Genomic DNA, 72,089 nt, shown 5'->3' on the forward strand with positions numbered 1-72,089 from the left:
AACCCAGCACCTTGTATGTGGTAGGTGAGCACGCTACCACTGAGCCACAACCCAAACCCCTTACTTATATAATATTAATGGAATAATCCAGGTGAGTAATGACAGTTGGCAGTGCAAGAGATAAAGTAGAAACTGTGTTTACATCTTAGTGTTGGACACATAAAGATGGATGATTATGATTTGTCTCATTAGCACTTCTAGGCTCAGAATGTCGGAAATTTCATCTCATTGAATAACCACTCCATTACCAGTTCTTAATTTTTTTTTTCCCATGGAATCTAATTTTACTCATTCTTTGCAATCCAGTCTGAACCCTCATTATTTAATATCTGAATTTAGTGTTGGGATTTCCTGACTTGTCCCCCTGCCGCTAGATTTTCTCGGGAAGCTCTGTAACTAACTGCACACTCATTCTTACCATCCTTCAAGCAGTGTTGTTCCTTCTTTTTGTTTTTAATATTTAATTTTTTAGTTGTGGTTGGACATAATATCTTTATTTTATTTATTTATTTATTTTTATTTGGTGCTGAGTATCAAATCTAGGTCCTCACACATGCTAGGCGAGTGCCCTGAAACTGAGCCCTGCATTTTACAATTTTTACACCATCAATAGAATTATGGTTATGGGTTCTACCATTTTGATTATTATGAACATTCCATCTGGTCTTAACTGTTGAAAGGAAAGCCTTCAATGCCATTATACATTATTCCACTGGGCAGAAAACATCCAGAATGTACCGTCATTTAAATGTCAAAATCATTTGGGAACCAAAAGCAAATATGCAAGGGTTCATAAAACTGAGTGTGTGGCCTCCTTGTTCCTGTTATGCAGCATTGTGTTGGAAGAGGGGAATAACGCAGGTGACATACTACCATTACCTTTGGGATCTTTTTACCCGATTCATATGAAAGCCTGGATTAGAGATAAGTTTAGAATGCAGAGTGAAAGTGAAAAATGGAAGAATAATCCTAGTATTTTTGTCTCTCTACCCATATTTACTGAGAGATGATTTTAAAATTAAATAAGTCTGTTTTAGAGTAGAGTGTCTTAGGGGTCTTAAATTTTAACTTTACTCCTATTCTGAAACCCCTTCGGTAGTACCCTACTAAATATCAACTGATTTTTTCTGCTCCATCTCCATTCATGGGCATACACTTGGTTCTTCATCATATTAATTATTATTCCCATCCTATGATATTAGTATAAAAGGTTCTCAAGTTTTCATGTTTTATGCTAGTTGCTTTGTGTCTTTGTCTTCATCGTCTTATTATTATTATTACATTTGTTTTTCAGAAAAACCTGTTTCCCTTGCTAAGAGTTCAACATTCTGTGTTAAAAGTCAGTGGCCAGAACAGCAGATCCTGTTATTCTACACCATCTGTATCACTGAATGTTCATTTTTCTACATCTTTTTTTCCTTTTCCAAAGTCCCAATAATCAAATAAAATAAGAAATAAAAAACAATATTTATGTATGCAACATACTCAATTCCTATGTAGAACTTTGCATACCCAGGAGGCCATGCTCATCAATTTTTATTACATTGTTATTTACCTATCATTAATTGATCAAAGTTGGTGGTGGTCAGGAGATTTGTTGAGGTTAGTGAAATCTTCCAGTATTAATCTCTTATTTATTTAAGCCACTTTAAGTGTCATTTTAAAATGGTCCTTGTGAGGACTATGAGTCATCCTGTGTAGAGTTTTCACATTTGGTTTTTGCTTTTCCAGTGAAAATACTAAATTACTAAAGAATCTGTTTATACCATTATGGTTTTAAAATTTGAAGCGTAGTTCTTTATAAATAGGGAGCAAAAAAAGACAGGATTTCATATTTTCAGCTTTTGTGTATATGGTCATCTTCTCAACAAATATTTACTGATCTTCCTTAGGTCTTGTCCTCAGAGGAGAGTACCTGTTGAGTAGTAAGTAAAAGGAATGTTAGGTTACCATTGTAATTTTGTATTTCTTTTGTTTATGATAATTATGTCTTAATTGCAGAATGACTGCACAGCATGAAAGAGAAATAATCAGCTTCATCCTTTAACTTTTTCTAAAAAAAAGAAACTTGAAAATATCTGTCTTTATATGTAATAACATGGGAAAGTAGCTGAGAGTTCAGTGCACAGAGCAGGCTGAACATGTAGAAATATTGTCAAAAATAGACATTTCTACTTGTTTGGAAGGAAATAATCAACTTTCTTTGTTCAGAATGCCTGCAAAGGAAAGCAAATAATCTGAAAACATGAACAAAATTAAAGTGGAAAACAAAAAAAAATTTACATAGCATTTACAATAGTAAATTATCCAAGTGTTAATTTGATTAGTTCTTGCATTGAAAGTTAATGTATGAACACAATAGATCAAGTCATTTACTGCTGATATATTACTGGTACTTTTCTTAGTTCAAACATTTTTTACATGAATATTTTCTTCATCAAATGGAATAAGAATATTTTATAGCCCTCACTATAAAGCTAGTATTAAATATACAAAGGTTGGTTTTGAAACTTAGAATCCAACTAGCTTATTAGTGACCTTAATATCTATCTATCGATCTATCTATCAATCTATCTAATATAAAATATATATAAAATATAAACACATGTAACCAATTTATTTGAGCTTTTAAAAAACAGAGCAGTTTTACATAAGTGAGAGATTCTTATTTTTCTTTATCAAATAATTTCTGTGTTAGAAGCACATATAATGTGATAGTATAAAAAATCTTACGTTTGTACATATAAAGCTTCATATTGCTAAATATTTTTATTAGTTGGCATTCAAAGGAAGTATTTAGATCAGTACATCCCCCCAGTAGAATTTCTGTGATAATGTATAACCAAAATTTGAACAAACATAATAAATCCACAAATGTGCAAGTATGATTTTAAACAGTCCACTGTTTGCTTCAGGTAGGAAAGTGAGGTAGGAGTTTTCAATTAAAACAAGGTTACAAAACACAAAGTTAATAAATGATTTAATACTTTTTCTATTTCACCCAATTTAGAAAAGAAGTTGCATTACATAAACCAGAAAATTATTGTGAATATGAAAAGAATTGGCAAGAAACATGACTTCCACATATATTGATTTGTAAAGGCATTACATTTATTCTCTCATGGAGCCAAGAGCAGACATATGTCCTTGAACTTCTGCCAAAATCTTAGGCAGAAAAGTAACAGAATTGCTACTAATAGTTCCATTCATGATTTATGATAATGGATGCTGTGGAAGACTAAATCATTTAAATTTATTGAGCTCATTTGTTGTTGTTGTTTGAAGTTTCAGACATTGTAGAAGACTGTAAAATCCTTATATGATATATGTAATTATAAGAATAATAGCATAAAATATACCATAAACCTATTGGAATTTTACCACATACAATGGATGTTCCTGGTGTTGCTGTTGTTGGGTTGGGGATATACTCTATAGGCTTGATTAAGGGAGAGTAGGCATTTTTCTGAAGATAATGAAATGATGATCTTCAGAAATCTGACCAAAGGGAATTGTTTTTTATTTGCCTGGGTATATATTTTCAACTGCTGTCTGTCTGGTAGGTCTCTTTTTGGTGCCTTGAGAATGGGAAACAGACGTAGATGAGAAGTGCAATAATAAAAAAATTGTACAAGGAGCTCTAGGAGTATAAGCAAAAGGTGGTTTCCATGCTGGAATTGTAGAACATTGACTGGCATACATTTAGCTATCTTGAATAAAGCAATTGGCCTTAGTTTTTCAGCTTTTAAGAATTGCTTTATAGTGATTTGGTTAATTATTTTGAATTAGGGTCACATCCAACTAGGGTTGAAGTAATGGTCTGTGGGCATATAGTACACAACATTGCTCAAGAATACTAAGCAGGATGCTGCAACCCTGCTTAAGCTATATTTGTATTTTCTTTGGGGAGTGCTCCTTTGGCTGTACTCAGGTCATGACCTGCTGGGATAGAGAATATGTTGGCTCATGTTTGTGTGTGTGTGTGTATGTGTGTGTGTGTGTGTGTGTGTGTGCTGGGGATTGAACTCAGGGCTTGTGCATGCAAGGCAAGCACTCTACCAACTGAGCTATATCCCCAGACGCTGGCTCATGTTTTTAACCAAATGTGTCAAGCAAAAGAATAGTGAACCTTTGTTTTTTATGTTATTCTAAAATAGCTGGCATCTTTTAAAAAACAAAATTATACTACTTGGCCATTACTGTGCCATGATCTGATAAACTTTTCTGAGATTTGTGAGAGTTTAATAGCAGAAAACAAAGATATTGGATCTATATTAGCTAATTTGATTCCCTTAATATTTTGTTTTAGTAATTCAAGTGCTCCTGGCTGGTTGAGAGGCAAGACCAAATTTCACTTGATAAGATAGTAATTCTTTGCAAAAATTGAGATGAAGTCCTCACTTTCCTATTTGATTCTGTGTTATTAGAAACTCAAAGCGATTTGTGCCTTATTTGTTGATGCTGCAAAGAAATAATTTTGAAATTCTAGAAGTAATGAAGATGCCAGAGTTCTTAATGTATTTATAAAACAGACTTAGGCAGCCAATATCAGAAAAGATTGCTAAGAGTGACTGTTGATATGTGCAATCTATGCTTCTTACATATTTCATATCTTTATTGGTGCATTCTAATTATATGTATATAATGGTGGGATTCATTACTACATATTTATACATATACACAATATATAACAATATAATTTGGGCAATATCATTCCCCAGTATGTTTCTTACTTAAAAGATAAATTAGAAGCCTAATTAAGTTATTTTCCATTCTTGCAAATGTAAACAGTTTGAACTGCCTTTTTCCATAGGTTTAAAGTATGGACTAAAGGGAATAACATTGTAACCACTATAACTTTTATCTGCAAAATATGAAGAAGTGAGGGTTATTGATTTTCATGCTCTTAAGCTGCCCTTATGCAGATAATCATGCAAAATTATTGAGAATTAGAACCTGTAGTACAGATAGTAGCATGTACAAATGATGTTGGCATTAACAATATAAAGAAACGCCATAGAGCCCTTGAGGATCTGTTGTTGTTATAAACCAAAAAACCCACACCTTGGTGTTCAGAAATCATAAGTGGACCTATTTGGAACCCCGAGGAAAGAAGTCCAGTGCTAACAGTGGTATGCTTATAGTGAGTGGTACAGTTTACCAAATGAATGAGGGACCAGGATGTGTCTATACTGCCTTAACCAAGAAGAAAGAAAGCACTTAGGGAAGGAAACTTGCTTGTTTTCTTTCCTTTCATCTTGTCACTATAGTGCAGAGACCCTGAGAGGTCTGTGCTCTTCAAGGAGGGTTGAAGTCCTCCCCTCATACATGTTGTGTAGCAACCAGAATGTTACTTTGCATACAGAAGCATCTAGCTATCTAGCCAGGAAGCTGCTTTTGTCTTGCTATTGGTGCATCCTCTTCACATAGCAGACATGTGTGCATGGGGCTCATCCACATCACATATTTCCTTCCAATTCTACTCAACCTTAAAGAGTGTTGCCATCCAAGTTGAGGGCAGGACCATTCTGCTGTAGAAAATGTAAAGGAGCTAAAAGCATGCAATGGAGGGAGGATAGCATCTTCAACAAATGGTGCTGGGAAAACTGGAAATCCATATGCAACAAAATGAAACTGAATCCCCTCCTCTCGCCATGCACAAAAGTTAACTCAAAGTGGATCAAGGAGCTAGATATCAAATCAGAGACTCTGCGTCTGATAGAAGAAAAAGTTGGCTCCGATCTACATATTGTAGGGTCGGGCTCCAAATTCCTTAATAGGACACCCATAGCACAAAAGTTGATAACAAAAATCAACAAATGGGACTTACTTAAACTGAAAAGTTTTCTCTCAGCAAGAGAAACAATAAAAGAGGTAAATAGGGAGCCTACATCATGGGAACAAATTTTTACTCCTCACACTTCAGATAGAGCCCTAATATCCAGAGTATACAAAGAACTCAAAAAATTAAACAATAAGAAAACAAATAACCCAATCAACAAATGGGCCAAAGACCTGAACAGACACTTCTCAGAGGAGGACATACAATCAATCAACAAGTACATGAAAAAATGCTCACCATCTCTAGCAGTCAGAGAAATGCAAATCAAAACCACCCTAAGATACCATCTCACTCCAGTAAGATTGGCAGCCATTATGAAGTCAAACAACAACAAGTGCTGGAGAGGATGTGGGGAAAAGGGTACTCTTGTACATTGCTGGTGGGACTGCAAACTGGTGCGGCCAATCTGGAAAACAGTATGGAGACTCCTGGGAAAGCTGGGAATGGAACCACCATTTGACCCAGCTATTGCCCTTCTTGGACTTTTCCCTGAAGACCTTAAAAGAGCGTACTACAGGGATACTGCTACATCGATGTTCATAGCAGCAAAATTCACAATTGCTAGACTGTGGAACCAACCCAGATGCCCTTCAATAGATGAATGGATAAAAAAAATGTGGCATTTATACACCATGGAGTATTACGCAGCACTAAAAAATGACAAATCATAGAATTTGCAGGGAAATGGATGGCACTAGAGCAGATTATGCTTAGTGAAGCTAGCCAATCCCTAAAAAACAAATACCAAATGTCTTCTTTGATATAATGAGAGCAACTAAGAACAGAGCAGGGAGGAAGAGCAGGAAGAAAAGATTAACATTAAACAGATACATGAGGTGGGATGGAAAGGGAGAGAAAAGGGAAATTGCATGGTAATGGAGGGAGACCCTCATTGTTATACAAAATTACATATAAGAGGTTGTGAGGGGAATGGGAAAATAAACAAGGAAAGATATGAATTACAGTGGATGGGGTAGAGAGAGAAGATGGGAGGGGAGGGAGGGGGGATGGTAGAGGATAGGAAAGGTAGCAGAATACAACAGTTACTAATAGGGCATTATGTAAAAATGTGGATGTGTAACCGATGTGATTCTGCAATCTGTATTTGGGGTAAAATTGGGAGTTCATAACCAACTTGAATCTAATGTATGAAATATGATATGTGAAGAGCTTTATAATGTTTTGAACAACCAATAAAAAAAATTAAAAAAAAAAAAAAAGAAAATGTAGAAAAGTAAAGGTCTCAAACATTTTTGCTTACTTATTTTTGTGACTGTGATTCACCATATTTTTATCTTTGTTTTGTTTTACTATCCAGTGGAAGAAGACACAGAATAAAGTTCACAATCAGGAAGATAATTTATATCCACAGCCAGTGATCAGCCTTTGCACTCTCTGGAGAGACAAATGAATGGGAACCAAGAGAAAGGGGACCATACTGATAGGGAAATGAACAAAACTGGAAAAGAGAAGAAAAAAAACAGATAAAATGAAAACCAAGAAGGGAATGCTGAAGGGTTTGGGAGACATGTTCAGGGTAAGTCTTTACCACCATAAACTGGAGCAATCTTAAATATAAAGTCATGCACTTAACAAGAGGGATACGATACCTCTGAGAAAAGTATCTTGGGTGGTTTCTTCATTGTGCACAATTTTGGCACTTACAAAAAAAAAAGTATAGTCTACTGCATGCTGGACTGTGTGGTACATGCAATTATATATGTGGTCTGTGGTTTACCAAAATGTTAGGTGGCACATGACTTATGTTATGGTGACATTCAGATAAAAAACACAAGAAGCACAGATTTGAAAACAGTATCTTTGAAGACAATGAAAATTTTTTATCTTTTACAGTCTTAGCTACTGCACTATTACTTTATTCAGGATTTTGCTTTAGTTATTTCAGCAGCCTTCAGCATGATATCTTGCCAACCACGTAGATAACCCTGTGGAGGAAGGAGGGAGTCCTCTGTGTCTTCACTCTGTACAACAGGAAGAGGCCCATGGAAACAAAGGGCTATTAAAATAGTTTTTGTTCTTTTTTTGTGTGTGTGGCAACAGTGGTTCATTATCTACATTTAACAACCCAGAGTTCAAGTTGTGGTAGCATTTAAAGGTCCATTAATAGCAAGTCTAATAAATATTATGTTACACATAGAGATTCAATTAAGCTGTGATGATTAATTTAATACTTATTACTTTAAGTCTGCAAAGATTGATGAAACTTTCTGCCTATTTCTTGACAGTCATTTTTGTGTCCCTAAATTATACTCCAGGATTACTTAGCATATCATTTTTACAAATAATTTCAATAAAAGTGACAAATTATTCAGAAGTTTCACTGAAATTACCCCATAAATGTTCATCTAAGGTGATTTATAATATTCCGGTATTTAATGTTAACTGTAAAGATTGCCTGATTGTTCCATAAATTAAAGCCCTAAGAACTATCAAAATGATGATTTAAAATTGAAATCATATAGCATCATCTATTGACTTATTAAAAAAGTAGTTACTCTATGTTATGAATCCCTTTCTTTTAAATTGTTTAATTGAAGAATGTAAAGAAGAGATTTATTTTCATGGACTTATGATCCTCAGTTGACCTCAGTAACTCAGGATGCTACAGGTATGTCAGACCTGGAAAATTTAGGAATCAGAACTCAGCTGAAAGGTCACACAGCACAGCAGATGTGTTCTGTAAATGTGGTGAAGACAAGTGCATGTAAGAAGCAAACTATAGATTCATATTAACATAAAATCTGGTCTGTTCACAGTATTATCTTTAGTTTAAAATAGGATTCATTTCTCCAATGGTTCAGAGCAGTCATTTTTCATTAGACTTTTTCTTATTTATATACTGCTCCTTCTAAATCCATCTTCAGTCAAATCATCATTCTTCATTATATTCCATGTCCAAAAATATTCATGAAACAAAATAGCTCCTACTGCCCTTTGTTTAAGCTCCTGTGTTAGCTAGGGGTCTTTTCTTTTCATATACACAATCTGACACCTCATAAACTGGCACCTATGCAATGCACAAGACACAGGCTGCTGTCCATCAATTAAAATTTAAGGAATTTGTGCTAGTGTCATCTTTAAATTAGAGAACAATAGGTGAAAGGAAACCTCCTACAAGAATGCAGGATAGTCGCATTTCTAGGGCTCTCCTGAAGGCATATTGAAAACCAATGGTTTGCTAGTTTTCATTCATCAACCAATATTTATCTGATAGATAAAAGGTTCTGGACTTGTTATTATGTAATAGGTAAACAAATTTCTAGTCTTTTGAGATTATCTTAATTATAAATTATCTTTGTCTTCAATTTGCAACTTCAATGGTGGACTTACAATTTGTGGCCAGAGTAGACGACTGGGCAAAATGTATATTGTTGTAAACAAACCATGAACACTTCACGACCCTTTTTTTCTTAAATGGCTTGCAGAACATTATATGAAGTTTTCTCCAGATCTAAATCCAAAGACTTTACCTATAATCTGTAAGGAAGGCCAGCCATGGAGTAGAAAAAAATTGACCCATATATATAACTTCCAAAACCTGCTTACTCTTGAAAATCAAATTATATATTCTGGGGCAGAGGGTGAAGTTTCTTTCATTTTATTTTTTCTTTCTTTTTATTAATTAGGCTAATATTCTTCCAGTACTTAAGAATGGCTGGTAAGAAAATCATACATACTTAAACTTCTCTGGATACCTGGTATCATTGGTTTGTTAAAGTCAGCCCACATTTATTTATTTATGAGAGTAGTTTTTATCAATTTTGCAAATCATTGTTAAACCAAACCATTATTAAAAATTAAGTAGATCATATTAAAAATCAGGAATAATTAAAACTTAAAATTCATCCCTTCCTAATTATTTTTACCATATTATAATCCCAGGTTCTGAGATGATGTATACCTGCTTAAATTTGGGATTTAATATATGTTAATTGATATATACATTTGGAATTAATATGCACATTTCCACAAAATTGACTGCTAGAATTTGTAATGAGATGACATCAAATCTGTAGATAAATTTGGGGAGAACTAACATCTTCATAATATTCAATCTTCTAATCTGTCAGCAGTGGATTCTGCCATGAGACTGGATCCCATTCCAGCAGAAGCAGCACAGTACCTGGCAGGATGGAGGTGAGGACAGTGGTAGCCAGGAGAGGGGGTGCTGGAAAGGGAGGATTCATAGTTCCTTGGGCACTTGTAGAGGGGACATCCAACAGAAAAGTGAACAAGGGGCCAGTTGTCACAGGGCTGCTTGGGTGTGGGGTCACAAAGAACTTGATGGTACTCACATTAATCTGAGAAGGGGCACTGAAGGAAAGCCCAGACACTTCTCTGATCCTTGTGGCAGCTGAGGATTGTTGGAGCTGATGAGGACAAGAGGGCTGATCTCCATAGATTGGCAGTTCTGGGATGCATGAAAGGACTTGCATGCCATGAGGAAGGAAGTGAAAGAGTGCTTCTATTTCATGTTCTTCTTGGTGTCGAAAGTGCTTTGGGGCAGTGCTGCTCTGGGCTGCTGCTGAGGTACATGTTTCAGCATCAACTCCTGGCATGGGAGGCTTATCCCATTCTGTCAGATGCTTAGCAGCCAAGTTAAACTCAACGTAGGAAATCAGAAATATTCTGATTTTGTCTGCCAACATTCATTCAGCACAGCTTACATCCACTCTTTGGATCACAGTCAGAACATCATTCTTAGCAAATGGAAGTCAGTCATTATGTGCTTCCTTGTCTTTCACTTCAAAGTCATATAATGCTTTGCACTGGGGTGGGTGCTGAGGAAATGGTTTAATAATCTGCACTAAGTTGGTTGGTCAAAAGCCATGGATCCCATTGACTTACTCTGTGGAGCCAGCTTTTATCAACGTGAGGTCAAAAAATGATGATGTCACATTTGCTGAATTTAAAGTCTTCAGGTTCTTTTTCTTCACATTTGTGTAATTCTTTAGGACATGGTAACAAGTATACCTCTCACTGGGGCCACCAGGCTTGCACTCAAGGCTGCCATCCACACTGGGAGCTCTACAAATGTTTTGCACTACAATTAGAGATAATGCTGCCCTGAACCCTTAATGCATTTGTGCAGATGGCCCCACTGCCCCCATTGGCTAGGTTTACAAGGCCTCTGATTGATGTCATCCAGAAGCGTGAGCAGCAGGATGTTACCTGTTATCTCATCATGGGAGCCAACAAGAGTTCTCCACTCAGGACAACTGAGGGAACCTACAATCCCAGAAAACATGATTTGCAAAACCTGTACTGGCAAGGCAAGACTTTTGCAGAAGCTCCAGGATACTCCAAAAACTACAAGGAGGCAGATTCATTCATCTTGATGTACTTTAATGAGAAAGGGCCATAGAAATGTTCATAGTTGTGTGCAGCTATTAATGATTCATGTAACATCCATTTCAGACATTGCTCTAGCACCTTGGCTCCTCCTCCTTGTTCTTAGTCTCCACAGTGGTGGCCTTGGCCAATACATGGCCACGCAGCCTTGCGTGCTGCTACCTAATTCTATGATGCAGCACGATGGCCCCTGGAGACTCCTCTCTGCTTCCCCCCTCTCTGCACAGGCAAACTATACAGTTGCCACCACTTCCCCACTTAAGCAGCCTTAAATGTTATTATTTAAATAAACAGAATGCTTGATGGGTTAGAAACCAATACATGAGAGATGGAATAGTCCAAATTTCAATCCTGGCTTGAATATTTTGTGACTGTGTGACTTTGTAAAAGTGACCTAACTTCTCTCCTTTCTTTTTCTCTGGTGGAAGTAATAATCCCTGTCTCAGGGAACCAAAGGAACTAAAGAAAAAGCTCCAATGCAGTGCATATCAGGATACACACTCCAGGCGTGGCAGCAATTGTTACCCTGATTTTAATAATGTATGAAACAAGAGCAGTAATGACAGTGTCTTGTGGTGATGGGAAGCTGACAGTGCAGGGGTAGCAAGGACCTTCACTCTTACTGTGAAGCAGCTGGAGGATAGACACCAAGGTAGATGGGGCATGAATGCTTGACACCGGTGACATATACACACCTCTCCCTCTTTGCTTGCAGAATGTCCCCCAAGACCTGTCCATCAACACCTTTGGGCTGCAGCAGTCCCTCTTGTGGACCTGGCAAGAGATGCTGGCCAATACTATGGAGAAGTTGGAAGGGGCAAGTACACTTTAGACTGGAGTATTTTAGTGTTCTCACCTGCTAGGGGATGGTGGATATTACAGGTATTGGAAATCATATTTGTGGAGTTAAGTCAATGAATTTTAACTTGTGACTCCCTTGGGGTTGACCTTCTGCATTACCTAGCACCCCATCATATCTTGATCTTGGAAAAAGAAATCCAAGTGCAATGAATCTCTGTGGTTGCCTGTTGTGCACATGGGCATCTGTGTGTCTCCCTATGTCTTCAGAGCTCTGTTTCTTTTTGACCAGTTGTTTTGTGCATGGCGCTTTGTTATTGAACATTGTTTATTGTCGAATACATTTAAGTGTGTGGCTATGTTCTGAGTTGTTGTTTGGTGAGTAAAATTTCATGGCACTGTTACATAATTTAGGTAATGAAATCATGGTGATATGGCTTTAGTGAATTATAAATTTGCCCATAGTTAATCATTTTCTCCTTTTGAAAATTAAGACTTTTATTTCTGTCTTCAAATGCAGATATTTTACTTCAAAAATATATAAGATGATTTTAATTATTTTCCATGTGACAAGCTCTTACTGACTGAGCAATACACATTTGTAAACAATTCGTACAGTTTAAAGTTAAGCAGAAGGACAAATGGTCACTTTTTTGGGTCTTCTCTATAATTTTTTAGGGGCATTCTAAGTGCTGCACTGTTGTGTAGTTTTATAAACTCGAGTATTTTCAGGAATAGTACCAAAATTTTTCTTTGTCATTAATGATCTCTGTATAGCTTTTATGTTTGAATCATTATTCTATTGGGATGATTAAAGAGATTAATAATACATGGTTCCAAAGAAATGAGTAATTAATTGTGCTGTAACATACATTTTGGCACCATCCACAAGAAAATCCTGTTTCTCTATAGTTTAAAAAATTGTAGTGTCACAGCTTAGAATTTTAATTAAGCTGTGTATGAATTCTAAATTAAATATTAACATACTTAATTTTATGAAAACCTACTGTAGGAAAGAGATGAATTTCATGGAGCTGGAGCTTACTTTCACTTGCTAGTATACTTTAGGAAGAAAACACTGTCAAATAGCTCAAGGGAAAAGTGCCTAAAATTTTATGGGGGAGAAAGATTCTTATTTAAGAAGCAGTTTTGATGATACCCAGGAGTGATATTCAAAATATTTTACAACTGCCTTGGCATAAGTACCAGTGAATCAGTGTGGCTTTCAGCCACAGTTCTGGAGGTTGGGGTGGTCTGAGTGATTGGTGGGGTGTCCTGGAGGACCCCTAGGCGGTTTAGTGATGTTTACCAAGAGGGATAGTTTTTTTTTTGCACTGTAACAATCATTTAAATCAGGAAAGTGTTTACTGGTTGTATTTGATCCATGGACGCTTCTGGGACTCATAGGAATCATCTTTTGGACTCCCTGGATGCCCATACAATCTCTCCTTGAGTTTTCTGATGTCTCCTTCAAACTCCTTCTGGGACTATGATGGTGAATCCTTTTGTAAAGCAAATTGACATGTCTCAGTTAATAAATTATACACAGTAGATTCTCTGGAATGAAGATTCCCATTTCCTAGGGTAATGTGTCAGAGAGGAAACATTAATCTTTTTATTTGGTGGTGGTGAGGTTATCAGGGATTGAACTCAAGGGCACTTGACCACTGAGCCACATCCTTAGCCCTAGTTTGCATTTTATTTAGTGACAGGGTCTTACTGAGTTGCTCAGCACCTCACTTTTTGCTGAAGCTGTCTTTGAACTCATTATCCTTTTATTCTCAGCCTCCTGAGCCACTGGGATTACAGGCATGCACAATCGCACCCAGTTCAGCAGTTTCTAATTATAGAGTGCTACTGATTCTCTAAAATACAATGCTTGCATCTTACAAAGAAAAAAATTTTGTACTAGAATTTTGGTAGGAAATGATATTACAAGTTTTGGGAAAGTGTACCAATAGCTGTTTCTGAACTCTGGAAATGCTCAGGAGGCACATGGGGTACTTCATCTGTCATAATCATCTCTGGTGATCTGGGGAATGATGACATGAATGGTGCAAAACTTTCTCACATTTAAATAAGTGGTAAGACCAGGTGCCCCTGTCACAGAGTGGAAAGTCAAAGGTAATTGACCAAGACTCAACTTTTTTAGCTGGGTGTGGTTTGGTATCTTTTTACTATTTGATATGCTATTTTAGTTTCTATACCATTTGAAAATCCTATAATCCTTAAAACAAAAATGATTTTTAAGAATCCTCACTTTTTTTTCTACTAAGAAATGGGAAAAGGAGAGTGGATTTTGGGCTAGTCCTGGAAGAGGTACACAGGGCTTTGGCATCATTGTCTGCTGATATAAAACCAGGCCCTTATCCTTATTGATATCCTTGGGAGTTGGTGATATATGCAGTTATTGGATTTTTTACTGTTCTCTTGTTTCTGTGGAGATGTTGTCAATGTGTTAGAAGCAGATGTTACGTTAGAAGAGGAAAAACAGCTTGCTCTAAAACTTGCTGGACTAATTGAAGAAAAATGTCAACTACTTGAGAAAGTTAGCCTTGTTCAAAAAGAGTATGAAGGCTTAGAGTCATCTTCAAAGGATGCCATTTTGGAGAAGAAGTCCATAGAAGCAGAAAATTTGAAGGCAATTTATGAAAAGCTCAATAGTTCTAAATTTAAACTAGGGGATGAAATACTCTTTATAGAAAAAGATCTAAAAGAAGAGAAAACTAAACATTCTCAAAAGGATGAATTTATGGCAGATATATCAAGAAGGATTAAGTCCCTAGAGTATGAATCCAAACCCCTCAAGTTACTAATAGCCAAAGGTGAAACAACCTTGAGAATATTTCAAATGAATGTAGGAGGGTTTAATGTAGCAATTAAAGAGGTTTTGAAAGAAAATTCTCAACTTCAGAATAGTCAGAAACAACTTATACAAGAAGCTGAAAGAAAAAGTGAATAACCTTAATAAACAGAAAATGACATTGGAAGACTCTACTGTATATACAGAACAAGATCATACAGTAAAGAAAATCACATTAAATCTCTGACTGAACACTTGGTGCAGATGAAAGATTGGGCTTCTGTGCTTGGAGAAGACCTAAAAGATTATGGTAACTTGGAATTGAAAATTAAGAGTGAATCAGAAATTGGTGTTCATTTAGATGATCAGCCAAAAAGAGCTTTGAAGGAACAGGTTCACAGTGCTAAGTTAAATGCCCCATTTAAAAAAAATAGAAGGAGAAAGAAATAAAATGTTTACTTTATTATCTGAAGTAGATGGGTTAGAAACCAATACATGAGAGATGGAATAGTCCAAATTTCAATCCTGTCTTGAATATTTTGTGACTGTGTGACTTTGTAAAAGTGACCTAACTTCTCTCCTTTCTTTTTCTCTGGTGGAAGTAATAATCCCTGTCTCAGGGAACCAAAGGAACTAAAGAAAAAGCTCCAATGCAGCGCATATCAGGATACACACTCCAAGACTTTATAGAAAATATTAAATATCTTAACACAGAACAACCATCTTTGCAGTCAAAAAACAAAAATATAGGAAAAAAAACACAATTGGAGACTATCAAAAGGAGATGAAGAGACTTGGGCTTTAAGCAGTGGGACATGTGGATTCTTACAAACAATGTTGAAGTTAAGAAGTTACTTCTTTCACTATATAACTCCATATACATAAAATACAAAATGGACACAAAGAAATGCATTCCTATATTGCTAATAGGGTCATTTTCAGAGAGTTATGGCAGGAAGGGAAAATGGAATTAGAGTCTGCAAGCTCTGCTCCAGTTCTTTTTTGTTTCAGTTATATATGAAAGTAGATTGCATTTATGCAGTTTGATATATCATACATAGGTGGGAAATAATTTCTCATTTTTCTGAGTGTACATGTTGTAGAATCATATTGGTCATGCATTCACATATATACATACAGTAAAAATGTCTGTTTCCTTCTACTATATTTTCTATCCCCACATATCCTCCCCTCTCCTCCCATCACTTCCCTCTATGTAATCTAAGGTAATGCTATTCTTCCCCATTGCCCCCCGCCTTATTGTGAATTAGTATCTGCATATTAGGAAAAAAATAGGCGTTTGTTTTTTTTGGGGATTGGCTTATTTTGCTTAGCATGATATTTTCCAACTTCAAACATTTACTGGAAAATTCCATAATTTTACTCTTCTTTAAAGCTGAATATTTATATATTCCACTCCCCATATTCCACTTAGCAGAAGCCAGACTGTCAAATGATGCTGGTGGCAGATCTTAGAAAGGGGGCAAGGGCATGGAGCCCGCCATGGCTCTCCCTGTGTTCCCTGATAACTGAGCCTCAGAACCTCCAGTGACTCTCCAAGATGTTGCTGCCTTGGTGAAAAGAAGAGCTGGAACCCACAGCCCTCTGACTCACTGCATGCTCAGCATCTCCTGTGATCTTGGCTGGCTCTCTCTGATGAGAAAACTCTGGACCTTCTGCTGGCTATGGCCTCCTGGGGTGGCTCCTCAGTCTGGCTTTAAGGAGAAGCTGCACTGGTTTGTTTCCTACCTAGAGGCTCTGTGAACCTTTTAATTCTATTTTCTTCTATGCTCTGTCTACTGGAAACCCCATCGACTAATATTTGATGGTTAGAGTGTCTCCAGATACTCTACATTATCATTATTTTTATTATTTTCCATTTGTCTGAATTTCTGTCTTTCTAATTTTATGTTACTGAACTATATATTTTTATGAAATGCTATGACTTTTCTTTTAGAACTAGGTTGAATAAAATTAAGTGGTAAGTCAGTTGATTTTTTTTTTCATTAGTAGATAAATCACTCTCTTTTTCTTTGAATGTTGGCTATTTGCTAAATCTTCCATTATACTAGGAGAAATGGGAATATTGTGGAAGCAAACACAGGACCTGAGCCACAGTGAGTGACCCTCCAGCCTCAGAGGGCCCTGGTGCTCTGTGGACAAGGGTGTGGGACCAGTATGCTGATGGGTGGGGCAGGAGGGACCCCTCCTCCACTTGTCTCTTTCGAGATCATCTGTTCCATCACATTGAATAAGTGCAATGAGTAAATAAGATTATATTTGGCATAGGAGCCCATTTTTAGAAATCCACATGTGTAGGTAGTTTTATAATAGTTCCTCTCCAGGCTCTATGTCGGGTCCTGGATTTCATGAGCATATTAGCCTGACATCTGGAGTGGGGCTGGTGTGAGGCAGCAGAAAGAGGGCCTGAGAGGGCACTCTTCAGGTCCCCTGAGCAGCTCATGAGAAGCATCCAGCCCATGCTTGCCCTCCTGCTGCAGAGCCTTCGGGGACACACTCAAATGCACTTCAAATGCGTGCACCTGGCCTAATGCCCAAGTTGTTATTTACTTAGGGAGTTCTTAGCTCATCAAAGCCTGCAAGTAACTTCAAATGAAAGAAAAGAAAACCTAATTTTCTGGAGTGGTGGCAGGTAAAGGGCATAGCTCTTCAAGGGTGAGCTATGCCCTTGACCCTGCTACAATGGCAGGTGGAGCCATTGGAGCCTGAGCAGCATTCTCCTTGAGTGTGATCACTGCCAATTGCCTGGTTACCAGTACGAGAACCATGAATGGACAGGACTCTGTGTGTTCCAGAAGGAGAGGCATTTCACTGTCACCATGACACCGGAGGAGTGGAGCCACCAGCCAAGTCCCTGGCACATGCAAGCTATTGCCACATCCAGTGAGGGACTCCTCTCACCTCTTCATGGCCCATGTAGACAGGACAGTGGAGAAGAGTGGCGATGGATTAATACATAAACTTCCTGAGCCTCTGCTGGGGAGCAGGCGAGCACTCAGTGTGTGACCTGGGAAGCTTTACAAGAGCGTTCTGAAGTACACACTTCTATTGTCCCTATCCTCCAGATGAGAAAACTGAGGAGGAGAAAGCATAGGCCAGAGGGCAGCCTTGCAAGCATGCATGGAGTGTGCCTGCATCCACAATTGACTTGGCTACATGCAGCTGGTGACAGGACCTCCAGAAGCTCCATAAAGATGGTGGAGCAAAGACTGTGTCAGTGGACTGACCCTGAAAGGTTGGCCTATATGACAGAACAGCAGGGCCTGTAAAGCTTGGATTCAGGCCAGACATGCTCGACTTCACTGAGGGGTCCATGCAGCCCAGGGGGCTGTGAGGCCTCTGTGCCCTCCTTTGCTCATTCCACAGGTGAGGCAGGTAGCTGTGCAGAGGGGCTGGTGGAGTGAGAGCCTTTAATGGATCTCAAGCAGCCACATTGGGCTCAGGCTCAGACAGGGACTCCAGGTGACCTTGGAACAGGTGGTTTCTGTGGTTTCCTTTCCTCATATCCAAAAGTGGAAGACTTGAATGGTAATTTATAGGGTTCCTCTGGGTTTAAAAATCACCCCTCCACCCCAGGGAACACAGACATTGGAAGTGACATGGTAAACCAGCACCAAGACTGTAGGCCATGGGGGGCGCCTGACCAGGTTTGAATTCTGGCACTTTGGCCTCCTGTGCAAATATCATAAGTTAATCTCCATAAGCCTCAGATCTCATGTTTGTCAAAATAGAATGTGGCACATCTTGAGGGCCCTTGGGAGGATTAAGTAAAGAGAGTGTGCAGGACATGCAGTTCCAGCCACACAACTTTCCTCATGAGGCCATGCCGGTGGTTCACAGGCTAGATGCTTAGATGAGGAGGGCTGTAACTCATGGGTGGGCTAGTATGTCTGATGATTTAATAATTTAAAAGAACTAATGGGTGGTAACTTTGGTGGATATGGCTGGAGGAAATAGGTCACTATGCATGTGGCCTTAGATGATCTGTCACTGGTCCTCTCTCTCTCTCTCTCTTTCTTTCTCTTTTGTTTTTGGTGGGGCTGGTGATTGAACCTAGGACCTGGTGTACAGGAGGCAGCACTTTACCAGCTGAGCTATATGCCCAAGCCCCCTCTCTCTATCTCTCTGTATCCTGGCTGCCATGAGCCCAGCAAATTTTCTTCATGACACCCTTCTGCCATGATGTTCTGCCTCACCTCAGACCTGGAGCAGTGGACTGCGCAAACATGGACAGAATCTAAGAAACATGAGCTCAAATAAACTCTTCCTCCTCTAAGTGGATCCTGTCAGGTATTTTGGTCATGGTGATGACATCTGACTAACAAAACAATTGTTATGGGCAAGGTGGGTTAAATGTTTTCTAGAGTTCACCATGGAGGACATACCTAAGATATCTCTCTGATAAAATACTGATGGATTCATTTTACCATGGGGTAGAGCCAGGCACAGAAGCCTAGCCATTGGTGGAATAAGGATTTCTGTCCAGTGTTTATAGGCTAGAGGGGAGAGTAGTCTGGGCAGAGGATGGCAGGAAAGCCAGGTGTGTGGGACAGGAGTTGAGTACAAAATAACTGAGCTCTGATGAAAGACCATGCCAGTGAGAGAACCCCACAGGTATATGGGTGCTGACGGAGGAGAACCAAAACCAGACAAACCCAAAAGGCCACCCTTCCCTAAGGCTGAAGAACATGTCTCTGGGGAAGCATGCAAGGAATCACCTGGATGGCTAGGGTGGGCCATATGGAGCTTGTGGAAGTATGTAGAGAGGATGAGGACACCTTTTTGAGCAGTGGGCCAGTTGCCCAGGGTCCTGTAAATACTGCTGCACTGATGTGGGGTGTGGTGTCCTGTAAGGTCCTGGTTTCACTTTCTGTAGATATGAGCCTAGAAGGGGGCTTGCTTGGTCATCTGGTAGTTCTGTTTGATATTTTTTTTTTTTTTTGAGATTCTTATGCCATTTGCCCTGATCCCCATCAGCTACAGAGGTAGGGTTTCCTTCTCTCAATCCTTTGATAGAAGCTGTCCTAAGAGGTAGATGTTCTCTCTTGTGGGGTGATTTGAGTGTCTTTGATGGTTAATGACACTGGGCAACATTTCTGATTGCATTTTTAAGTTGGGCAAATGTTGTCTCCAGTTCCACCTTCTTTCTAGATCCTCCCGCCCTCAAGATCCCTTTCCTCCTTCTTTACCTGAGTGGGCCTCATTTCATTGTGCTCCATAAAACTGATCCTCTTTCCCTCCATTTTTCTGTGCTCCTGTACTTCTTTCTTTTGTTTTGAGAAATACAATATTCCAAGTGGTAATGAACACACTAATGGGTTCTCATTTGCTTTATGTGTATTTTAATTTAAAAAACAAAGCCTCCTAAATAGACATATGCATCCATAAATAGCATGCAAATAACACACAGTATTTACATTTTGATGGTTCATGCTATAAACACTATTCCATGGTTTACATTTTCCCTCAGTATCTGATTTTGCAAACACTCTGCGCTGTGCTGTGTTGTGCTGTGCTGTCCTGTACCTGTAATGTGTAGTTCTGGCTCTAGCTGCCCATTTGGCACAGTCCCAAGTCCATACTGCAGTTATCCTCCTCCAACATGGGTAGCTTCCTCTGCCCTGTTTGGTTCATGCTTCTTTGTACTTGTTACAATACAACATCATGTAATTACGTTCTAGTTGGAATAGGTCTGTGAATGGCTGAGAGTGCCAGATGTCTTAGCATGAATGGTGGTCTGAGTACCTTGCTCCTTTTGGCCTTTTTGAAAGCTTTCAGGACTTGGGCTCTGTGTGTTGCTGCTCACTGGCTCCCTCTTTGATTCAGCAGATCACAGGAGCCTCTGCCCAAAGCCCAGCTATGGTCTTGCTGCGTTGCTGCCCAGCTCCTCCAGGGTTCCTTCTTTCCTGGAGGTCAAAACCCACTTTCTTGGACCTGGGTGCATCTAGTCAGTCAGTGTCTTCCTCTCTCTTATGGGGTCCTGCTCCCCTGTGCCCTTGCCATTGGGGCCCAGAAAGTGCTTGGCTCCCCCACAGAGTGCTCTTGCTGGTTGCCCTTCCCATCCACAATGCCTCCATCCTCCCTTCCTGCCCTGTTCAGGTGGTCATGTCTCCTGGCTCTTCTTCCTCCCAGAGCTTGACCCCAGTGATCAGGCAAGCACTAACTCCATGTGGAGAAGGCCCATCCTCCTCACTGCCCCCACACCTGTTTCTGCCCGAATTTGTGTCTGGCTGTCTTGCAGAGTGCTTATGTCCAGGGATTTGCTTTCTAGACTTTAAAACCCATGAAGAAAGGGGTGGTGTCTTGAGTATCTGTGTCCCCACAGCACCACCAAACCAAGCATGGCAGAAGTTGAAGATTTGTTAAAACAAGTGAGGAAGTTAACAGTAGCCTCTCAGTGTCAGGATCTGGGTCCTTCTACAGCAGGGTCCTTTCCTAATGAGAAGGACCCCTAAAAACTCACAATGTGGCAGTTTCCCCAGCGAAGTCCTTTGTGTATGAAACCACAGAATGTATCTCTTCTTCACAAAATTGCAGGTCTCTGTGTAACAAGGACATTTAAATATTTGTCAAGTGAGAATGGCCACTGTGGAGAGCACAACCCCAGTCATTATTCCTGCAAGCTAACACTTGGAAACATGGGCTGTTTCTCATGTTGGTGAAAGATAGCATCAGCTCCTGCTTCACTTAGCACATATGGACTTTGTTGAGATTGTAGCCCAAGGCATAATTTAAAGTGACACTTACCTTGTTGACTTCACTTTGAATTTGCTTCAGATTTAGGTGCAGTGTTGACATTTCTAAGAAAACAACCTGCTTTTGTTCCCAATTTGGGGCAATGAGGTGGGGGGACAGATTCCTGGTTACCAGAACTGTCAGAAATGTCTTTAGCAGACATCCTGAAGGCTTGACCCTGCAGGAGGTGCCATAGGGCTTATTAAGAAAGATGCACTGACACCCACCACAACACAAGAGAGGGCTTGATAAACCATCGCTGTGTAGAGGGAGTGCTGTTGATTTCTGGATTAAACTACAAAAGCAAGTTTTGAGCGCTGCTCTGTGACCAAAAATGGTAATGGAACATAAGCTAAGAAGGGTCTGAATGGACTACAAATGGAAATCTTAAAATCCAGCTGTTTCTGATTTCTATAGTGGAAAATTACATTAGCATATTATCAAGCTTGTGGGTGAGACTGTGCAGTGGGACCTTTGTCAGAGCTTCAGGGAACAGGCCAGGAGGGGCATGGAGCTCTTGGGCCAGACAATGTTGTTATTCATTGTGAGATCTCCTTCCTCTGGCTGTCATTTCTGTTTTTGAATCAAGGGAGAATGGGTGCTACTGCTTGACAGTGACAATGACATTCCCCTGGGGGTTTATACTTTAATTTATGATGAGACAAAGAGAAGGAATGGAACTTCAGCAGGAGAATAAAGAGAATAGCATCCTTGCAGAAACAGGCAAATGGAAAGGAGCCAAGATCACAGAGGGCTGGCCCCATGCTCTCTGTGGCCTCACAGCAATCCTTGGTGAAAGCTGTTTCTTCTGAGCGATGGTACTTGTAATGGGCCAAGAGGAGCAGCAGGGAAACCTCAGAGTACTTGCACATTTGGTGATGTTATCAGGCTTTGTGATGTATAAAGACCTTGAATTAGCATGTGAACATTTCTCATTAACTAGGAAAGCCAGTAGTGCAATGTGTTATCTGTCCCTTTAAACAGCCCTTGATAAACAAGCAACACTCAGTGAATACGTTCTGGAACATGTGAATGAGGTAATCGCACTTGCTGATCATCTGGTCCTTAGACAAGTATCAGATATTGAATTTCCAATATTGAGTGCATGGCTGCATCATCATTGTTACCAGCCATGCTGATGAAACTTTTCATTTTTATTGTGCTTTAGTAAGACTCCAAGTACTTTGCCTAGATATTCACTCTGGACGTTATAACACTGGTGGGGTTTGGGGATGTTACTCTCATTTTAAACATGAGAAGACTAGGGTAGCAGAAGTTCTTGGGTTGTTACTGAGACCTTGGAGAAGGTCTTACAGTTGGGAGCCAATTGTTTCTAGGTACTAAAGCTAGAGAATCTTTCCCCAGTCAGTGCATAAGAAGAATCCAGCAAGGAAGAAGGCAGGACCATAGATGGATGTCATAACCTACACAGTGCTGTGTACCTTTCAGTCTCTTGAGTGACTCTCCTGTTCTTCATCTTGGGGAAGTGAGCACGGATGGTGTCCTCTTTTGGTTTTGGTGTACCAGCAACTTCTTGCCTGGCTGTCCTCATCAAACCCTCCTGGTACTGCCCAAGGCCAGCTGTGCTCCTTGCATGCAGCTTCCAGTCTGGCTGTCGAGTTGTTAATGGCATGAGGTTACAGTCCTGCACCTTCTTGTTTTTCTTAAGGAAGCTTTTTAATTTGATAATTGTTTTTTGGATCTGCACACAGTACAGAGAGTTCCCATATCTCCAACACCAGATTCCCATCATACATGAGTGGGTACATTTTTCCCAATGCTGAACCCATGTGGAAGCATTAGTATCCAGATAGGTGCCTGAGTAATCCAGGCGTTCTTGCTTACCTTAGGTCCTTCTGTGTCCCAGGACCCCCTCCAGGATCCATCATGCCCCCTTATGCTCCTTGGGACTGTGGAAGTCTCTCAGTTTTTGTGTTTTGTTAGTTTTTTGTTTGGTTTGGTCCTGGGGATTGAACCCAGGTGTACTCTAGCTTCAAGCTGAATTCAAAGCCCTTTCTGGTTTGTATTTTGAGACAGGATCTCACCAAGTTGCTGAGGCTGGCCATGAACTTGTGATCCTCCTGCCTGACTCCCAGCTGGGATTATAGGCCAGCTCCACTGTGTTTCCTTTTTTTTTTTTTTTTTTTTTGATGAACTGGATGGTTTTGAGGAATGCTGATCAGGCATGTCGTAGAGTGTCCCTTTACCTGAAGGTTTTCTCTTGAACACATTCCTATTGGTGTTTGGGACATAAGACTGCAGAGACCCTTTCCATGCTCTGGTTCTGAGGCTTCCTGCCATCACCTTGACTACACTGCTGCTGTCAGCCTCCATTACCCTGCTAAGGCAGCATGAGTCAGGTTTCTCCAGGACATGGGTGACTCTTCTTTAAAAGGGAAAGCCCCTGGACAAGCTTAAACTATGTTTATTTGAGCAAATCAAAAATGATTATAAATCAGGCAGCCCCAGGAACCAGAAGAGGTCTACCCAGCAGTGTGACCAGGCAGGGTGTGAAGAAACTGGAGTAGGTAGTCAGGACAGGTAGTCTCCTCTGCTCTGTTAGTGTCTCCTCTGACTGATGTCAGCCACAGAGATGGGACATCTTAAGCATGTGGTTCATCAGGCATGGGACAGGAACTGAATCCAGTCAGTGCCTTCGGCAGGTCCTCCTTCACCCTTTTCCCTTTTGTATTGTGCACATTGGAGTAGGTGCCATGCAGGGCCAATCCTGGAGGAACAGGGATGGAGCCTCCTCCTTGAGGGTGGACTGTCTGCTGGTCACTCAGAGTACTTTCAGGAGAGGGGACCCTCTACATGACCCACTTACCTGCTTATGTTGTATGACTCCTGGATACATGTCTTGGAGTGAATATTGACCTGGATATTATTGACTCACACTTTGTGTCCCCTTGCCCCTTTGCTACAGTTTTGTCCCATGCATTTTTTCAGGTGTTGTTGTGTCCCTTGACACATTCCATCACTTTGCAGGACTCTGTGTTTTTGGTTTTCTTTTAGTGCTTGCTGACTTTAGGCTCCACCAGAGGCTCTGGGAACATCTTGTTTGTTTCCTGCCTTTGCCCCAAAGTCAGCTGTAACACCAGGGAGTCCTGATTCCTGTTACTGAAGAGTGAGATTGGAGAATGAGATATGCTGAATTTCCATTTTTAGCAAGGAGATATTTGTAGGAAATGGAAAGGAGACAGATGACATATGTTAATGTGTGCCTTTTAATCTACTTGGGCTTCTAGGGGTCATGGAAAGTAGCATCAAGTCCAGCTGGGTCTCAGTCCACAGGCAGGCTGGGGGTTTGTGATACTTTTACAAAGTCACTGAAGAGCAGAGCTTATGATTTTATGCCATCAGATACAATAGTACACAATGTGATTGCCAGTTTTCATGTAGTTGAGAAAGATCAGATGCTTCCATAGATGGGCTTGCCTGACCGTGAGCCTGTGCTTGTTCCACAACCCACAGTCCAGTGAACCAGTAGTCATACAAAAGAGGAAAATGTTACATTTATTGGAAAAGCATGTGATGTGTATCTGCTAAGCAAGGAGGAGGGCCAGCTTTTTAAACAGACTCATACAAAAGCAAAATTCATAGAAGGGAATCAAAAGTTAAATATAGCCATACCAGCAAGTTTGAACTTGCATGCCCAAGGACAGGAATCCAGCCCTAAGCTGGGAGGATGGTACACAAAGAATTCCAACAATAACAGTAAAAAGACCAAGAAACGGAAGATGAGAAGTGTGAGCCTTCAGTAGGTAAAAAGGAAAATAAGAACAGCCAATCAACTTAGTGATGTCCACCTCACAAAGCCTTGGCCTCTCTACCCCAGCACCAGCAAGGTAGGATTGCACAGGTCTCACAATGTTAAGGCAGGTACTGTGGGAGAATCCTAGGTGCCACCAAGGGTCAGCACTCTTGCACACTGCTGTTGAGGTGAGTTACCAGGCTCTAGGGGATGGCAGTTAAGAGAGCCAAACCCACCATGTTCATGCTTCCTCATGCCCTAGCAGCTCAAATTCCTGGAAGAATGAACATACGACTCACATGCATATGACAAGTAAGAATGCTCTACATTACAACAGCAAGAAGCCCTAAGACCCAAGGCCCATCAGGTGAAGGATAAATGGACAACAAAAAGCAGATGCTTAGGAGGGGAATTAAACAGCTTCAAAAAGATTAAATAAAGTCCATCTTGTAATCTCTTTTCTATCTGCTTTACAAAATGAATCTCTCTTAAAAATCCTTCTGCTGAAAAACAAGGTGTGGAATGAAGCAAGCACATTATTATAAATTATTATTGCTCTGTGTGATAAAACATGGAATAATGCAAAGTATTTTCTATATTTATATCCATGCGGTTATAAAAGTATTTTTAAGGTGGGTAAAACCACTCAAGATACCATAGTAATAGTAATAATTGGGGATGTTTGAGGGAGGAAGTTTGGAAATGCAGAATAACAGACATTGTGATGATCTAATCTGCAATAAGAAGAATGGATTCCTGTATCAATATTAAAATTTAAAGTTAATTTTATTTATTTTTATGTGGTGCTGAGGATCAAAACCAGGGCCTCACACATGCAGGGCAATCAAGCACTGTACCACTGGGCTGCAATCCCATCCCTAAAAATTAATTTTGAAAAACGAAAGAAAAATTTTACAGATATCTCAGAAAAAAGAAAAAAACCCACAAAGTTTAGCTCTTAAGAAAGGCAAATTGTTTTTTAACCATATTTGCCAAAATTCCTAGAGCTGCCATTGATTGCTGAGGAGAAAATATCCTTCATTTTTAGAAGTCAGGTCATTTTCTGGCAAACACACCTTTCATGCCCATAGTACTTGGATCATTGTAGTTTTCATTTCTTGTTCCATTTCAAATGGCTTTTCTCACTTCTGCTTCCTGATTCGTCCTCTTGCCAGCAAATTCACAACTTTTTCAGTATGCATTAAGATGAAAATGCATTGATTATAAAAGCAATAATCTTCAGATAAAAGGGACTTATTTAAGAGGACTGTAATGAAGAAATCTTAAGCAAGAAATTAAAGAAATATACTCAGTCCTCTAGCAGAAATGGAATCAGGACATTCCTCTGCTTGGATTCAGAGTAACCAAGACTTGAGCCTATTGCCACCAGCTCCCCTTCTCCTCCCATGGAGGCTGGGGACAATAACCTGACTGTTCCAGAGCCTCATTCCCCTGGAAAACATGACCTGTGAACCAAGCTACAGAAATGTGTAAGTGCACCTCTACCGCTGGAAGAGGACTGGACTGAGACTCCTGAGGAATCCAGGAGATGTGGGGACTTGGATGGTTTCTCCAGCTTCCCAGTTCTCAAGAGCAAACCTCATCAACCTACTCTACTGTCCCCTTATTCCTGTGGTTCTGGAACTTGAAGAATGGGGAAAAACTCTTATGAACATCGGGTGTTTTTTTAATCAGTAGAGACATAAAGGTTTCACTGCTGGTACACAGAACTTTCTGTGTTCCAGGTGCAATACTAGTATGGGATGTGTTGACTCAGGTTCCCCCATCTCTCTCTCTTTTAAAGCTGCAAACCAGAACACCTTCTGCCTGAAGGCACCATTCATCCATTCCTGCCTCAACTATTTGCTCAGCACCTGTGATACACCATTGAGCAAACCCGTTTCCTGTACTTATGGAGCTTTTCCAGAGGTAGGGAGGCCTTCTGCAAAGGCCAGAAAGTGCAAATCCTTGGCTTTGTGACCCCTGCATTTGTAACACAACATCTCAGCCCTTCTGCTGCTGCTTCAAATCAGCTCAGCCCCTGAAGCCACAGACACATATCACTCACATGGCTTAAATAGGTAAATATTCTAATATTCTAAAATGTATTATTCTTCATTTTTATATAACCATGCTTTTGTGGTGTGCTTAAAATTAACCAGATCGCAGTGGATGTCTTTTTATATGTTTACTAAAATTTCTGTCTACTGACAACAGTAGACCAGATTTGATTCACTTTCTTAAATAAAACAAGACCTTGGAGCAGGAAGCAGAGGCAGATTTCTTTTCTCCTTTTTTGGACTTTCAGATGTCTTAAGAAGCATCACTGAGGTCCATGCTGGGTGACACTAGCAACTCAGTGTGAAGATTCTTGTAGGACTTAATTTTCTTGGATGCCTGCTACAAATTTATTTCAAGTTTAAATAGATTCAAATGCAATGTTCCTAATTCCGTTAAATTTGTGGCTGTTCCACAGTGGCTAGAGGAATGGCATCACATAGGATTCCTTCCAACTACATTTTTTAAAATTTTTGCTTATCCCAGACTAAGGTCATTTTCTGTCTTTTTGGTCAGAACAACAATTTAAAAGAGAGAGAGAGAGAGAGAGAGAGAGAGAGACAGAGAGAGAGAGAGAGAGAGAGAGAGAGAGAGAGAGAGAGAGAACGAATGAGAGAGAACATTTCCTGCCTCCATGCTGGTGGTATAAAGAATAGCTCAACCACCCAGCTCAGCTCTGCTGAGCCATAATGTCTGCCCTGCTCTACACTGTGCTCCTGGCACAGTTTTCACCTGGCAGGTTTCAGGTACAGGAAGAACCCTGTCACTCTTTGAGACTATGCTTCTCTGCACTGCACAGAAACTGTGGTGCTTTAAAAACGTCCCTCTTTATCCCAGACAAAGGAGCCCCAGGTGGCACTCAAGAACTTGTTCTTCAGAAGCCCTGTAGGCTAGGTGAGAGCAGGAGGATAAATTCAATGTGATAAAGGGGAAAAAAGGAAAAACTCACTAGCCAAGAATACTTTGTCCAGCAAAACTGTACTTCAGAAATGAGGAGGAAGTAGGTGATGACTCTCCCAAAGAAAAGCCATGTTCCCCACCACGAGGTCTGTCCCTGAAACTGCTGAAGAGAGTGAAGTTGAAAAAGACAAACAAAATTACTAATTTGCAACATAAAACATATAAAAGCACAGACAGCAATACTGTAAGTAACATTGAGTCAATATTTCTCTCCAGTATGTGGAGAGAGAGAAATATTTAAGAAAACTGTAGATCAAACAGATTTTCAAGATACTTGGTACAAAGTGACGGAAATGTTGACATCAAAAGCATAAAATGTGTGTGTTAAGGAGATAGTCAAAGCACAGCATTGTATATGATTGAGATTAAGTTGTTATCTGCATAAAATTGTCTAAGATTTTTATATAGGTTGTGGTAACCGCAAAGTGAAAATCTACCTCAGAAGCACAAAACACAAATAGAAGTGAGCCTATGCACACCAGATGCTGTGGGTGGAGTATGTCCCCAAGGGTTCACATATTGTTTGCATGGGAGCATCAGTCTAGAGTCTCGGTGTACCCACTCTCTTAGTCCCCTGACACCCACGACTCTGCCCAGGCAGGAAGGGAAAGTGAGTGGGCAGTATCACTCAGGGTTCTCCCAGAGCTCCATGATCTGACTGCAAGGGCTGGACTTCTGGACCCAGTAGTCACTGGTTCTGTGATTACCTTGGGCAAGTCACTTAAGCCCATAAAACCCCACTCAAGTCCTGAGCAACAACAGGGCATACTTTTCAGGATTGCTGGGAGGATTATATAGAACAATGTGGGAAGCCCTTGACATTAACTCAGGGTGACTCTGCTCCATCATATCCCCATGAGCACTGAGCCGCTGCCCATGGGATCCAGTGCCAGGCCAGGATCAGGATGCCCAAAATTAGTAGTCAACTGTGTAATAGTTCTTGTTACCCATAGAAGTTCTGCTCTATAAAGTCACTTCGAACCCTAAGCCAGGGAACGTTGGAGTGCTGATCCTAGGTGCAGCAGGGCCAGGTGCCTGCCAGCCTCTGGTTGCACTTGCTTGCAGTCACCCACCAATAGGTCACCTTGTGGTGTGTGTGTTTCTGTTTGAGACACCTTAATTGATACATGCTGCTAGTTGGTTAGCATGAAACAGGGCCAGCAGTGCCCCAGCTAGTGCTGGAAGGGAGATTCTGTAATGTGTTTGTTCTCCATGAGGCCATCTCAGCTTTCCTTTGCTCAGGAACACAAGAGCACTTAAGCATGATGTGTGGAGGGTGTTTTAAACAGGGCCATGGGCAGGTGGAGTAAAAAGGAAACTTTTTACAGCATAAAAACAAATAGGAAGGCAGGGGCCTCATTCAGCCTCAGCTAGTGCATAACGATCAGGTGGCTCTGTGCATGTGGGCACTGATTTGGAGGTTACAAGTAAGTTTTAGCAAGCAGTAAACTTGCAAATACAGAAAGTGAATAATGAAGATTGGCTACACCTAAGATTTTAACTTCTGGAAAATGTTCACTGTTAGAATTGCTCTCCTCAGAAAGGCACTGAGGGTCAGAGGCATTGCAAGACCTTCCTTCCATCTGGCAGTTCTGTAGGATGCCCAGAGGATCATGGGAAACAGGTTGCTCTGTGCCAACAATTCCCCACATTTCTCCTATAATTTCTCTTTTACTTTCCTTTCTTCCATACCTTCTTGCCATTTTCAAGGGTCTGCCTTGAAGTAAAACAGTGGCTACAAAGACCACAAGCCATCTTCCATCTAAGGAGTCATAGTGCTGGGTGCTGGGATGATAAGACAGACATGCCACTGCCAAGCTGCAGTGGACAGGTAACCTCGTGGACATATTGCTGAGACCAGATGGAGATCCCCACATAATCCTGCTGACCTCCCTGTCCTGCTTGGCCAGGAGACTCAGTCATATGAAAAGAAACTTAAGCAGTGGCCAGAGTTCAATTCTGTGGACACTCCTCAATACAGACCCCACCTTGACAGATGTCCGGGGTCATCTGGGAATTCTTTGATTTTCTCATAAATTTCCTGAAGCATCTATCATTTCTCTGAGTATAATTTCTTTGTTGATTGTGCTCCTGGATGACAAACTGCCTTTCTGGAGAGGATGAATTGCAAGCATCACTTACATTGAAAGTTCAACAAGTAGCATCCCAAGGTTTGAAGATGATAGAAGAGCAAATCTTTGTTCCTGCGCACATCCCAACCTGGCCAGGTAGAAGCAAGTGCAATGTCACCAGAGTGTGTGCGCAGTGTGGGCCTGCTGGAACCAGAGTCCAAGGTAAGGTGACTTCTAGTCAGGCCTGAGAAGAGACCTCTGATGGCTTCATTGCCTCTGCACCATAGCGAATTCTCTGTCACTAGTGTGTCCCAACCTACCTGTAGAATCACGATGGTCACATGTCAGGATGGACCTCCTGAACTTTGGATTTGCAATGATGAAAGGGAGAGGGAGAGAGAGAGACTTATTTTAATGGAACTGGCTCACCAATTGTGGAGAGTAGCAAGTTTAACGTGATGTGCAGGGAAGATTGCAGGCTGGAGGCCCAGGGAAGTGCTGAAGTAAAGCAGTCTACGGGCAGAGGTTCCTTTTCCAGAGGGAAGCCCAGTCTTATTTCTTAAGGCCTTTCATTTGCTGATGCCCACTCACATAATGGGAAGCAATCTGCTTGACTCTTGTCTGCAGAATTCAGTGTCAATCACATCTTTAAACTATCTTTGCAGCAACATCTAGGTTGACTGATCACGTGGGCACCATAGTCGGGCCAAGTAGACATACAGGATTGACCATTACACTCCCTTCCTCTCTCCGTTTATCTTCAAACCTAACACCCATGGATCAGCCTGTGATTAAAACCCATGCCTCAGAAAAAAAACACATTCCTACTGTGCTTGGCATCCAAGTCAGCTGCTGGGTAGATGGTTGACCTGAGAAATGTAAATTCTGTAGTTCCAAGAGGAGGAGAGTGGGTCAGTGACAGACTCCCTCGTCCTCTCAAGGGCAGGTTTAGTTCCAAGGTAGCCTGGTATCTGATGCTTTAGGAAACTGTCAAGCAGGAACACAAGTTTAACTCAGTGACTTTGAGTCAAACAACAGGGTTAATCTGTGCCTCTGGGGCCTTCCTGAAGCCACCTGGGTAAGCTCCTAGACAGCAGCTCCCATCCTTGCCCTCCATGCAAGACTGAACCCTCAGCCACAAGGGGGCTCTACCTTACTGTTATCCAGGGGATGTCACAGTGGTGCAGTTTCTGTCTTTCTGACTAACTTTTAACGTTTTTTGTTCCTACTCCTGTTTATGGATTTTCAAAGGCTCCATGTTCCTCTGTGGCTCCTATTTGTTTATCCCTGGATGAAGGCCCTTAAGGATGGATTTCCACTTCTGTCATAACAAACGTCCCTCTTTGTACTTAGAAGTCCCCTTAAAATAATGGACACAGTTGGATTATTATTACCAAGTCCTTATTCTTCCAAAATTGAAAACTCTAATGTTCAGTGGAGGTGGTACACCTCCTTTTTCTCTCTCTCCTCCTCTTTCTCCTTCCCTCTCATAGCTTACTTTCTTTCCTTCCTTCCTTACTGTATTTTTTTTCTTTTAGAAATTGTACTTTTCCTGGATTCTAAACTGGCAGTTGGTGGATTAGCTGTTAGCTCGAATTCTAACTACCCTTGAAGTTCTTTCTTTCTTTTAAATAACTCCCAGGATCATTAGGTTGAGAAGATTGTAATTAGCAGTAATTTTTCAATACTACAGAAATTATTTTTATTGTGAATTAATTCCTTTCTTCTGAACAGAGTAAAAAGCCGAAGATTATAGGCTGGAAAATGGCTTCAAAGCAAAGCAGTTGAGGATGTTGTACAAATCACTGACCAGCACCTCTCAATGCTTCTGTGAAGATTCTCTAAACCCAGGGAAGTCTGAGATACCATGACTGCCCAGAGGAGCCCACACAACATGACCATGCCCCATAACGTAGCATCTTGAGTGGGATCTGCAGACAGAAGAAAGATGTTAGGGGAGAACTACAGAGTGAGTAACACACGGGCATTAGTCAATACATCAGCGTAGATTCATTGATTGTGACAGACATTCAAAGCCATGTTTATGCTAACCTTTGTGGAAACTAGCTGAGAGGTACCATTAACCTTCTGCACTGTATTTTCAGTTTTTTGATAAACTAAAACTGTACTAAAAGTTTACCTTCAGAAAAGAAGCCTGGGAATGGGGCTCAGGAGATACTTTCATTTGGCTGGTGCAGGGAGAGTCAGTGGGAGGTGATGTGGGAGACACTGTTAATAGGAGTGGATCCCATCATGCAGGGCCTCATGGACTGCCTCGGCCTCATGCTTTACTCACTGTGGACATAGGAAGCTGTGCAGTGGCTCTGAGGGGCACAGCAGTGTGATGGGTGTTACATCCCAGGCCATCTGGGGTGGTGTTGAGAAGGAGGGTGGGATACTGAATGACAGGTGTAGCAGGAGCTGTGCTCTAAGTTCAGCAGGAAGAAATGAGGCCTTGGCGAACTCACTCCAGGCAAGCAAGGAAAGGAGCTGATGGATATGAGAGTTGTTGAGGAAATCAAATGGATAAAACTCAGTGACAAGCTGTGTGGGAAAAAAAAGGGGGAAAATTTTGTTCCTTCCACTCACTCAGTTACTTACCAAAAATTCACTGGGAACCTAGCACATTGTCACACCCAGCTCAGGGGTCTCCCTCCAAGGAGGGAGGCAGACCACAGGAGGACATGCTTTTGGGCTTTTGGCCAGGCCTTTTGGTTGTGAGAGCATGTTGGGATACCATGATTATCAAAGCCATGGTTCAAGAGGGGAATTGATTGCCCAGGAGTAAAATACAAAAAGTAGCTAGTAGAAAAAAGGAATGGAGCTACTGAATCTAGGTAAACTGCAGAGGTGAATTGAATGCTTGGACAGCAGACAGCAGCAGAGCTGTGTGCAATCTGAATATAGGAGTGAGGGCCACAAAGAGCAGGGCTGGGCTTTGTGACAATTTGGCAGAGGGCCTGGCTGGAGGCTACCCAGCTCACCGTCTACTCTCTTTGCAGCTCCACCATTAGGGGATGGACTGTGCAGAATTAGGAAGGTTTTTGTAAACACAAGGATTAATCTGAGCCTGTGAGCTTTGGAAACTTTCTCGGTGTTGTCAGTCTCACTGACTGCAGTCAAGCCAGTGATGGTAGAAACCTCTGCTAGAGTGTCCACTGGCCTCCTCCATCTGCTAAACAGCATCCTTCTGGAAAAGAGGACCCAGCCGAAAGGGAATGCGCTCTGTCCTGGTACTCATGAGCTTGTCTGAGAGATGGGGCAATTGTAGCTCCCCTGTCCTTCCTGTCACAAGGAGGATCCATAGGGGAGTTTTGCTTTAAGAAAAGGAAATCTTGAGAATGTTTATGCACTGCATGGAGAAACAGGCAAGCAAGAGACTCTACAAAGCAGCGGCCACTGGTAAGGATAGGAGGTTGAATTCTTCGTGAAGCTGCAGGAAGTGACGTGAACAGTAGTGTGACTTCCTGCAACAGTGTGTGCCAAGATGGGAAAGGGCCATTCCCACCAGATCACCTTCATTCCTGGGAAGTGGGAAGATGTCTGCCCAGAGAGGTGGGAAGGCTGGAGTTGGGATGGGGAAGCACAGAGAGGAGGTTACTGGAAACCAGTGCAGACAGTGCATCATCAGGGAATAAAGACCCAGCTGGGCCTTTGATGACTCAGGTGTGAGGCTTCAGTGGTAATAATGGAAATGTCTACTTTTATAGTAAATTATTCTTAAAAATTTGCTTATAAATGACATTTTGACAAATTCTTCCTCTTTCATGCAGAAAGACAAATCAGAAAGTTGTGTGCTCTTTATGCTTGGGGCTGGGCAATAACTATAATTAAGGCAGAGGATCCAGCCTCATGAAAGTGTTCTATTTACAGGGGAGACAGGTCATGCACATGCAAGGAGACACTGTGGAGGCTGGGTTGTGAGAGCAAAGTGGAGGCATGTGTGAATGCTTCAGAGTCTCTAGAAAATTGATAATTTTGTTAGTCTACTTTCAATCTTTTTAACAAATATATGAGCTAATCAGCTTATGAAGAGAAAGGGTTTTTTTAGGCCCAACAGTTCTAGAGATGCCAGTCCACAATGGGTTGGTGCTGGTGCTCTGGGACTGTGGTGAGATGGCCCATCATGGTGAAAGAGTATAGCTGAGAATAACTGCTCCTGTCATCAGCCAAGAAGTCAAAGGGGTAGAGGGAATGGCTAGGGTCACACACTCCTCTAAAGGGCACACCCATGGGGCCTCAGGAACACCCACTAGTCCCACCTTTCAAAGTTTCCACCTCCTCCCAGTAGCACCACCCAGTAGACAAGGCCTTAGTAAATGGTCTTTGGAGGATCTTTCAGTACCCAAACTATAGCAAGGAAAGATAATCAAAGGATCCATGAAATGGACAAGCATGGTTGATTCTCACTCCCATCCCAGTTGTGAGTCTAGTGGCTCTGTGGTCTCTCTGACCATGCTGACTCAGGGATTCATGCTGGTTCTGTCTGGCACTATAGCCACCTGTGGTGAACAGCTCTCTGTTCTCCACAGAAGAGAGAAACTGGAGGAGTCTGCTCCAGGCCTGAAAGTGAGGAAGATGATCCATCCAATCCACTGTGAGGACTTAGTCTCATGCACCCAGCCCAACTTCAAAGGGAGCTGTGCCAGGAAGAGATGGAAGGACTCAAGTGTACCATCCAGCTGTCCACCTTGATCCTGTCCAGTGTCCCTCAGTATCTATTTAGATATCCACCCACCCACCCACCCACACATGCACACACACATACAAACACGCACACACACAAACACACAGACATACACATGACTTCAAAGAGAATAGTACACCTATAGCATATTTTATAATTATACCTACAAATACTATGCTAATGCTTTGTCCATTATATAACAAAGTTTGTTTGCCAATTGGAAGGTGAATGAGATTATTTTCTGTTGAACTTGATTCTTGTGAAGGCTCAGTTTCTGTTACAAGTGCCTATACCTGGAACAGTGTAAAAAGCATGAAGGTATTCAGTACTCTTTAGATTTATGGGTGGTTGATACACTGATCACAACAGAATTGATTTGGTTGTTTTGGAAAAGTTAATCAGCTTGAATGTGTGTGTGTGTGTGTGTGACCAGTGTTATTTTAGAGTTCTCTCAAGTGGCCTGTGTAACCCATGTCTTTCTTTACTTGAAGCAAGAATTAGATTTGTAGCATGTGCCTTTAGTAATTTATTTTGCTTGATATTTATATTGAGTTGGATGATGTACTCCCCAATTCATGTTCACCTTAAAGTTTATAATATGAGGTTCATGTTCTTTGCAGATGTAGTTCATTAAGGATCATAAGGTGAATCATCACAATTAAGGGTATACCCAAAATCAAAGATTAGTAACCTTCTAAGTAAAGGAGAGGACACAGAGAGACAGAGACAAGACACAGCAGGACCTGGAATGAACAGCACCAGCTGAGGACAACCAGCCCAAGCAGAGACCAGGAGAGATAAAGAATCCACCTATGATCACAGTCTCCTAGGAACAGAAGGTTGGTATCTACCAGGCACCCACATGAGAAGAACCAGGAGAGAAAGAACCACATGGCAGCCAGTCTTTCCCAGGAGAAAAAATATATATCTTTTTTTTGATCCATTGCTAATTTTAAAAATAATTTTATGCTGTGCATGAAATTATATAGATACATAAATAATCCATGGAGAAACATATTTATTCATATGTAATAAATCACTCTGATAGTAGAAAATGTGTGACTTCCAAATTCTAAAACTGCTGAGCTACATCTGTATAAACAAGAAGACTATTGTAAGGCCAAAAGAAAAAAAAAATGAATAAAAGTTGGCAAACAATTATAGTTCTAGGCACTTGGTTATGTAGTTCTTGATGAAGTTTTCATGTCAAATTCCAGGAGATAAAAGTGATCTCCTGACAGCACATGAATATCAACATTTCCATTAGTTATATCTTTGCAGACTAAAATAAAATTTTATTTGATAATAAATTATATTTACTAGTACAACTAAAGACTTATTTCCACATATCATTTCTCTGAGAGCTGATACTGAGTGGTAGAGTTACTTTCAAGGTGTCAGGTTCTTTGTGTCCTATATCTTTAAATTCTCTAAGACCTACCAGTATACAGTGGTATTACTTCTGGTCTCTCATTTTACATGAGATCAGTACCTCTCCATTTACACTACATAAAACTGGATGAACTTTCTATTCACAGCAGTAACTATTATTTGACATTTACTGAAAACCATAAAACACACATTTTAATAGATACCCAAAACTATAAACATAATTTTCCCTGCCACATTCTTTGCTAGGTCTTTGGATCCAATAAAGAATGTTAAGTCACAAGAAAGAATGGCCTTAGATGGTGTGTAAGAGCTATAAGCGAGAAAGAGCTAGTTAAGCAACACCCCAGAACCTCTCCCTGTTAATAGAGCCACTGGCATGAAACAGGAGGCCATGGGACAAATTTAAAACAAATTGCAAGATGGTAGACTTAAGTGTAACCATATTAATAATTAAAATGACATGATAGATTCCAATACTACAGCTGAAAGGCAAAGATGACTAGACTGACTTGCCAAGCAAAATCTATCTACATGCTGTCAACAAGGGACACATTTTAAGTATGAATCCCAGAGAAAAAGTACAAAAATGGGATAAGATAAATAACCTGCAAATAACAATAGAAGAAATGGGAATGGCTGTAATTAGTATCAGAAAAACAACACAAAAGACTTGAAAATAAGAGGCAGGATGCAGCTGTGCACACCTGTATCCCCAGTGACTTGGGAGGCTGAGGAAAGAAGGTGGAGGCCAGGCTCAGAACTTAGTGAGACCCCATCACCTTAGTGAGACAGTGTCTTAAAATACAAACTAAAAATTAGTACAACCACTGTGGAAAGAAGTGTGGAGACTCCTCAAATAAACAAAAACAGATACAAAAAAACCTAGGAATGGAAGCACAATATGAAGCAACTATCTCACTCCTTGATATGTGTCCAAAAGAACTAAAATCATCACACTATAGCTATACAACCACTTCACTGTTTAGATCAGCACAGTTCACAATAGCCAAATTATGGAATCAACCTGAATGCTCATCAACAAATGAATGACTCAAGAAAACCTATGATATAATATATCTATATCTATCTAGATAGATAGATAGAGATAGATATAGATATATTCACACAATGAAGTTTTACACAGCCATAAAAAAGAATGTAATAATGGTATTTGCAGGTAATGGAAGGAAATGTAGAAATTCATACTAAGCAAAAAATGTCAGACTCAGAAAATCAAAAGCCCAGTGCTTTCTCGCATATGTGGAAGCTAGGGCCAAATAAGGGAAAGAAGGTGGTGGGGGAGGGCATAAGATACCATGAAGATATAGGGTTGATCAGTGGAGGAGAAGAATAAGAAGGATGGAATAAAAAAGGCAATGGGGTAGAAATATGAAATGAATTCAACAATATCATGTTATATACATATAGTAATTAACAAAATATTTCACCTGTATGTACATGTAGAAAATACCAAGCAAAATTAAATAAAGGAGTGAAAGGAAGATCAATAAACGAGAAGAAGGAGAATAGGGAGAAGGAGGAGGGAAGGAAAAGGGCAAGGGGAATAGGGATTTTAATCAAATTCCTTGTACGTATTATTTTTTTTTTCAAAATGAACCCTAATACTATGTATAATTATAATGCTCTAATAGAATTAAAAATAATAAAAATACAAAATAAAAAGGTCAGGGGATATAGCTATCAGTGGTAAAGTGCCCCTGAGTTAAATCTATCCATCCATTTACCCATCCATCCATCCCAAGAGAAGAATATGAACATCATATTAAAGAGTTTGCACACTTAAGAAAACAAGAGTAACCGGCCACAGTGGCACACAATGATAATCCTAGCTACTGGGGAGGATGAGGCAGGATGATTGAAATTTTGATGCCAGTTTGGGCAACTTAGCCCAAGAGTGGAGACAGAGGGTGTCACCCTTGAGATGAATACTTCACATACATTGGAACTGCTGTACTCCTTAAGGGGAGCAGTGGCCACGGTCAGAGTTGTGGTATTATACATTTTCATATATCCATTGTTTGAAAAATTGTTTGAAGAAATGGCATTTAATGTATATATTAAACATTAGCTTGATGAAAAAACCTATAAAAGTACTTTCAGTTGTTTTGAAAAAGTCCATTCATGCATGAATTATAGGGCTCTCTTCTTCCAATGGCAGTGTGCACTCATGTGAGATCTGCTGTTAGAGCAAGGGTGACAGTAGACAGGAGAGGACTTGGAAAGCTTGGGGGACAGAGGCCTCGGGCTGGAAAGACATTTTCAGATCAGAGAGGGACACCGTGGAAAGGGAAAATGTCTCTTGGAGGTTTGGTAGGGAAAATAGAGAGGGGCTGAAAATAAGAGTCCCACAGAACTAGAAAATATCAAAAATTCCAAGAATTCTGAATCCGTCACCCACAGGAACACAATTTTTTAAAACTGAACTTCTCTTGAGCCACAGAAGAGGGCACTCTGAAATCAGCCACCTCAGCCCCAGAGGCTGAGCCACCTGTGACTGCTGGTCAGAAAATCCACACCCCATCAGGAGCAGAAATAAACTGACACACAGCACACAGAGTCTAAATCAGCTAATGAAAGCAGTTAATAAAAAAAAATTATAAAAAGTTAGAAAATACCCAAATATGAATTAAATTAAATCAAACAAATAAAAAACCCTGTAACTTCAAATTTTAAAATTCAAAATAGAAATAGAGAATTGCACAAAGATGTGACAGAATATTGGAAAGAAACCAAATATAAAGATGAACGTTTTTTCAAAATGACAAAAAATAGTTTCCTTGACAGAGAGATGAAAAATATTTAAGTGGAAAGAAAGAGCAGGAATAAAAGAGATAGGAACCAAATAATACAACTATAAATCAGAAACATGAACATCAGATTTTCTTTCTAATTTTATAAAAACATTGTTAACTCTTGGATGAAACAACAACAAAACCACAAAATTAATTATAGGATATTTAAAAGTGATTTTAAGATTTGTTCCCAGGATGTAGGCTCTCTATTTACCTCTCTTATTGTATCTTTTGCTGAGAAAAAACTTTTTAGTTTGAGTAAGTCCCATTTGTTGATTCTAGTTATTAACTTTTGTGCTATGGGTGTCCTATTGAGGAATTTGGAGCCCGACCCCACAGTATGTAGATCGTAGCCAACTTTTTCTTCTATCAGACGGCGTGTCTCTGATTTGATATCAAGCTCCTTGATCCATTTTGAATTAACTTTTGTGCATGGCGAGAGAAAGGGATTCAGTTTCATTTTGTTGCATATGGATTTCCAGTTTTCCCAGCACCATTTGTTGAAGATGCTATCCTTCCTCCATTGCATGCTTTTAGCCCCTTTATCAAATATAAGGTAGTTGTAGTTTTGTGGATTGGTTTCTGTGTCCTCTATTCTGTACCATTGGTCCACCTGCCTGTTTTGGTACCAGTACCATGCTGTTTTTGTTACTATTGCTCTGTAGTATACTTTGAAGTCTGGTATCGCTATACCGCCTGATTCACACTTCCTGCTTAGCATTGTTTTTGCTATTCTGGGTCTTTTATTTTTCCATATGAATTTCATGATTGCTTTCTCTATTTCTACAAGAAATGCCGTTGGGATTTTGATTGGCATTGCATTAAACCTATAGAGAACTTTTGGTAATATCGCCATTTTGATGATGTTAGTTCTGCCTATCCATGAACAGGGTATATTTTTCCATCTTCTAAGATCAAATCTTTACTCCTCACACTTCAGATAGAGCCCTAATATCCAGAGTATACAAAGAACTCAAAAAATTAGACAATAAGAGAACAAACAACCCAATCAACAAATGGGCTAAGGACCTGAACAGACACTTCTCAGAGGAGGACATACAATCAATCAACAAGTACATGAAAAAATGCTCACCATTTCTAGCAGTCAGAGAAATGCAAATCAAAACCACCCTAAGATACCATCTCACTCCAGTTAGATTGGCAGCCATTATGAAGTCAAACAACAACAAGTGCTGGCGAGGATGTGGGGAAAAGGGTACACTTGTACATTGCTGGTGGGACTGCAAATTGGTGCAGCCAATTTGGAAAGCAGTATGGAGATTTCTTGGAAAGCTGGGAATGGAGCCACCATTTGAACCAGCTATTCCCCTTCTTGGTCTATTCCCTAAAGACCTAAAAAGAGCATGCTACAGGGACACTGCTACATCGATGTTCATAGCAGCACAGTTCACAATAGCAAGACTGTGGAACCAACCTAGATGCCCTTCAATAGACGAATGGATAAAAAAAATGTGGCATTTATACACAATGGAGTATTACTCTGCATTAAAAAATGACAAAATCATAGAATTTACAGGGAAATGGATGGCATTAGAGCAGATTATGCTAAGTGAAGCTAGCCAATCCCTAAAAAACAAATGCCAAATGTCTTCTTTGATATAAGGAGAGTAACTAAGAACAGAGTAGGGTCGAAGAGCATGAGAAGAAGATTAACATTAAACAGGGATGAGAGGTGGGAGGGAAAGGGAGAGAGAAGGGAAAGTGCATGGAAATGGAAGGAGACCCTCAGAGTTATACAAAAGTACATACAAGAGGAAGTGAGGGGAAGGGGAAAAATAATATAAGGGGGACAAACGAATGTCAGTAGAGGGGGCAGAGAGAGAAGAGGGGAGGGGAGGGGAGGGGAGGGGAGGGGGGATAGTAGAGGATAGGAAAGGCAGCAGAATACAACAGACACTAGTATGGCAATATGTAAATCAATGGATGTGTAACTGATGTGATTCTGCAATCTGTATATGGGGTAAAAATGGGAGCTCATAACCCACTTGAATCAAATTGTGAAATATGATATATCAAGAACTATGTAATGTTTTGAACAGCCAACAATAAAAAATTTAAAAAAAAAGTGATTTTAAAAACTTACTATATGTCAGAATTTACATGATAAAGTACTAATAAGAGGAAAAGTCACATGTTTAGGAAGACATGCCAAAAAGGAAAATAAGTGAATTAAAAAGCTCAATTCATAGATATAGAAAAATAAATTACATGGGAAAATGTAGAACAGAGAAAACAATAAATAAGAAACTATGTTTATGCATTAGGAAACAGGACTAATCAATCACAGGAGACTTATTTGCAATACTCCATGCAAAGCATTTGGAAATTTATATGAAGTTTGCATATCTTTAAAAGAAATGATTTAATAAAATTGACCTCAGTAAAAATAGAAAATGTAAATTCATAATTTTAAAAAGGATACAGTTATTGAAGAAGTATCCCCATATAAAAATTGCACTGGGCCCAGATGATTTCATAGGAAATTTGTTTGGAATTCTCAAAGGACATAATGTCAAAGGTACTTGAATTCTCCAGGGCACAGAAAAAGAAGGAAGTATTCCACATTATTTTTATGTAGTAGTACAACAATCATACCTAAATGTGAAAAGATTAGAAAATACCAGCTATTTTAGGCTGATCTTACTTGCAAATGCATGTAGATGTAGAGATTGGTGTGAAACGTGATCTCAAGGGGAAAGAGCCTTAGCAGGCACCTGAGAGTGTTCAGGGGCCAGCTGATAAGCTCTTAGGAGGTCAGTCCTTGCCTCCTGGACCACAGTCCTGGCTCACTTCAAAATAAGTCTGCGTAGTGCTGGGACCTGGTGAAATCCCTCTTTTCATTACTTTTTTAGAGTGAATTATAGAAAACATATTTTCATTCTGACATAAACATGTATGTGACAAGAAAACAATATTTAAAAATCATGAAACTCAAAAAATACTGTACCTACTTCCACAATCCCAGTTCATTCCCACAAAGGAAGCCCTTGTTGCCATTTTTGTGTATTCTGATGTCTTTGTGTATCTTCTACATCATTCTGCATTTTTATATGAATTTCCATTGTATTCATATGTATGCATGTATCTTTTTAATCTTTTGCACAAATAGGAGGACACCATGACTTCATGTGACAATTTGATCCCCTACTTGATTGTATAACACAGACTGTGGCCATCCTTGTCCATGCAGATTTCATTGATTTTTTAATTGATTTTATTTTTAAAATACATGACAGCAGAATGCATTACAATTCTTATTGTACACATAGAGCACAAGTTTTCATATCTCTGTTTGTATATAAACTATGTTCACATCAATTTGTGTCTTCATATATTACTTTAGATAATGATGTCCCTCACATTCAACCATCCTTACTAACCCCCTGCCCCCTCCCTTTCTCTCCCACCACCGTGCCCTATCTAGAGTTTTTCTATTCCTCCCATGCTCCTCCTCCCTATCCCACTATGAGTCAGTCACCTTATATCAGAGAAAATATTCACCGTTTGTTTTTTTGGGGGGATTGGCTAACTTCACTTAGCATGCTCTTCTCCCACTCCATTTATTTACCTTCAAATGCCATGATTTTATTTTCTTTTATTGCAAAGTAACATTCTATTGTGTCACTCATGTTTAAAAATTAGCATCATATCCAATAGTAGCTTTGTTCCATTATTTATTTAACTAATTTTATATTAATGGACATTGATGCTTTATAAGGGGTCTATTTTGATGTTTTTGTATATTTGGGTACTTGGTCATTAGAAACAATGCCATAAGCCAGGTTGGTGGCACACAACAATATTCTCAGTTACTTGGGAGAATGAGGTAGAAGGGTCACAAGTTTGATGCTAGCAAGACCTTATCTCAAAATAAAAAGTGGTGAGGATGTAGCTTACTATTAGGGTGCTTGTCTATCATGCATGAGCCATGGGTTAGATCTCAAGTACTACAAAAACAAAGAAAATAAACCTATAGTATATAGTCTTGTACATACACTTTAGCATACATTGGGAAATATAGCTTTAATTTAAATTCACAGAACTGCTGTTCAAATAAACCATAATATGCAGGCTGTTCAGGAATTGAACACAATCCAAATGTCTCCCTGTGGATTGATAAAATACATAGAAGTCAGTACGTAATTTCATGAGACTCCCTAGCTTGTCAGAGCTGGCACATGTGACTTGGACATGTCACAAATTTATAATGGCAAAGAACCCATCTCCCATTTATTTTATTATCTCAATTAACCTGCAAAGCTTAAGCAAAGAAAAGCAGGTCATCTTGCATTGTATAAATCATCTAACTGAAAAGAAAGGCTGGAAAAAGACTCCTGAGGAGCTTCAGATGAGCTAGTTTTAAACATATGTGAGGCTGAACTCCAGATCATGTGGGTGGCTACTCCCTCCCTGGGGAGCTGGGGCTCACTTCACTCACTGTCTTGAGAATGACCTGCTTCTGAGGAGTGTGGAAAGAAGTGGGGAAAGTAACTTCACAGTGGAGAAACCTTTGAACAAGCTTATTCTCACATTTGATGAGTCATGTTAACTGCATGTGTCCTCCAAGAAATGATGAGAATATCACCAGGAGGATTTTCTTACCCAAAATCCATAATTAAGAGACTATACATTATGTCCATTATATATCATACATATTATAGAACCAGGGCTCCCTTGCCTGGGTATAACCCTCAGTGGTTTCCTCACACATTAGCCCCAAGGACATTTTTCACTTTATAATAAGAACAAGGAAGGACATCAGAAGTTTCTGGCTTCTGTGGGTTATGGAGGCTGATATTTATCTCTTTAGAAATTAATACCTGTAGGAGGCTTCAATGGCTCTTCCATTCCAAGTCTGAAAATCCATAATGACTTTTGCATTTGAAAGAAGTAATCATATAAACTGAAGGTGTGCAATTTCATTCGCTTGCAAATCAAAACAATTGGTGTCCAAAGGATGGTAGTGCATCATTCCCATCTTGACACTGGCAAAAATGCTCCATTCTCTAAGGCACCAAAGGCCATGTTGTTCACATCTATGGGGCTGAGACGAAGGGTACTTAGTTACCATTTCCTCATAAGGTCCTCATCACATTTCTCCTCAGAAACCCTGAACACAGGAGACAGTAGGTTGAAATAGTCAAAGTGATGAGAGACAAACCTGTCAGCCAAGAATCTTCTCGTCAGCCCATGTGTCCTTCCCACAGCAGGAAGCATTGAATGGATTCACTGTTCAACTATGTCAGACAAGAGAAAAATAAACTTGAGTGAATTACAAACTCAAATTCAAATCATTATCAAAAAAATCATATATGCTGAATGAGAAATGAAATTAATAAGCACTATGCAATGAAAAACAACCAGAAACAGAACTTTGACAGTGAAATAAAGGAATAAAACAAGACACAAGAAGACTCTCACCTTCTGATTCTATCTAAAAGAAGATTGGCAGTTGTCCACCATTGTCATAAGTCAAACACTGAACTAATCCAAAATTAGCCACTCTTATTTCATCCATCAAAAAATTGAGATCTCAGTGCACACTGTTGGCCAAAAAATGGTGGATACAAGGGCTGAGGCTGTAGCTAGTGGTAGAGTGTGTGCTTAGCATACATGGGGAATTGGGTGAAATCTAGAAAGAAACACTGATGGGGAGAATTACTACACACCACAGCTGTAATCCATAAGCACAAACCTGTGTAAGGTTTCTACAAGGGTAGGAAAACCCAACCTATACTAGACAAATTGCTGGAGTCTCAAAGGTGACAAGTCCCAGAGTTAAAATCTTCAGGCTGCTTACACTGAGAAGAGGTCCCACACCTTCTCAGGTCATCTCCAGGAGCCTACCAGGTCCTCAGAGTGAAGTGTTGAGAAAAAATACTTATGCTTCTTGAAGATCAGGGTGATCAACTGTTTTCAAAAACTCCTTAGAACGTTTGTTGCTTCTCAATGAGGCCTGCCATCAAGAGAAAGTATTTGGACTGACCTCACCTGAGTGGGTTTAATCAGGGAAACACCAACCTGGAGAAGGAAATTCTGAACTCCAGTCCACTCGATCCTTCCTGTTCCAGTTGAAGGGCAGGCAAAACAGAGGTTTTTTTTTTTTGTTTTTGTTTTTGTTTTTGTTTTTTTTTTAAGAGACAAACTTGGGGACACAGGTTCAGTAACAGCACATACCTTCATCACTGAAATAAACAGTGCCTCCCCTCAACCCAAACCTCACAACTATGTCACTAACCACATCAATATCTCTCAGCCTGAATTCCTTGACCTGGAAGTCATGCCTAGCATTATCAAGAATACTAAAAGGCAAGCACAGAAGGCAGAGACAGAGAAGTGTCAGAGCCAGATTCAGATAAGGCAGGATGTCAAAATGATCAAACCAGGAAATTAAAACAACTGTGATTTATATGGTAATGACACTACAGGAAAAGCAGACAACATGAAAGAACAGATATTTTATATAAGTATGATATACATATTCAAAGAAAAAGCAAAAAAGAAATGGTCTACAGCCAAAACAAAACAAATGAAGAATGTCTTCATGGGGATTGCTCGAAGACCAGCCACAATAATGTAAATTTCAGGAAGCTTGAGAATATATCAATAGAAACTCCCAAAATTGAAAAGCAAAGAGAAAAACACTGCAGAGCAAGGTGGCACAAGCCTATAACACCAGCTACTCAGTAGCTGGGGGCAGAAAGATCATAAGGCAGACTGGACAGCTAAGCGTAATATTGTCTCAAAAAATAAAAATTTAATCTGACTCGTTAGAAAGTTGGGGAATTTTGGCCACTTCCCAACATCAGAGTCCCAGGCTGGTCCAATCCCAGGGCTCCAAAGCTGCCCTGCTATCACATGCACCAAGACAGCAGAGGACCTTTAGGAATACCCAGAAGCTGGCAGTACAGCCCTGAGTGGCACCAAGTTCATCCACCGGCATTCCCTAGCTTAGTCACCCACCACAGCCAACCCACAAGTTCTTGGAGATATAGCCCATAGTGTTCTTCATGATAAAGGGGACAATGACTTTTAATGGACAGGCAGTGCTATCCTCTGCACATTTGTACTAGTGTATGTCTTTTGGGGATGCACATTTTCCTTGAACCATTTTCTTTTCTTTTTTTTCTTATATCTCAATTGTTTTTATAGACTGTATACCTTATTTTCTAGATGTTCCATTATTTTAATCTTTAGCACTTTTTAAAAATTACTGGGTTTTTATTGAGTTTAAAAATTTTGGGGGGGGCTGGGGATGTGGCTCAAGTGGTAGTGCACTCGCCTGGCATGCGTGCGGCCCGGGTTCGATCCTCAGCACCACATACAAACAAAGATGTTGTGTCCGCCAAAAACTAAAAAATAAATATTAAAAAAATTCTCTCTCTCTCTCTCTCTTTAAAATTTTTTTTTTGAATGAAAGTTTTATTTTCTAGTTGGGCTATTATCTTCTACTTTTATTAAATTATGATCAGCACATAGTATTTGTATTGTTTCTTCTCTTGTGAGTTGAGGTTTGCTTTTTGAAGTGTATGACCTGATTTTGTGAATCTTTGAGAATGTTTGAAGTAATGGAACATTCTATATAAATGGGTACACTGTTGGGCTGGGATTGTGGCTCAGTGGTAGAGCATTCACCTAGCACAGGTGGGACCCAAGTTCAATCCTCAGCACTGCATAAAAATAAAGGCATTGTGTTGTGTCCATCTACACCTAAAAAAGGGGGGATACACTGCTGATATGTGTGTGTGTGTGTGTCTATGTGTGTGTGCGCGTGCGTGTGTGTATAGTTATTTAATATTAGGTAATAATTTTGTGCTTATGTAATCTGCAATGGATACAGAAAGGAGAACTAAACCTTCTTTTGCTTTCTCCTTTTTCTATTCCAAAGGTTTTAACTGATAAACTCTTATGTTCTCTTCTTTTGAACATAGAAATTCAGAGCTTCCAAATTTGTATTGGGCATTCATTTTTAAACTTAAGCTAATTTATCTCATTTAATGGTATTATTTCATTGCTTTTTATGTGACAGTATCTGGGCCTGCTTCACTCTACCCACTGTATTTTTCCATATGGCTGTTGTGCTTTGTCTGTCCTATTATCTTTAGCCTTCCTGAGATGATCTTTCTTTAGTGTGTAAATAACAAATGCCTGGATTTTACTTTCTGATCCACACTGAGTCTTTTTGCCTGTAATAGGAAAGTTAAAGTTACTTACACTGCAAATGTTATCAATGTATTTGATGCCACTTTTGCGTTGTATTTTTAAATTTTTTTAGTTGTAGTTGGACACAATATCCCTATTTATTTTTATGTGGTGCTGTGGATTGAACCCAGTGCCTCATATGTGCAACTTGATTGTGTAACACAGACTGTGGCCTTCCTTGTCCATGCAGATTTCATTGATTTTTAAAAAATTGATTATATTTTTAAATACATGACAGCAGAATGCATTACAATTCTTATTATACATATAGAGCACAAGTTTTCATATCTCTGTTTGTATATAAACTAAGTTCACACCAATTTGTGTCTTCATACATGTACTTTAGATAATGATGTCCCTCACATTCAACCATCCTTACTAACCCCCTGCCCCCTTGCTTTCTCTCCCACCACTGTGCCCTATCTGGAGTTTTTCTATTCCTCCCATGCTCCTCCTCCCTACCCCACTATGAGTCAGCCTCCTTATATCAGGGAAAACATTTGGCATTTGTTTTGTTGGGATTGGATAACTTCACTAACTATTCCCTCCACTCCTCCTCCCCACACTCTTCCTTTCTCCTGTAATAATTTTCTAAGTCAATATTTTCTAAGTTAAACTAGTCACACATTAGGAATTCCCACAGTCTTCCTGTCCTAATTTTCATTTCTCCTTATACCTACTGACTGAGGTTAGCCCAAGGGGTCCCTGTTCCCTCTAAGTTGTTCTATCTGTTGTCCCTGTGAGAATCCCATCATGATGCACCATCCTTGCTTCACCTGCAACTCAGGTGGGGGAGAGCAGGACCCCTGCCTGAGCTCCCTGGAGCTGCAAATTTATGGGCAGCTTCAGAAGTGGCACACTTCCATCTTCTTCCAGCTCTATGCCTATGAGGAACACATCACTTTCTGTTCCCTATCCTTTAAGAAAAGTTTCAGGATTTCTGACATTTAGCTGATGGAAAGAAAATTGAAAAATTAAAAAATAATCATTTGAAAAGAAGCCAAAAGAGAGCAAAGAAAAAGAAGAAGAATGAGTTGACAAGATGATATAATTAAATCCAGAATTCTTATAAGAGCTATGCTAAGTGTAGTAGGGTAAATATTGTAATTAAAAGCCATAAATCAGACTAAATAAAAATTCATGCTTCTTATATGAAACAACCTAGAACATAAGGACACAGAAAATTGAAAAGAAAATGATGCAGAAAGATAAGCCATACAAATACTAACCTTAATATCACACAAAATAGAATTTAAGTACAAATATTATGGAGAGATGATACATGATCACAGTAGGCTTGGTTCTTCAGAATACTTTTTTTAAAAAAAAAATATTTGGTTACACCTAATTACCTGGTGAGCATGTATGTATATGTGTATATTTTTATAGATACCTATTATGGGTATGATGATTTTTTCTTATTTAAAATAATCAAAACAGTGTAGATGGACAGAATGCCTTAATTTTATTTGTTTATTTTTATGTGGTGCTGAGAATCCAAGCCAGTGCCTCACACATGCTACTGAGCTACAGCCCAGCCCTTATTTTTTTTCTCATTTGTTCTAGAGAAAATACTCTGAAAGCTGAATTATTTCACTTATTTGAAATTCATTGAGGCTTGATTTATGTTGAAGAATATGGTCTAATGTGAAAATATTTTGCAAACATTTTTTGTGTATGTATATGAATTGAACAAAACTTAAAAAGAGACATACAAGTAAAACATAGAATTTTTCTTTTTAAATATTTGGTTTTTAGTTGTAGGTGAAAAATAACATTTATTTTATTTTTATGTGGTGCTGAGGATCAAACCCAGTGCCTCACTTTTGTATTTGCTAGGAAAGTACTCTATGTCTGAGCCACAACCCCAGCCCTAGAAGTCTAGGGCTAGGTCTAGGGATGTAGCTCAGCGGTAGAACATATCTCTAGCAGGCATAGGGTCCTGGGCTCCATCTGCAGCAGTTTACACACATGCATACACACACAGACACATACATATGGAACAAAAATTGGTATAAATAAATAATGGAACAAATTTTAGCAGATTTAACCAATGTACACTTAGAGAATAATGAACCCTTTCAGGGCATATAAACCATTGTTTTTAAGCACATTTTCAAAACTGATCATATTCTTCATCATAGATTTTAATCAATTACTCAGAGTTTGTTATTTGTAATTCAATGAGGAATCATACATTTTTATAAAATGCTCCTGAGGACTTGTACCTATTTGGAAGCAATATATTTCTAAATAACATAGGTATATAAAGAATCCTAATAGAATGTAGATATTATTTTGAACTGAACTATAAGAAAGACTCTCAAAATTTGCAGGCTGCACCTAATGCCAATATTAGGGGAAAACATACAGGTTTGCCTGTGTACACAGGTTGGACAGAGGGAGCAAACACAGATGAGAAGCTCCTGTCTCAAGAATTCCGAAAAAAAGGAAAAATGGAGCTCAGATATGGTGGCAGGTCGGGAAACACAAAGAACACAAATTAAAAAATAGAAAAGAACCCTCGATGGAGAAGGTCTACAAAGCCCAATGGTTTTTGTTAGGGAAAGATTAAGCAGGGGATGAATCCCTGATGACTGATCCTGGGTGAGTGAAAAGGGCAAGGGCCTGAAGGAGAATGAAAAGGCTCACTTCATTGCCTGACTCACAGACATTTTAAAAGTTCACAAGAGGACAGTATGGAAAACTTTATACCCATACAGCAGGACTCTCATATGAAGTAGACAAATTTCCAAAAAATATATTTATGAAAACTTTTGTAGCACCACAGCAGGCAATTCCTGTAAAGTGGACAATTTTCTAGAAAAATGCATTTACCAAAAGACAAAATAAATATTTAAATGGGCTAAAATAATTAGAGAGACTGCATACCAAATCTACCTGCTTGCTTCTTGGGGAGTAGTTGTTCTCTAGGCCTCCTGTTTGTGAGTTGTTTTTCAGGGAATTTTTTGAAATTTCTTTTTCCTGTTTCCACAGCTTGCTCCTTGGTCTCAGACTTCTTCTTCCCCAAAGTATTGTTTCCTTTTCATGCAGCAGGCTTTCTAGCATCTCTGAGGGAAGGTGACAGGCATGCAGCAGCCTGTGGTGTCCTCTGTGGTGCAGATGAGGGTCATCTTCAGTGCCTGACTGGTTTTGGGATATTAAACCAACCTGGAATTATTGGGCAAGTTCTACCTATTCATATTATATACTCCTTGTCAGTGTTGCTCTGTTCAGATGACCAGTATTTTATTAACAATTTTTGCTTTTCTTCAGGAGGGACAATAAGTGGTCTATGGTTTTCTTGTCATGTTTCCTCTATATTTTGTATAAGAGAATATTTGCTTTGTAGAATGAGTTGGCAACTGTTCTTTCTTACCTATTTCCTGAATATGTTTGCAGATGAGAATCACAGCTCTGTTAAGAGCCACAATTCCCTTCCACTTAACAACTGCTCCTTTGTAATAATGGCCTATTATTCTACTTTCAATCGAAGGAGCAGTCCTTTAAATCATAGAAAGACCAATCATTGTAATTTTTAAGCATCTCTCTCTTGTTTTTCTTATTTATCATTCGTGGGGGTCATTTTCTCAGGGTTTTTAGCTTTCAAACTCTTTTTGTTGTTCCTGGGATTGAATCCAGGCACACTTAAGCATGTGCCCCATCCCCTGCTCTATTTTTATTATTAGAGACAGGGTCTCACTGGCTTGTTTAGGGCCTCATTATGCTCCTGAGGCTGGCTTTCAACTTAGAATTCTCCTTCCTCAGCCTCCATAATCAATGGAATTATAGGCAGTACCACCACAAGGGGTCAGACTTAATTATATTAATAATTTTTTACTTTTGTTCAGAATTATGAATGAGAATCACTAGACTTAAGATCCATAGCTAGAATTACCTCTGTGATAAATTTTCTAAGTCACTCATTTCTATAGGAGGTATGATTTCATTCATCTGCTTATACTGAGAGGCCTCAGGGAATAACGTTAGCAAGCAGGACTCCCTGGGGTCCAGGGCTAAACGCAGACTGAGGATGAGGTCTTGCTCTTGAGCAACATGGACCTCAAGAAACAAAATTACCTCTTGGTTTGATGTCTGTGCAGGCAGAGCATGGAGAGAAGCCTTGGATTATCCTCTAAATATCCATAACAGAGTACAAGGAGAAAATCTTTCCTCCCTTGGATGTGACACACTGTTAGTTGGCAGTAGCTGTGGGCACTAGTGCTGCAGTCCTGCAGTACATAGGTACAGAAAGAAGATCATTTGGATCCTCAGTCCTGGGGAGGAAGGTGCAGAATTGGCAGTATGCAACCTTAGTGGAACATGTGAGGCCCGAGGGCATGTAGGAACTTGTAAGAGTGCTGGGAACCCCCAGGGTATACCTCTGGTGTGGTGTCCCAGGGGCATCAGCTGCACTTGCATGTGGGCCCCACTCAACAGGGACAGGTATCACTACCACCAGTAGAGAAATTTTTCTCCAACAGCTGCAACCTCTACCTGGGACTGTTCCTGTTGCTGCTGCTGCTGCTGCACCTTGTGAGTCCCTCAGCACTTAGGGTAGGTGGAAGAGAAGGAAGGCTCTATAGACCTAGGTCTGTCTCAAGACATAAAGCCGGTGTGTGTGGGAGGTGTCATGATTCTTAAGATATGGGAGCAAAAGAACTTATGGAATTTTGTACAGAAAATGTGCAGGGGCACTGGTATTCACCAGAACGGAAAGATATAAAGATGACTTGGGGGTCTGAACTCATTAAGAATTGATGATGGGTGGAAGGATGCATCAGACTCTGCTTGTCACCAGGAGTGTTTACTTATTTTGTAGGTGAATAACCTGAGGCCTCATAGCTTGTTATCCTGGGACTGAATTTGGTATAAAATGTTGTACAAGATAACCAAAAGGCAAAAGGAAGTGTCAGAACTAGCCTATTTCAGTGGTTGGCCCTCCACTTTTCCCATTTTTCTTTGAGAAGGGAGGTTCAGTGATCACTTCCTCACCTTTCAATTTCCACACAACTGGGGGATAGTAATCTGTAGAAAGATATAATGGATCAATGTAAAGTACTTTATGCTAAAGAAGCATTGCAGCCCCTTGTTGGGGTTTGACTCTTTCATGAGGTTGTGATAGGTTGAATGCTTGATGAATATTTATGTTGATGAACTTCTTAGCTTAGTTAAATATAACTAACTTAACATTGAACTTTTAAAAATCAAAACAGCAATAACAAAATTTTCATATCCTGGTGCTAGTGTGCCTTTAGTTATTAGAGAGGAGGTATAGGTGGGCATGTTTGTTATGAGGCTTCTTTTTCATGCATCGTCTGTCTCCTTGAAACAATGCTTGCTAGACTATTTTTACTCTGGCCTTCTGGTTTCCAAAAGTGCTCTCAGAAATAGAAGAGCCTGGGCTGGTGTTGTGGCTCAGTGGTAAAGCACTTTCCTGGCATGTGTGAAACACTGGGTTTGGTTGTATAAAAAACAAATGAATAAAATCAAGGTATTGTGTGCACCTATAAGTGAAAAATAAAAATTAAAAAATAAAAGAAGGGTCCCTACTCCACCAAAACTTCTCTTCTCTGGTCTTGAACCTTAACTATATTCTTCTGCACCTCAGGGTTGCTTGTATTGTTAACATCTTTTTCAGTTTGTTCTTATGATACAGTTTGGTTAAAAACAATACTTGACTGCATACTGATAGCAGGGACGTACTCTTAGTTCTGTTATTTAATAAGTCCTGAACATTTATGGTTTTTGCACAATTTTAAAGATCTTTAATCAAGATAGTCCCACTGATGGAAGTATTCACCTTTTAATTAAATAGGAACCTTGAATACCTATGTAAAAATTTTATTAATTACTAATTATTCAAACACTTCTTAGCCCTACAATTTATTTAGATTTGGTTGGTAATATGGAAAATAAGTTATTTGTGTACAAATGACTTATATGTTTATGATTAATGCTAAAATTACACAACTAAAGCATTAGGCCAAGTTGGGAAATTTTCAGGTTTTAATCTGCTTTATTAACAAGCAATTTTCTGAAAAATGAACTGTGTACAGAGATATTTAGACTTCCATTTTTTGCACATGGTTTTGTGTGTATACTTTGAAGTTGACAACTGAGGGAGGTGCAGGTGGAGCTTGGAACAGGAGCATTGGGGGCCTGATGCTGACCTCCTATGTGCTCCATGAGCCTTGGCTCATGTCCAAAGACATTTTTCCCAGTCTTCAGTTCATCAGTTGTATGGCCTTGTGTAAGTTACCCCACTTCTTCAGACCTTGTTCTACCATCTGTAACACAGGGACACTGTGTTTCTTTTGGTAATGTAGCATCTGAAGTTCCAAGAGTGCTGGTGATTTGCCCAAGGTTCTATAGAGAGAAAGTGACAGGACTCGGAAGGTTAGCCAAGGTCCTCTTGTGTCCAGGTCTTTGGCCTTACACAACACCATGCTGTCTGACATGGTGTACACCAGATCACTATGAGCTCCAAGAAAACAGTAGGGTTTTACGTTTGGGTTATGATAATCATGGGGCATCATGGTCAGCCTTAGTGAAGAGGAAGAGCTGAATAGTGAAGAATGGAGGGACATGCACGTTCTTCATGACCCAATGAGGCAGCAGCATATGCAATGCCCAGGCCTGGTAGGATAGGCTACCCCTTCTTCCGTGTAGGGAGCCTGTGCTTTCTCATGGCCTAAGCATTGTTGCCTTTCTTGTGCCTTTATTTGAGACAGATGTGCTATTTTTCCAATTGTGCTTTTTGAATTTTGCCATAGGAAATTTCCTTGGTAAGAACCCATTTATTTCTAATTGCTAAAATTCTAACTAAATAGGATACTCTGTCAAGTCCTAGCATAGCCCTGGACATACAGCAACTCCTGGGCAGGCTAATGTTTATTTTCACACCTAGTTGATGGCTCTTCCATGATAGACTGCAGCCACTCCCTTATTCTGCAGCAGCAGCACCTCTGCTTAGGTCCTGCATTTCTTTGGCCACTTTTCCTTCCACCCCACTTCTCATCATGTGGAAGTATCTATGTACTGAAGTGAAACAAAACCATTTCCTTGCTTACAACAACAACTTAGTCCATTATGACTCTGCAATAAACAAGCTCAGCTGCTGTAATTGCCTGAGACATAGCTATTCAAGAAACAAGGCTGTCAGTCAAACTACTAAATTGTATTGTAGTTTTCAAAAGGAATTGAGTGTGAGTCCCTACATGGGTTCTCTACTGATGCCTGCCTGGCTGCTGGATGCTTGGAGCTTGTGGTCCTGCACAATCTGAACAGCCAAGCCTTAGCTCTGCTTGCACTGCCTCTGGGCCCCACTGCAAACCTATTGTTGAACCTGCCAGAGAGCACAAAGTGCTTTAACTGTGGCTCCATCCAGATACCACTGTGGTGGCAAGAGAGTACTGGCCACTACCTGTGCAAAGCCTGCAGCTTCTACACTAAGATGAATGACCTCAGTCTGTGCCTCATCAGGCAGCAGAAACTTGTCAGTTCAACCCAGTGTCCAGGAATATATTGTGCCAATTCACACACCACCACCACACCCTTACAGTGCAGAAATGCTGAGGGTGAACCTGTGTAGAATGACTGTGGACTCTATCAGAAACTGCATACAGTGCCTTGACCTCTTCCTGTAAAAACAAAAACAAAAAACAACAATTAAAAAAAACACAACAACACAAACACACAAGAAAAAAAAACACAGGAAATTCAAACCAGGAAACCAAAACCTAAAAACAAGGAAGTCAAAAACTTGCTCTCCTAATAACAATAATTCGATCCCTGTGACTCCAACTTCTTCCTCTTCTAACTCAAAGGATTTCAGCAGAACTACTTCCCCCTCAAGACATCCAACAGCCTCAGGGACTGGAGCCCCAGTGAGATCTGCTGCAGGAGAGGGCACCAACCCTGAATATAGCAAGCTCAATTACTCAGGTCAAGTGGGTTCCACATAGGCTTCAGTCTGTCTTTGTCTGGTGAAGTCACATGCTCAGTGGGACAGGACTCCTATTGTGCTCTGGCCCTGGCCTCAGCCCTTGTGACCATGAGGTGGGAAGGCTTTGCACCTCTTGTGTCTGAATTTGTCCAGCAGTCCAGACTGAGGTAATTATGCAGACAGAACATCCTGCCCATATGTGATTTCCCCAGGAGGCTTGCTAAAGAGAAAAAGAAGATGAAGCTCCTCTAGGAAAGGGCCAGTGCGTGAAAACATGGCCTGCTCCATTGGGCCAGGGCCACTTCCAGCCAGTCTGCCACAGGTTGGCTCCTGAACTGTTTGCAGAAACTGGGACTAGGAGCAGGGCCAATTGCCTGCTAAGGAATATGGAGAGATTCTTTCCAACAAGGTTCTATGTGAATTGCCCCTAAGCACGTGTTTCTTCTGATCAATTTTGGTTATGCCAGAATTTTTGCACACCTCTTCCACATGCATATTTCACAAGTATTTGTGGAGAAGTTCATTGGAGTCCTGGAGACTGAGTGAGTTCCTTGCTCTCTGGTCAAAATATTGTTCAGTTTGAGTAGTGACTCCAACAGACTCTGCGACTAATGTTTCTCAAAGGTCATCTTGCCTGACTTATCTGAGGTCAGCTGGAATTTGTACACAGGTACCAAACAAGATATTATTCTTCCATGTATATAATATATTTTTAAAAAGTACAATTTGCATTGCAGCAATAAGAGTTAAATCATTTGCATAAGATTAAACAACATTTTTATAATGAATGTAAACCATTATCTTAATGTTACTTAAGATAATTTAAAAGAACCATGTGAAATTAAACGTCCTTATGTTTACATTTACTTTTCATTGCTATATTCCCAATTGTTTAAGAGAACTATTTCAAGAAAAATCTTTTTACAGAAAATTTACCTTTTTCCATTTGTTAAGAATTTTTGAACAAGAACTCCAATAAACGCCCTTTCTTGTACTGTAGAATATGTGCCAGAAAAATAGCAACAGTACTTTATAACCTAGTGAACAGCATTTGTAAGTATTCTAAGCACCTATGAACACTCTGATGAAGTCTGTAGAGTGTGCTAACCCACAGGCTGGTTAATATTAATGTTTTAAAAATGTGGTGTCATGGAAAACTATTTTGATAGAATTTTTAAAATAAAAGGGTATTGTTTTTTCTATAAAAAATGATATGCATTTTTTTTTGTGGTGGTCACTTTTTTGTCACTGTGACCAAAATACCTAACAAGAACATCTTAGAAGAAGAAAAGGTATTTTCACAATATCAGAGGTTTCTGTCCATGATCAGCTGGCACCATTGTTTTGGGCCAGAGCAGAAGCAGAATGTCATGGCCAAAGCCCATGACAGAGGAAAGCTACCCTGTCCCATGGCAACAGGAATGCACAGAGACAGAGCAAGCTCCCAGGGAGAAAATGTAACCCACAAAGGCGTGCACCCACAACCTCCTTCCTGCTGACTCACATCACCTGCTGGCAGTTACCACCCAGCTCAAATCATCCACTCAAAACCATCCAGGATTTGGAGGTCTGGGGTTATGGCTCAGTGGTAGTGCACTTGCCTGGCATGTGTGAGGCACTGGGTTCCATTATCCGCACCACATATAAATAAATAAAAATAAAGATCTATCAACAACTAAAAAAAAAAATAAATAAAAATAAAATTATTAAAAAAAAATCAGGATTTGTTAGGTCAACTGTTAGGCCAGAGCACTCATAATCTAATCACTTCACTATGAGCAGTTCTGCATTGTCTCCCATGAGCTTTGGGGGACAACTCACACCCAAAACATAACACATTTTAAATGCCAAACAGAAAGTAGTTTTTGCTCAGTGTCTAAGTAGGTTGATCAACACCAAAACATAGATGGTGTAATTCTGTCCATCCTGTGGCCTGGTGAAACTCCTTTCCAGTACTCCTATGGAAGATCCATCAGACCCGTCCAGCATACCAACATGTTGGCTGGTATCTACACCCAATTAGGTCCCATCTCAAGTCCCATTTCCAAGGCAGTAGCATCAGTCATCACAACTTACTGAACACAGGAGTTGTTCCTGTGCCCACTGAAGCCTTTTAAGCCCAGCTGCATTTTTAAATGACACTTCTCTAAATACAAGAGTTGCTTGCTATTCAAAGCCCCACACTCCTTTTGCCTTAGGAATGGTGCTACATCTTCATACTGCAGTGCACCTTCAATTAATGCTAGAACAACCAGCACTGGAGCCTCCCAAGGCCCTCAGTGCCACAGACAGCAATGAAACACCCAGGTACTGCATGAAGGGTAAGTTTTCAAAGACTTAAGAGTCAATAAAGATCTGGTCGGGGACTGGTGCAACATCAGCCAACTAAGCACATGGATGCCTTCTTTCTCCACAAGAGGAGTATCTAGAGTGGCTTCACATACACTTATCCTTAGTGTAACTACAACCATCTTAAATCCTTCTGCTAATTTTCCTGCATTTGCATTGGCTAGATTCTGTGTTGGAAGGAATCTTACTTCATACACATGACATTCATTGGAGAAAAGACAGTTTCTTCAACAAATCGTGCTGGGAAAACTGGAAATCCATATGTAGAAAAATGAAATTAAACCCTTATCTCTCACCCTGCTTGAAATTCAACTCAAAATGGATCAAAGAGTTAGGCACTAGAACAGAGACCTTGGGTCTAATAGAAGAAAAAGTAATCCCATGTTGGCCAAGGAACTGACTTCCTTAACCAGACTCCTAATGCAGAAGAAGTAAAATCAAGAATCAATAAGTGGGATGTATTCAAACTAAACCTTCTCCTCATCAAAGGAAACAATCAATAATGTGAAGAGAGAGCCTACATAATGGGAGAAAATCTTGACCATGTGCACCTCAGATAGAGCATTAATCTCCAGTATAAATAAAGAACTCCAAAAACTCAAAACCAACAAAACAAATAATTAATAAATGAGATAAGGAACAGAAGGGACACTTCACCAAGAAAAAATACAATTAATCAACAAATATATGAAAAAATATTTAACATCTCTAGTGATTAGAGAAATGTAAATCAAAACTACTCTAATATTTCATCTCACTTCATTCAGAATGGCACTTATCAAGAATATAAGCAGCAGTAAATGTTGGTGAGGATATGGGGGAAAAATGTACACTCATACATTGCTAGTGGCCCTGAAGATTGGTGCAACCATTATGGAAAGTGGTATGGAGATTCCTCAGAAAACTTGGAATAGAACCACCAATTGACCCAGCTATTCAACTCCTAGGTTTATTATACTGAAAGCACTTAATCTTAGCATATTACAGTAATACAGCCACATCAAATTTATCAATTCAAAATAGATAAACTATGGAATGAACCTAGATTCCCTTCATCAGATGAATGATTTAAAAAATGTGGCATATATACACAATGGAATATTACTCAGCCTTAAAGAAGAATGAAATTATGGTTTATGCAGGTAAATGGAAGGACCTGGAAAAGATCAGCTAAACAAAATAAACCAATCCCAAAAACAAAGGCCAAATGTTTTCTCTGATATGCAGATACTAATCCACAATAAGGCAGAAAATGCTTTAGGTTAGACAGAGGGGAGTAAAGGGAGGAGAGGAAGTATGGGTGTAGGAAGAATAGTAGAATGAATTGGACATTGTTACCCTATGTGCATATGTCCCCAGCGTGTTTCTACATCACGTGCAATCCTAAGAATGAGAAGTTATACTCCATTTATGTATCATGTGTCAAAATGCATTCTATTCTCACATATAACTAATTAGAATGAATTAGAAAAGGTAAAACAAAGAAAAAAACTGACTATATTATTTGATTCTCAGTCACAAAAGGGGAAAAAAAGGAAGATAAGTAACCCACAATCCTGATCTTCCACATGAGCACTGTACTGAACTGAATAGGTATTGGACTTGGTTGAATGTGGCATATGTGCAAAAAGTGATATATATCTTGACACACCATGTCCTTCAGTCCTCCGATTGAGAAATGTGTCCCAAGTCCTAGGAGGCTTCACAGCAGCTGAGGGATTCCAGGACTGGGATGTGTCCCACTCATCCTTGAAGCCACAGTGTCCCTGCTTGAGGCCAGGACTGCTTACCCACAGGGCTGCAAATCTGGGTGCAGTGGGTGGTCCTGCCTGCATGAGGATCCTGGGAGACTCTGAAGGCCAGGTTTTTCCTGGTCCTTCCATACCTAGTGATTCACTGACCATGGCCTTGATGAGTTGGGGGTTGGACAGGCAGAGTGGTTGTCAGTCCCTGCAGAGTAAAAGATTGGACCTCTCTAGTGGCATCTCCATCAGGGACACAGTGGGCATCCCCCTCTGAGTCACACACCCTGGTGCCAGCAGCACCTGCAGCCTCTGCGTCTGGATAAAGGAGACAGGGAGCCTCAGCCTGGCAGCAGGAGGAGCAGCTATGGAGTGGTGATGGATTCCCTGGGAGAGTGTTCTGGGGGTGCTTAAATGAAATACGTGGATTGTCCCATCCTCTTGTCTCCACTTGTGAGCTCACACAGTAGCAGCCTCTGCAGAGCTCCCCTCAATGTGTCTGGTTTCTTCCTATGTCAACTCCTAAAAAAATGAGCCGGGCACTTTAGAACATGGGCACCTACTTTTATGACTCTGCATCCACCCCCTGAATCTTACGTTTCCCCTCTTCCTCTTAGTAGCCATTCTTCTCCTCCTTCCTGTAAACTGGATTCTGGTGCAGGAGGTTCTTATTCTCCCTGCATCTCCCTATAATGGTGGGGCATTATATGAAAATATATGAAAAATTCATCCCAAACAAAACACTCCTGAAGTACCCAGTCCTCGCTGTGCCCTGTTATCCAGATGTTGATGGTGAGGAAGAGAAGGTGATGCTGCTGCACATCCTGAACCTGCAGAGAGTGGGTGCACTTCCCTCTCTCCACCGGGCAGATAATAGAACTTTGTCTCCTGGCTCCAGGTTATGCCTGTGAGAATTCCATCCCATGCCCTGTCCTCCTGCCTTCTGCCATGTGCAGACATAGCAAGAATGCCCTCAGCAGTCCAATGCTCAGCACCTGGATCTGGGACTCCATGGTCTCCAGGGCAGTGAGAAAAGAATTTCTCTTCCTCTTAGATGACCATCCCCAGGTAATTTGTTGCAGAGAAGAAAGAGTCTAGGCAGAAATAAACACTAATTCCAAAGAAGATCTCCTGGGATTGTTGCCCAAGAGGTCATCACCAATCAGAACCCAAGGCTAGATGTTTGGGTGTCAAGGGGAGACTGAGCTCATCTCCTGGCAAAGGTCAACTTTCCACATAGGGCTAGAAAAGGTGGTTACAAACACAGCACACTCAAAGGTCATGGAATCAGATCGCTTGACACAAGGTCATTAAGATATGAAAAACATAAAGAGACCTGCATTCAGACATATATTTTTGGATTTCAAAACTCCCTCCCCAGGTTCAAAAGCAGCAGTGTCTTCTAGCTGTTATACATACCTGCTCCCATAGTGTCCTACCTTCAGAATGTGACTGCCTGGTGGGTCATCCAATTCACTGCTGAAGATAAAGATGCTCTCCAGGTTCCAACCATACAAAATAGAAACAGAAATACCAGATGGCTACAGTGTGGCTCTGCCATTGCTCCTACCTCTGAGTCCAGGCTGGCCCACAGGGCATCTTCTTACTCTGACTTCTTCCCTGTGGTCAGGCCCTCTCTGGGTTCTGCACAATCAGAGGCCTTCCACAAGACAGTGCAATCAGAACAAAGCCTCTTCCACTTGGAGTTTGGGGAATCTACGCCTCTGATTTGGAAGTTCTTCAGTGAGATCCACAGGATGTTCTACAAGAACATAGAGTAAGTGTCAGTACATGGGTCTGGCTGAAGATTTATCAGGCACCAGTGTATGGACACAGGGCTGGAGTGGTTGGAGGTGGTTAAAAAACACCCAGAGATAGAGTTGCTGCTGGGACATGATCTATGGTGGTCAAAGAAATGTAAAGACATGGATCAGTAGGGCATGAAAAGCAGAGACTTGGCTTTTCTAGCTAAAGTCCGGCTAACCAACATGGGATGGTGAATTTACCAATGGGTTACTACATAATAAATGCACTGTACAATTCAAGTACAGCATCTTACCACTCTAGCTGTCCAACTCCCAGTCGGAGTCCTGTCAACTCCCCACTGTTCTCTACATTTCATGATCATTTGGCTTCTTCTAATCTCCACTTGCTTCTATTGCATTAATCATTGCTTCTAGGAGAGCTTTAAAATTCTTTTGTTTGTTTTTTTTTTTTTTGGTAGTATGCTGATTTTTTTTAATTAATTAATTTATTTTAATTAGGTGTATATGACATCAGAATGCATTGTGATACAGCACAACTTTTCATTTCTCTGGTTGTACACAATGCACCATTTGTGCATTCATGCAAGGACCTAGGGTAATGATGTCCATCTCATTCCACCATCTTTCCTGCCTCCATTTCCCCTACCCACTCCTCCCTCCCTTTGCTCCATCAAAGTCTCTCCAACCTCCCCCCCAGCCCAATTATTAATCAGCATCCACTTATCAGAGAGAACTTTCAGCCTTTGATTTGAAATAGCTGCAGAGTCCTTCCCTTTCCTTGGCGGGATGGTGGGTAAGTGGCTCCTGGTGAGGCCCACCAACTGGAGGCCTTAGATGCTGATGCAGACCCTGCAGGTAGGGGGGGCGCACTGTCCATCATGGTCCTCTGCAGGGGATGGCGGTGCTTCTAGGGTCCTGCTCAGGCTGCTGCCTGGGCTGCCCTGGGCAAGATATCCCTTGGCCGGTCCTCGCGCTCTGCCTGTCGCCGGCAGGTGTGCAAAGGCTGACTAGTGGAGGCAACCATTTCCGAGGCCCGTGGCCGCTTGAAGTTGGTGGCTGAACCAGAACTTCCATGACTTCTGGCGTCTCTTTCTCTGTAGGGCGCTGTTTGTGCTGCACGGGCTCCAGGCTGCCTGGAAGTGGCCGGCAGGTGTCCTGCAGGAGGCGCAGCTGGGACCCAGTGCAGGTGGGGATGGCACACAGCAACCTGTGTCTTTCTTAACCTTTGGTGCCTGTGGTGCCTGCTGATGGGGACTGGGTGCCTTGGCCCACTCAGGACGGTTTCCTGCCTGGGGCGCCCTGGAGCTGGGTAGGGGCGGTGGTTGAATGCGTGAGTAAACCTACACCCACCTCATTTCTGATTAACTACAAGAAAAATCCCAAACATCATTTTATCCATAAATAATTCAATATGCATCTCTAAAAGATAAGGACAATTTTTACTTCTAAACATAATCCTGATAAACATTATCATGTTAATATGTTAAGCAGTAATTCCTTAATATCATCAAAAGCTAGTTCAGTTTTGATCCTATAAATTCTTTTTGACAGTTCAATTGTTCAAATCAGCATCCAAACATAATCCATACATCTAACACACACATTTGTAATTTCTCTTTTACTCCTACAACACAACTCCCATTTTTACTTTATTCAGCATTACTACTGTCACTACCACATGAAAAATCTTAAAATAGGTATACTTAAGGAAAGACAAAAAGGAGAAGTTGAGATATTTAAAATAAAATTTAAACCTACCCTCTTAATTCTCTTGCACATGCCTGTTCTCCAAGTGAAAGCAGAAAGACTTTGTTCTTTCTACATTTGCTGCTTCTTTTCTGTTTCCTACTAATACTAACCTCCCCAGACTTCCATGGGTATGTTGGACAGCAATGGAGCAAGAGTAAGGGACTGTAGTTTTGTGGACAGTAACACTCTGCTCACAGGCAGGAGAGGCAGAATCACATGCAATAGAAGTTTCAGCCCCACAGTGGGACAAGATGGAACTTCTCTTTGCAAGTTCTTGAGCTCAGCTCTCAATTACTTTAAAAAGAAATGGAACAGAACCATTCACAAGATAAGCACCTCAAGTGAAAGCACATTAACAAGACACTGGAATAGCATCTGCATCTTATCAAAAGATTGGTAAGATGATACCCCCCCCCAAAAAAAAAAAAAAACAGAACTCCTCTGAATGATATTCTCCTTCTAGAATTCTATTCCATCCCTAAAAAGCCATTAGTTTAAACATCTGCTTCTATGAAGCAAGTAGTTCTTTTACCTTTTTATACCAGTCAAGTTTTGCATACATGGGATTAAACTATTTCTAAAATGTACAAGCTAGAAGGAAAACCATCTATAAATTCCACTAAACTTTTAAGATTTCCTCAAGCTAATCAACTTTTTTTTTTAAAACTGGGGATAAAACCCAGGTGCATTTTAAGACTGAGCCCTATCCCCAGCCCTTTTAAGTTTTTATTTTGAGACAGGGTCTCACAAAATTGCTCAAGCTCTCAGTAAATTGCTGAGGCTGGCTTCAAACTTGGGATACTCCTGCCTCAGCCTCCTGAAGTGATGGGATTACAGGAGTGAGTCCCCATTCCCAGCAAAGGTTAGGTTTTCATTTTTCTAATTTGGATACAGTTCACCAATAAAGTTTTGTGATCCTTCCTGATATCCTAACAGGATTGATCTTATTCCTTTTATTCCAATCAATCTTCTTCCTTTTAAAACACTAAACAACTTTGCTGCAACCAGGTCTGGATCAATTCTATGTTCAAAGTTTTTCTTCTCTAGTCTACTAATTCACTCACCAGACTGGCTGTTAACTAGGCAGAGAAGAACAAATCCCCCAATTCAGCTAACTCTATAAAAGGGAGTCTGTGGGATTCTGAAGTACAGCCCCTCATCCTCCCTCTTTGGCCCCAGATGCCTGGGCTGGGAGAGGGCAGGAAAGTTGGACAGAGGGGTGGCCTCAGGGTTCAGAGGCTAAGAGGAGGAAGAGAGCACAACACAGCAGCCTCCTCCTAAAATTATCACAAGCCACTTCTACTCACTGAAAATCAGGAAGGGAGATTATTTAGGAAAAAAATTATTTCTCAAGTGTTTTCTTTATTTTTGGCCATGTGGGAGGATAGAAGGCAAACATTCATGAGAATTTTTGTCAAAATTTCCTCACAGAGACCATATCTTAGTCTATACTGTTTTTTTAATGCCTAGGACTGGAACAGACACACAATACTCACAGCTATAAAAAGAAAAACATTATCACCAAAAATGTCATTATAGTTGTCACATCATTACATTTAACCTATCTATTAAAAATGAAAACAATATAGAAAAAGCCTACACTTTTATATTAAATTTCCTATAAACAATTGAGACTACTCTGCATGAGGAGAGTATTAATTTTTATTATGAAAAATATCAAACATACACAAAATTACAGGGAATTGTAGAATAAAACCATATATATCCACCACTCAAATTGTAGCATTCTCAAGATATTGTCACTTTCAGGACTGGGGGTTAGCTCTGTGGCAGAGCATTTGTCTAGCATGAGTGAGACCTGGGTTCCATCCCCAGCATTGCAAAAAGAAAAAAAAAGGAAAAAAGAAAAAGAAAAAGATATCATTCTCTTCATCTATTATTAACTCTCCTCCCCTTTTCGGGGGTAATGTATTTTAAAACAAATCCCAGACATTCATATGTACCTCTAATGCAGATGAACCTGTACAAGACACCAACCTTATGAACTTGCTGACATAACATACCTAAAAGGTCACAACATCCCTCTTGTAGTATTATACCAAAAAAAAAAAAAATGCAAAACCTTTACTTACTCATGAGAAAATATCAAGTAAATCTAAATCCAAGGACAGTCTATAAAATACTACCCAGTACTCTTCAAAACTTAAGATCTGAAAGAAAAGGAAAGGCTGAGAAACTTTTCTAGATTGAATGAGATGAAGGAAGATCTGACAACTAAATACATGTGGATCCTAGATTGGATCCTGGACCACAAAATGGACATTAAAAGAAACAATTTGAAAAATTTAAGTAAGTCTATATAGATCAGTATTGTAAGAATGTTAAATGTGTGGTTTAAATAATTGCACATGGACTACTCATACTACAATTATACAGTTTAAGGGTATAAGGGAAGCCAGGAGGGTATTTGGGAGTTGTTTTGTTTGCAACATGTCTGTAAACCTAAAACTATTTCAAAATTGAAAGTTTCTTTAAAATGAACTATTAATATAACCACAATGTCATACAAATTTTAACAATAATTTTCTAGTAATGAAGAAGTGCCTTTAGCAGTTGACCATGTGACTGGCAGATGTGTTGTGCTGGTGAAAGCCTGATCTCTCCAGTGTAAAGTTCCTGTTTCATCTGAGGATTTTTGCCTGAATCAATTATTTCATTAGGGCTTGCAATATCCTGCCATTCGGCCACATTAGCTGGGATTCTAAAAGAAGCCATGCTCATCAACTAGTACAATTTGGTTATCTTTTTCAATTACAGTTCAAACAGGATAATGTTTAAATCTTTCCTTTCAACTGATACTTTTAAATCACCTTAGTCAACATCAAGTGCCCTAGTTACCTCCAAAGGCAACCAAATATTACTTTGTTTTTTTTTTAATTGGGGAGGGGGCCTCACTCTCATTTCACAAGGACCCCATAGTTTTTGTGTATCCATTATTTTTCATCAATGACATTTATTTTTATTTTTAATGCTTAAATTGTCCCACATTGGCCCTTTCATATTGTCTCTTTCTACATTCTTTTGCAATAATTTTGGACTCTGATATTTCTCTGTGAACTGTGTATATTAGCACTACAGGGATTCATTACTGTCTCTTGAAAGACAAGAGATCAATTATCTAATGGGGAGCTCAGGATGACAGATTTTCTTTAATGGAATTATTATAGAATGAATAATCCCTTCTTAATGTAAAGGGGACCTCTGGGATCATTGTCAGTAGACACATACAGGAAACACTACACCCTAAATCCTAAAACAAGGAAAGCCAATTATCCTATTTTTTTCTAATTTTTTGATTTATTTATGCTTCATAAATAAGCTTAATAATGATATGAGGATATGTTGATATACTATACAATTTTTAATATATCACATAATTTTCTTAAGTGTACATCAATGACACAATAAAAATATTACAATTGGTCTGGGGGCATAACTTGGTGGTAGAGTGCTTAATACCAAACACAAGTCCTCAGAATTCTATTTCTAGCACCAAACAAAGATATAATCATACCATAACTAAATGGTATAGATATCTGTAAGACAGATTTTCATTTATATGCCATAGACTGCTTCAACATACGAAGGTCACTGTCAACTGGATTCTTATTAACAGCTAGGTCATATGAGATTTCATTGACTCCATTGTAAGTGTCCTTTATCAAGACAGAATAGTTTCCAAATCTCCAAATTTGTATTTCAGCCTACAAAGATGAGATAAAAATATGACAAATGGCTAGATTAGACCACAGAGTTGGACTTTCCTAATTCACTAAGGGAAAATTATACCCCTTCCTGGGTATAGATCAGGAGAGAGAAAATATATTTAAGAGAGTAAAAACAAAACCACATAAGAAAAAAAGCAGAGAGAAAACTCAGACTTCAGTTAGATCACATCAAAGCAGAAATGAACCTACAAACTTCTTTCTCTTCCAGAATATCATTAATTTGTGGAAATTTGTGCTTGGAGCTGACAGAGACCTCTGCAATGCTGGGCTTCCCAGGTTTCCCACTCTGAGAACCATTTACCAGAAACTGAAACAGGCACTGTAAGACAAATGTGCAACATGTAAACTGTGAGGGGTTTTCTGCAGTGCTACAGATCAAACCCAAAACCCAGGGTCTCTAGCATGAGAAGAAAGTTCTCTTCCACTGAGTTATCCTCGTAGCCCTGTTAGGGGATTTTTAGAGTCTCTGGGTTGTTGGGGGACATAAGTATACAAATGAAAATCCTATCATGAATTTTCCTTCACACTTTTAAAAAACTTCTATATTTTAATAACTTACATAAAATTTACCAATTATTTTATTCTAAAACAATGACTGTTTCTATGAATTAAACAATCTCTACAAATTGGCAAGTCTAGCCTACATTAAATCTTGCATCCTATTGTTTTACTTATTATTTAACAAGTAAACTTCCATGATTCTACATAACATACACTTTACAACACTTAATGTATGCCCCATATTTCAACCATCACTATAATTGTGGGTACTTGGGATGATTTCAAAGCTTTTATGTTTTTCCTTTTGATGTTTTTTGTTATACAAATATGCTGTTTTAAAAGATCTCCACACAAGGGATTCTCATTCCTTTAAATTCTATCTCTGAGGTAAATTTCCCAAAGTAAGATTACTGGATTAAAAAGTAATCATTTTAATGATTACTATTACAAGGGGTCAAATAGTACACAAATAAGAAAAACTACAAACATATATAAATTTCTTATTAGTCTTGCTAGGATTTTTTTATATCTTTATTTTATTTGTTTACTTATTTATTTTTCCTGTGGTGCTGAGGATCAAACCCAGTACCTCACACTTGCTAGGCAAGTGCTCTACCATTGAGCCACAACCCCAGCCCATCTTGATAGGATTTTTAAATATTTTTTTTATTTGTTCATTTATTAGGTATCTATATCACAACATTAAGATTAAATTTTAAATTATGTAGAGATGAAATAAGTCAGTGTTTTTGCTATTTTGTTTCCATGATGTGAGCCAACAAGACCTCAATTTCTCCTGAGTTTAATCTGAGAAATGTCCCCATATGCTGTAATAATAAGTTTTTAACCATCTTAAGTATTTCTCCATTCTACTACTTCCATTTTCATCTTGTTATATTTTATTATTTTTAATTAAAGTTTTTAAATGTTATATAGTCATACTAATCTGGCTTGTTTCTTCTATTGCTTCATTAATTTAAAAACATTCTGCTTTTTTTGTTTTTTATTTTTTAGTTTGTGGGGTATACTTTTAAATTTAATCCCTTGGAGTATTTGATAGATAAAATATAATAATTGGAATTATCTTTCCCATAATTTAAGTCATAATACTTTATATTCTTTTTTTTTTAATTTCTAAAACTGGGGATTGAACCCCATGGCACCATACCACTGAGCTACATCCTCAACCCTTCCTTCTTTTTTTGGGGGGTGGGGGGGGAAGGCAGGTTCTCACTAAATTGCACGGGATGGCCTTGAATTTACAATCCTCCTGCCTCAGCCTCCTGAGAAGCTGGAATTACAGACATGTACCATCACACCTGGCTAAGAAAACCAGGTTTTGAATCTTAACTTTAATATCTTATAAATATTTTTTGAAAAACAAAATGTTTGTTGACCACAATATTTTAAATTTCAGCTGATATACTTTTTTCCCCTGAGCCTGTGGGGTTTTGTTTGTTTTGTTTTGGTTTTTTTAATGCATTTTTTTAGTTGCAGATGCATACACTACCTTTATTTTGTTTATTTATTTTAGCTGGTGCTGAGGATTGAACTCAGTGCTTCACATGTGTGAGGCAAGTGCTCTGCCACTGAGCCAGACCCCAGCCCCAATTTATTGTAATTTTTAATATTTTTTAATTCCCATTGTTCCTTTAAATGTGTGAATTCTATGACTTTTAAGTTTTTAATATTTCTTGACTCTTTTTCTCAATTCTCCTCATTTCTGATTTAAATACTTATTACTTTTTTATATACTTTTATTTACTTATTTTTTTATGTGGTGCTGAGGATGGAACCCAGTTCCTAGCATGTGCTAGGTGAGCTCTCTACTGCAGAGCCACAACTCCAGCCCAAATACTTATTACTTTTATTGTTTCCTTTTTGTGTGTGTTAGGTGATAACACTGTTTGCTTTCCAAAACTTTGAGATTGATACCAACAGTTTTGTACTTCCCTTTTTCCTTCTGATTAATAAAGCAGAAGTCTGATAAAACCTCTGGCCACAAAAAGTCACTGTACGTATCTTCATCTAGGTATCACCATTTGTAAAATCCTCTCTATTCTACTATTGTGAGGATTAAATGAGATATGTACAAAACAGAGTGAGCCTTCAGTCAACAGTAGCTATGATTTCTGTTACCATCATTTTTACTGTTATAAGTATTTAAATAAGCCAGGTGTGGTGGCACACACCTATAATTCCAGGGATTCGGAAAGTGTAGGGAGGAGAATTCCAAGTTTGAGTACAGCCTCAGCACCTTAGCAATGTCCTTAATGACTTAGCAAGATCCTGTCTCAAAATAAAAGTGAAAAGGACAGAAGATGTAGCTCAGTGGTAAAGCAAACCTGAGTTCAATCTGCAGTAACACCCACCCCCATCCAAAACAATGGAAATTAATTTTTTGTAAGAATTTCTTTTGATTCTTCCTTGAAATATTATATCCCTAATTTCATTAGTTTGATTTCTCTTGTGCAAAGGAATGTGGGATATATAATCCCTCCTTTTGCTATCTATTTAGTCTCATTTGACCTCACACATGATCAATGTTACTGAAAAGTAAATATAGATATTGTTGGAGTTATCTACTATTTTATGTTTAATTCCTGTGATAAGTGTCACTTGTTTATTGCCAATAAAGACATTTAGATAGAAAGGCCTTATTCTGCTTCAATTTACATACACTAAGTCATGAAATGTTCACAAGGAGATAATAAGCAAGTTCCATTTCCCCCCAGGTTCACAAGTAAAGAAAGTGAGGCACAGAGTACAGTAAGTGCCATACTCAAATTCACACAGATATAAAGTGACAGAGGCCAGGCATGGTGGTGCACGCCTATAAACCAGCAACTTGGGAGGTTGAGGCAGGAGGATCACATATTCAAGGCTAGCCACAGCAATTCAGAAAGGCCCTAAGCAATTTAGTCAGATGAGACCCTGTCTCAAAATACAAAATAAGGGCTGGAAATGTAGCCCAGTGGCAAAGCATCTTTGAGTTCAAAGCACAGTACCTAATAATAAAAATGATGATGATGATGACAATGATGATGATGTGACAGAGGTGGGACTTGAACCAGGCACTTTAGCTGTGGAATCCATGCTCTTCACACTGGTTCAGTTCAGCTACTTAAACCCCAATCAGCTTGCTCTATCACAGTCTGATAAATGTGTATTGCCATTTGTCTCTACAACTTTGTTTTGCAGTTTCTACCATTATCATCTATTTGCTTTTGCATAAATTGGGAGACTTTTTATCTAGGCTTTTTAATCCATATTTTGTATTAATATTCCTTTATCAATTATGCAAAGGATAAAGCTTTGACTGGACCCTTTTATTCCAACATCTGCCTCTTCAAAAAGTATAATTTCCTTTCTGTTTTCAATGTATTCTTTATAAGTACAATATCATGTTTGGGTTTTAAAAACTTTATTTACCAATATTTATTTATGTATGTTTAACATATTATGTATGTTTCACTGTCCTTTTTCCAAAAGTGACTTTAAATCATCCACACTATTTTCAATACAATCTGAGAGTCTTTTGTTTTTCTTTCAGTCAGTGCAATGCATTGAACCCAGTGCCTTGTGCATGTTATACCCCCAGCCCTTGCGAGTCTTATTTTTATAGAAGTTACTACATTTGCATTTATTATAATTATTCTAGCTTTAATTACCCTGAATTCTCTCCTCTGCTTTTATTCTGTTTCCATTTATATGTTTTCTATGTTGTATACCTTTCCTTCTTTAGTAATATTTTAAAGATACAGCAACCTTATCTATATTTATCATACTTAGAGCATGTCTACTTACAAAAATATTATTTATTCTAGTTTATGCTTGAAAATAATAGTCAAAAATAACAGGTAATCATGTTGAATTACCTCAATGCAATAAAAGCACAGAATTTTTATATTCCTCTTCCACTCCCTCTTTTCCATTCTTCTACTTCCAGATCCCTTAAGGAAGGAATATTGTTTAGTATCAATATTTTCATTGTCTTTTTGTCAGTTACATCTTAATTCAGTCCATTATAATAGTTGTTCATTGTTAACAATACAATAACAAAATTTCTCTAAAACTTGTTCTCTAGTCAGAAGAACTTGGCAATATATTAAATTGTTTTTAGATGTCTTAATGCTGTCTATCACCAGGCATGTTGGCACATGCCTGTAATCCCAGTGACTCAGGAGGCTGAGTCAGGAGGATTGCAAAATCAAGACCAGTCTCAGCAACTTAGTGAGGCGCTAACAACTTAGCAAGATCTTGTCTCAAAATAGAAAATAAAAAAAAAAAATGGTTGAGGATGTGTCTCAGTGGCTAAGCACCCTGGGTTCAGTGCCCTGGACCAAAAAAAAAAAAAAAAGAAAAAAGAAAAAGAAAAGACCTGTCAAGCTGATCTACTGATCTGCATATATTTTTTTCTGTTTATGGATCTATAAAAGTCTTTCTACTTTACAGAAAGAGAGATAAAGAAAAGGGTATAGGAAATTCTCAACTAGGTAATTGTTCTTTAAGGCATGCCTTCACCTTTAAATATTTTAAAGATACCTGTCTACCATTCCCAGATTTTTAATATCTGTGTTACTATATATGAAGTTATAATAATTTGTATTGTTTTGAGTACTTGTCTCTCCTTTGATCCATATTTTTCAAAGACTACCAAATTATTAGCCAGGCATGGTGGCACACACCTGTAATCCCAGCAGTTTTGTAGGTGAGGCAGGAGGATTATGAGTTCAAAACCAGCCTCAGCAAAA

The 72,089-nt window shown here is 39.5% G+C and overlaps 1 pseudogene; it reads right to left on the reverse strand.

Annotated features, from left to right (window-relative positions):
• Nucleotides 1–9,921: 9,921 nt before the first annotated feature.
• On the reverse strand, nt 9,922–23,461 carry LOC124077535 (E3 ubiquitin-protein ligase SH3RF1-like; annotated as a pseudogene).
• Between the last annotated feature and the right edge of the window lie 48,628 nt (nt 23,462–72,089).

This window comes from Marmota monax, unplaced genomic scaffold (genome assembly GCF_021218885.2).
Source record: "Marmota monax isolate L192 unplaced genomic scaffold, Marmota_monax_Labrador192_F-V1.1 WCK01_AAM20220418_F8-fsc00563, whole genome shotgun sequence".
In the NCBI taxonomy this organism is placed as follows: domain Eukaryota; kingdom Metazoa; phylum Chordata; class Mammalia; order Rodentia; family Sciuridae; genus Marmota; species Marmota monax.